Source organism: Palaemon carinicauda, chromosome 23 (genome assembly GCF_036898095.1).
Source record: "Palaemon carinicauda isolate YSFRI2023 chromosome 23, ASM3689809v2, whole genome shotgun sequence".
NCBI classification, from domain to species: Eukaryota; Metazoa; Arthropoda; class Malacostraca; order Decapoda; family Palaemonidae; genus Palaemon; species Palaemon carinicauda.
In genome coordinates this window covers 77553265-77625353 of record NC_090747.1, presented here as the reverse complement: position 1 = coordinate 77625353, position 72089 = coordinate 77553265, and the positions used below count along the sequence as shown (strand labels likewise).

Below are 72089 nucleotides of genomic sequence, written 5' to 3'. Positions count from 1 at the left end.
TCTCATTATTGTACTGCAAATTTTTCTCCCGGATTGTATGCCATTCTATTGTCTTTAATTGATATTCTGGAAGGTAATAGCTGCTACCTCAACATAATGCATTCATTCGAAAGGCTTTTGCTTTTTAATGGAAAATCATTTATTTTTCCTTTGTTGTGCTTTTAAACTTCTAGTAACTAGGTACAGTACTCTGAAATATGTAAGAAATTGTAATGATACACATTTTGTATTCTCAGATTGTACTATCAACTGAAATTTTCATAATTTTTCTTTTATTTCAAGTTGATACTGATTCAAAGATTATAGTATAATACCAAGTGTAATACAGAATTTCAAGTTCTTTATTTTAGCTCTTGAAATTTAGTTTTAGTTGCTTTTCTGAATCCATTCCTTCATGTGATATCATTTACCTAACTTTTTATCAAGCTTTCATTTATTGTGATAAGAAATTAATAGATGGTAATTAACGAATTCATGATTAATCTGATGGTGGTGTTTGAATTGTACTGCAGTAACTATTTTTTTCACTTTATTAATGTGAACAAGGGACCTGCTACGCTGTTTTTAAATCTGTTTTTATTTGCTCTTTTCATTTTAGAAGTACTGTACAGTAGTGGAAAGTTATTTGGTTGCCAATTTATATTTGCTTGTTTAAATAGAATATGAAATTTGGACCAATATGGCCTGCTGCTAGGGTTTGGAAGGCCATTCAGTGCCCAGTTATTTTTATGTCAGTTGATGTCAGAATTTTTCAAAAAATATGAAAAGATCATACAGTGTTATACACAGTATTGAAGAACATCCTATTTAACTCCTAAAACTTATTAGAAAGTCTAGCAAGGTATGGTAACAATGAAAGGTCTTTGCCTAAAGCTTATGGACCGACTTTTGTTGTAATATATCCAAGTCGTAATTTGATTACAGCATTGTGATACTGTACTGCATAAGGTTCAGCTAGATTAAACTCTTGTCTATAAATGAACCCTGGCAGCAATGGACATTATTAACATTTACCTGCCTCTTATTTATGAAGGCCAATAATTACCTGAGAGTGCTATATTTAAGGAAATTTAAAGACAGCCTCTCTACATTTCAACAATGATATTTATTATTACTGTACTTACATATGCAGAACTTTCAATTAGGCAGCAGTACTTTAGTTGGGGAAGTATTTTAGCTTAGCTTTATGTTTTCACTTTATTAATTTTGAATTTTGAGTACTGCTGGTGGTTATTGTTTCATATGTTGTCATATTAGCTAGCTGCAACAGATAATAATGTTTGTGATAAAAGTTAATTTTCTTGTTTTGTGATAGAATTTTCAAGAATTATATTTCAAATTTAATACCAAAGCTTGAGTTACATGAAAGATGCTGGCCATATCATAAGAGGCTCTTTTTTACATAGTGTAGTACTTATTTATATTTCCTCCCGCCCCTCTTAAAATGGCTTGGTTTTATTCATATCTTTAGTAAATTCTGATTTCCAGTTTTTAAATTTATGGTATGGATTACTATACAACATTTATATTCAGTTATAATATCTAAACAAAAACACTTCCTATTCTTTCCTTAATTACCGATACTTTCGTTCCAGTCATTTAACAACTGGCTATTCTGAATTGTGGAAACATGAAATTTATATTTTTTACAGTAGATGAAATATATATAAAAGTTTCCTTGTTAAATTACCGTAAAATTATGACATGATGCTAAAATGATTGATTAAGAAATTTGAAAATAACCTTGAAATATGTACTTATGAAGGGGTAAAAAGAGAACCAGATTTAGAATTACTGTAGGTTATTGATACAACTCATTGAAAAATATTTATTGTGATTAAAAAGTTTAAATTAATTAAAGATTGAATCAAGTGAATAGCAGATGTTAGAAGATAAGATAGCGATGTAAATTGTAAATGAAGGTTGTAGCAATTTGCAGCTCAAAATAAAGGGACATTATTGCAAGTGCTGGTTCATTATAGGTACAGTAATTCATTGATCTATTAAAAATTAAAGCTTGGTCCTAGGTTCTAAAATAAATTAGGATTCTTCCTCTAAAGATAACTGGAATATAAGAACTTTTGTAGTAAGGTAATGTTATATTCTTGGTTCAGATGTTTTATTCTTGTTGTGATGTTTATAATAGCTTTTTTTATTGAAACAGATATGTCAATATTTTCAAATTAATTTGACAAAATTAGTAGGTGGCAGTTTTTCCTACCCCATTGTATCTTCAAAGTAATTTTTAATTTCATGGAACTTAAGATTTTTCTAAATTACAATAGCTCATATGCCATCTAATTCATTAGGTGGCCAGGCTTATGCATGTTAAAAATCCTCTGACTCAGTGGACTGGTTAAACTAACTGATAATTTTGTTTAATTGTTGGTTCTGCTGATTTTTATCATAAGCATAACCCTTGGAAAAATACATTGTGTCAGATTGTACTGTATTTTAATATTTGAAGGTTTTATGGTTATATTCCCTTGTTCAACTTGAAGTTAAAACATCCTTTTAGAATGGCCATTGCATAATTTTTAATACCACTACTTTGGAATTTTAAATACTCATAGTTCTTGTAAAGCTTCAACACTTTCCATATGCAGTATGATATTGCTTTAGATGTAAAATACTTGAAGTAGATAAAAGTATCAGGAATTAATTCTTAAAGTGACCAACAGTAATAATTTGCTAGGGTTTTAAATTTTTTGAAGGTTTCCTAATTTTTTATCCATTTCACAGTTACTTATATCATATGGACTTTATAACTAGCAAATTCTAAGTTGGTTGCTGTTGTTCCAGTATTAAATCAGTTTTCCTGACCTCTGGTAAAGTCATTAGTCCTAAATTTATTGCTTGTCTGCAAAGTAGATTACAGAAGCTCTTTTATAGTACAGTTATTTTTATGCAGTGTATAATGTGCAAAAGATAAGGGTTTTACTGTATATTAAAAATAGCTTAAGTGAAAGTGTGGAACAGTACTACTGTATTGTACAAGTTCATGCACTATTAGGATGTGGAAGTATAATTTGTTATGGGTGGTACAGTAAGTACTATGTTGTAATTTGAATCCAATTTATTGTCTTGAAGCTGTATAGAATATTGTAGCATGAAATACCTGGACTGGATTGGATTTTATGTGTGTGATGTTGTAGAGATCCTGAAGAGTGCAGATAGGTGCACAATCCCAGTGTAAAAACCTGAAGGCTACCAGTAGCACTCATTTCACCTGAGGCACATGGAAGTCTGTAGGATATGTATGTACTTCCATGCACATGTAGGTTTTTGCACTGATTTTTATACTCCTAGTGGTGTCTAAGAACTAATTAGATGTATGACCCTCGTCTTCCTTCTCAAATTAGTTCATTTGTATAATGTACAAGTTGAATGTTTTCATTACTTGAAACTTTATCAATCTTCTAAGCAACTTCCTATAAATTATTGTAGGTATATCATATTGATTATTGTCAACTGACAGTGTACATATCTTATTCATTATGCTTTAACTTTTGAATTATCTTGTAGACTGAGGGCAAGAATTTTACTATACAGTAGTTCAGTTTGGTTCTTCAGCTTGATATAAATCATGATTTTTTTATATTCTGTATTATAAATTTACCTCAAATCCTAATGTCTAAATCATTGGTTTTTACATGAAGAGGAAGTTAGGAACTAACACGTTAATTATAATGAGTGAACTGTCAAGAAGAATTTTGTACCGTATATTCATAGGATAGGTAGATATTGCAGCAAAATAAATCCTATATATACTATGAATATTCATGAGACCATGAGGACAGATGGCATTCGTTTCTTTTATTTTACACTAAAGATCTTGACTTATTGATTCTGCAATTGTGTAGCTCTTTTATTCTGAATGAATTCTGTCATTATTGCTTCCTTAGGAGTGACTTTTTGAAGCAGACTAATTATTCTAATGTCGATTTCAAGTTTCTTAGTTTGTGGTGCAATACTACGAAAATTCATTTTGTTACATCAACCATCTGCCAATGTAAGTGACGAATACCTCCTGTACTCATAGTATTTTTATATGTACATTGTTCGAATAAGAACTTATTCGGCAGTTAATCCGATCCCACATTATCTGTTAAGGTAAATTTGTATTTTTGGGGCCATTTGTGTTATGGAGAATCAAGAGACATGTTTTTCAGTCTTGTGTGGTGTAGAGAATCCCACTTGTATTTGATTTGAAAATACAACACAGGGGAGGAAGGGTAATCTTTGTTTATGGTATAAATACATGATTTTGGAGTTAGAAAAGTAATTGCATTTATTTGAAATTTACTCTGAGGTTTTCGTGCAATTTGACTAAATTGGAAAGAAACTACAATTGGTTTGCCACTAATAGATGAGTTATAAATTTTGAGTACTAAGCTTTGATTGTTGGGAATACCATGTCATATTTGAAATATTGTAAAGCATTGGAAAACTTTTGTACCTTACTTCCTGCATTCTTATGAAAGGATCTTGAACTGTTTATTATTAGTTTAAAATTTTCCTTTAATCGGTGAAATATTGTATTACAACTATGACGTTATTTAAATTTTAAAAACCCCTCCCCCATTTATCTTTCAATAAGTTTTAAAGAGTTCACAATTTTTACCTGGAAACCTTTTTTTGGAATGACATGTCCAAACAATGGACAATGTTTTAGATTAGGTTTACTATTACATCTTAAAAACATTAATGCAAATGTAAATCTGAAATTTAAGTGTTCATGGACTGGAAGTTTACATGTTTACAAACTAAAACACTGGTTATACAGTGGTGCTCATTGAAATGACATAATTAATAATTCAAACTTGTGGAATAAAACTGCACAGATGTTAGCCCATTTTTAATTATTAAGATCATGAATGCATTAGATATATCCATTTTCACTGGGAGAAGTTGTTAGAGCATGATTTTATTCACTTTATTTTTTGTATGTAAAGAAATTATGTAACAGCTCTCAATCATTACTTGTTCTGACCCAAATACAAACCATTGTCTTATAATAGGAGTATGACTTTTCTGAGAAGCTGGAACAGCTGTTAAAAATTTGAAGAGGTAGTTATGACTACAGACAGGTGGTGGGGTCCCAACCCACTTGTCAGTCAGCTAGGCACTCACTTTTGACTTCAGCCATAAGGAGTACTGTACACAAGTTTTTTTTCCAGCTTAAATTTGGCTGTTTTACTCTTTCTGGTTTATCTTTGTAAATAAATATGCAGACAGGCTATTGTGTTCTCGTAAGCCTGGATTAAGTACAACTATATGCAATTTTTTTCTGGATAAGCAGCAAATGCGTCACACAAACCTGCCATTAATCTCAACAACCTTGTGCCTTTTGCAAGAGGCATGTCTGGTTGCAATCATCCTCTTACTATATTTGGCTGAATGACAACAATCGTAACCTAAAGAAGTTGGTCTTTTTTGGGCATCCCTTCCTACTTTGTTCCAGTGGAGCAAGAGGTACTGGACACTTTCCTTGTGACTGAACATTGAAAACCTTGCTAGGGGAGTGCTATTCATCAGACACTTGTGTTCACGGATGTATCCAAGAAGGGGTGGGGTATGCACCTGAGGGATCAAGTACTTCAGGGGCATGTTTCCCAGAAAAAAAAAGTTGGTGTATATTACCTAGGAAATGAGTGCAGTATTCCTTACACTACAAATTTTCCAACAGAGTTTGATAAGGTACTCAGTAGTGTTGAGGAGATAGAACACTACAGTTATAGCATACTTCAACAGGCAATGAGGGACTGTCTTGTACAGGCTTTGTAAGTTAGCAAAGCAGTTGCACATCTGGGAAGTGATCAATATTGTAGGCCTGTCGGCAAAGTTTGTTCCTGGAAAGAGGAATGTTTTAGCAAACATGCAGATGCAATTTGTAAGTTAGAGTAATCCCTTCTTCATATAACAGAAAGTAGTCTTACACTCTGGTGATCACCAGAGATTGACCTTTTTGTTTCATGGCCCAAGATGGATTACTCTGTGTTTAATTTCTCTATTTGAGAATCATGGGAAGGATTCAAAGACACTGTCCAGTGCCAATGGGATCACCTGTACTCTTACACTCCCTGTTCAAACTGGGTTTGTCAGTGGATCAACTGAGTGTTGATCATGCAAGGTGTCAGGATGATCCTGATGGCTCCCAGATGACCACAAGATGAGTGGTATTCCAATCTATTAACACGGTAAAGTAGATCTTCCAAGAAAATGACCCCCTTGGAACACTACTCTGTCAGCCACAACTTCTGAGATGCATACCTCCAATCTGTAAAATTGGTTGCACTTCATGGTACAATACTGTACAGCATCTTGAGCAAAAGGCATATTCCAAGGGATTGCTCAAATGTCTGGGGGAACTATGACAGGCCTCTGCAGCTGTCTTCTAAGGAAGTGAACCAATTTCTGAGTTATGTTGTTAGAATGGAGTACTCTGATCGTAGTGGCTCTTCAAAAAGAGACGTGCCTATTAGTTGTGGAGGGAAAAGCTACTGCTCAGCTTCAAGCTGGCTTTCGACTGAAGAACTAGACCTATACTCCTTGTGCAAGTTGCCTATACCTGTGAGGAGATTCAATCCGTCATTCTCGTTCCGGGACTGTTTTCCCAAATCTGTTATGCATGCCCCATAAGAGCCTTTGAAACGAGTGTTAGACAAAGACTACCTTAGCTTTGGCAAAGATTAGCTGGCCTTTGGCATCTTGTATGTCACTAGTAATTTCAAAGATGGCAAAGATTAGCTAGCCTTTGGCATCTTGTATGTCACTAATAATTTCAAAGAATGGGAAAAGGTCTTTAGCTTATTTCTGAGTTTATGGCCAAGACCCTGCTTCCCATGATACCAGGTTTGAGTCTCTTCTCAGGAGGTGTCCAGAGGGTGTCAGAATGACTGGCTTTTATTTCTGTACAGCAGAAGCTCCAAGAGGAGTGAGCCGGAGGAGTGGACCTGAGACCTTAAGTCTTTCCTTAGCACTGGGATGATAAAGAAAAAGATATTAAAGAACACCTTCTTTCTCGCTTTGTGAGACCACTAGTTGGTCTTATACACAACCAGTGGGGGGTGAAAGGCCGTGAGCAAGAGCTTGCCAGGTTAGTGTCTGGTGAAATAAAAAGAAATTTCCTTTTAACATTTTTTTGCAATTTAATTCCATATGTTGGAGTTTTATACTTCCAAGGTTTACCTGGCTTTGACTAAGTAGAACTTTGTTTTTGGGCTTTCAAGTAGAGGATTTTAAGGGGAAGGAATGATACCTCCAAATATATTTTAATTATTTACAGTATGACAATACATGAACCATTATATGTTTTGTTGTAATAAATACATAGTATATTACTGTACTGTTTGCAAAAATTTGTCATACTTCCATGTACGTGGATAAGAGGTTTTGTTGTATAGTTTGAGTACATGCTGATAATTTTGACCAAAAACCAGAATTGCCATTGAAACTTCAATTGAATTTAAAGAATTATACCTAACTGGAATGATATTCTTATATTTCTGATGAATCTTTTTAATAGTAAGGGGATGGGATCAGAAATTTGTACTGTATAAAAATGTAGAAATATCTCCCAATACATTGTTTTTATTTCATTACACAGACTGGTATCCTTTATTGTACTTGCCACAAAACTTATCAATCACAGTTACTTTTTGTTTAACAAATTAAACTTAAAAGATAATACCAGATTGCAATTGACCTATTCAGGAATTTACTTTAGTTATCAGAGTTGTGGGTAGATATAAAACATTTCAAAGTATTAAAGTATTATTGTCACATTTTGGATTTTTTTCTTTTAAAAATTAGTTATACTGTGTCAAGCACTTTCTGTTGAATCTTTAAAAAATTCTCAAGATTTAGTGTTGGAATTATTTCAGTTCACTGTTGGGGGGGGGGGGGGTTTGCATGAGCTTTTGAATAATTTACTCGTACCATAATAAGGTTTTGTTAAACTTTCCAAAGAACTTGTAATCTAAATTACAGGCCTCCAAGATTTATATTTGCTCTTAAATGAATTGGATTTTAGATATTAACTGCCATTATATTACAAATATACATGTACCATAAATAGATTGATTTCTATTCCATATGGAATACTGTGCCTAGAAAAACTTTTGTTAAAAGATTTATTGCTTGCTTTTCAATTTCAGATTGGCTTTTGTCATACCATGCTTTATAATTTATTTAACACAACTAACTTTATTAGAACCATGAGAATTATCATTACAACCTAAATACTATTTTCCTTCATCAGAAATTTAAAAAAATTGTTACTCAGATACAGAAAGAAGAATCTTCCGTGTCATTTGTAAGATTAGACATAGATGGAGCCTATCAGGTTTTAAAAATGGTGCTATTTTTATCATGTTCAAAGTTTAAAATTTTCGTGCCAATTCCATCTCCAATATTATTGTAGGACTATATTAGTTTTCTTATATCTTTATTAAGTGACAGGTATAATATTGCTTCCTTATCAGATTGTTTATCCTTTGATCAAAGTACTAAATGAATTTGGGTCATCTACTAATTTTTTATGTTCTTATTGTGCATCAAAGATCCAGTTTGTTCCAATGTGAAATACAAAATATTGTTCTTTAATAGGGGGGACTTTCAGTGCGAGCATTTTATTACAAGGGGTTAAATAACCAGCTCCCATATAGGACATGGAGCATCTTGTCAATGGTATCATGTAGACGTAAGTCTGGAGTGAATGGTAGAATGACTGACTCTTATTGATCATTTTTCTGGCCCCTCTCATGGGGACAAAACCATCAAAACAGTGCATGCTGGATCAAACTTGTTCCAAAGAATATCTCCCCCATCCTACTAAGTGAAGGGGAGGATGGCGGAATTTATATACCAACCCATCAATCATAATGCAAGTATATTATTCCAAGCTGATTTCGTACAGGCCAGACCCTGTCAGTCTTCTCATCCCTATGAAAGAGTCATGAGGTTACTTGAATCACCACTTTGCTCTCATAATAGACAAGGTAGTCTCACACTTTCCAGGAAAGAAAAAGAATCATCCACTTTGGTTCTAGGGGCACTACCAACCTCCACCAAACATCAAGTCTCCCCATTAAAGGATGATGGTTTATATTTTGCATCGGAAAATATCACAAATTCTTAAAGTAAATTAATTTGAAGTTTTCCCAGTTATGCAAACCCAAGTCCTTTACATTAATTTCCCTCCTCAACCAACCCTTTTAATCCTGGACCGAAAGGTCAAAAGTGAGCCAATCTAACTGGTAATGGGGTGGGGTTTCTCACCCGCTCCCTATATCAGTTATTTAACCCCTCGTTAAACAATTCTAATGACTAATCCAACTCGAGCTGAAACAGTCTCCCTAATAAAGGACTCTGGTTTTTAAAGCAAGGATAAATACAAATTACTTAAAAATATAAAATTTGTGATGTACTCCTTTAAAATTAATAATCTTTTCAGTTAAAAGTCATAAACAGCCTAGGTTGTATAGGAATCTTTTATAATTTGCATTCTAAATATTTTGATAATTAATACGTTCCCAAGTTTGAAAAATATATAAATGCTATCGCACTATAAATCTTAAGTAATGAAAACAAGTTTTCTGGGTAGACTTTGTGACTTAATGATAAACTTAACCTAAATTTTTACTAGACATTACAATATAAGCAGACATGGTGGAGAAATTATTGTCTGTATGTAAAATAAAATCATAAAAACTTCAATGAACTCAACTTAAAACTTCTGTGTTCTTGATTAAGAAAAAATATCTTGCACATTACTTAGCTGAATTTACAGATTTTATAGTAATGGAACATACCAATTTTGTGATCAAGTTCATTTGAAATATTATTTAACAGAATACCTGATTTACCAGTACCTTGTGAAAGTCTTTTGTATGATGTTAATGTGCTTTACTATACTTGAGTAAATTCCTTTAAGTTATTATTTTGATTCTTTTCATCTTATGTACAGTATTAAAAAGGAAAAAACACAAAAACCTTTTGTATAATTAAGAATTACACAGATTGGAAAAGAAACTGATTTCATGTACTCAGAGTTTGTAAATGGGATTGTTATTTACTTTATATGGAAAATATACTCCATTATAGTACCATGACAGCGCAAGGATATTGATGTTATGAAATCTATTGGAAAAATTATTTTTTAAATTGTTTAAGACCTAGGGGGAAGGGGGAACAGAATGACAAGCAGTAACACTGAAATAGTCGTGTACATAGCCAATGTATCTGCCATTCAAGATCAATATATTTCACAGCAAGGCTTTTCAGTTGTAATACTTACATACCATTAGTGTTGCAAGTCCCCAAGAAAACACAAAAAATATGTGCTTTAAGCCTTAGATGCTATTTTTGGAGGTTACAGAAAATGTACTTTTGTTTTAAATTTTAAAAAGTGCATATTAACTGCCTCTTCACAATACCCACATTTTGACTAAAATAAAGTAAATATATCTCAAATTCATATAAAATTTGTAAAAAAAAAGACTGCTATTGTACTAGAAGCACTTCACTGAGGTGCAGATGGAGTAAAGTGCCGCGTTAACAAGTGTCAAGTTTTATTGATCTCTGATCATTATTGTACAGTACACAGTAAATAAAACAATCAAATTGTTATTTTTGTTTCATTCAAATTACCTAATATATTGCATGTACCGCAAAGATGGTAAAGGCAAGATAAGAGGAAAGAGCCATTTGTTCCTACATGTATACAAAACCTAACATCCTATAAAATGTATTCAGTGGCACTGGAACAACCATGGATTTGTTAACAAGGTTGTTGGTTATGACAGGTGATGCAAGGGGGAGGTCCTACCTGCCAGCCTGTCACAGAATAGCCACTTCCAGTGCAACTGGTGCTGATGTACGTACCACTGCACTATTCCACTGCTTTCTTGACTGTTTGATCTTTTCATTCATTTGCTTGTGAATTTTTTTTTTTTTTTCCATTTTTTTTTTTTTTGCTAGTAAGTTGAAGCACACCGAAAGGTAAGCATGTGGAAGTGAATTTTGTTCCTAGGAGAATACATAACTTCAAACCCACATCTGTAGATTGGCTCCCTTTGGAATGTTGTTCGCCCTCTCTTGCTCTACCAATCCCTTCTCCTTCCTCCACTTTCTTTGTTGAACATTTATTCCTAGAGAAGATAAGTGATCAAGATAGTAGTGTGGGAAGGCTTTTTGCTAAAAGTTCCTTGGAGGTTATAGCAATCTCTTTCCTTTTGGGAGAGGGTGACAGTACTCGCCTGCTGACTGGTACCTTGAGGGCAAGTCAAGCCAGCGTGAGCCAGTATTACAGTTACCTCTGTTTCCCTGTGAGCAGGTAGGTGGCCCTACTCAGACTGAATGTCGACATCGAGGTTGCTCAAGATGTTTGTGAGCCCAATATGATGAATTTCTCCTAAGACTGGGTGCAGTTGAGCAGTCTCCGCCGGAACCCAACACGGACTCCTTAGGCCAGGTGAAGGAGAGATGTTTTGCACACACTTCCCATTCCTGCAGTGAGTAGGAGAATGTTCTTACCTTCAAAGAACCACTCTCCTCCATCAGGAGAGAGTAACAGAGCTCACCCTTTGATTAATTCCTTTGGGATCCACCAAGCAAAGTATGAGCCGTGTGTGATAGCTATTGCCGTGGCACCAGTTGCAAGTGAGTGGTCCCACGTGCACCATAAGCCAGGTAAGCATAGGGTATATGCTGTCCCTCCTCCTTCGGAAGGGAGCCAAAATGCTAATCTGGCAACTATTTTCCCAGGATTTGGTCAGCCGGTCCATGACCTCAGTAAGGCAAATACTTCTAACATACTGACAGCAGGTAATGATTCCTCTATGGATCAGGTACCAATACTGTTCATGAAATGTCCCTTCTGTTGGGCATTTTGGCGAGCTCTTGTGTAGGTTCTGGGAGAGAGATTCTACACTGGGGGTCATATAGAATATCTCTCTCCAGCCAGAGCACTTTTAAGAAAATCACAGACTCGTTCGCCTGCCTCTGCCAAAGAAGCTTTTCAGTATAATTTGGATCCCTCCACCTCAAGGAAACAGACCATCTCTCTTCAAGCAGTCTTGCCTACACTGAGACTGGGTCGGATGGTCCTTATCCCCACGGCACAGGCACACAAGCCTCCTGCTGACTGATGAGGACAGCATTTATTCCTAGAGAAAATAAGTGATCAAGATAGAAGTGTTGGAAGGCTTTTTGCTAAATGTTCCTTGGAGGTTATAGCAATCTCTCCTTTTGGGAGAGGGTGACAGTACTCGCCTGCTGTCTGATACCTTGAGGGAAAGTCAAGCCAGCGTGAACCAGTATTACAGTTACCTCTGTTTCCCTATGAGCAGGTAGGTGGCCCTACTCAGATTGAATGTCGACATCGAGGTTACTCAAGACGTTTGTGAGCCCAATATGATGAATTTCTCCTAAGACTGGGTGCAGTTGAGCAGTCTCCGCCGGAACCCAACATGGAATCCTTAGGCCAGGTGAAGGAGAGATGTTTTGCACACTTTTCCCATTCCTGCAGTGAGTAGGAGAATGTTCTTACCTTCAAAGAGCCACTCTCCTCCATCAAAAGAGAGTAACAGAGCTCACCCTTTGATTAATTCCTTTGGGATCCACCAAGCTAAGTATGAGCCGTGTGTGATAGCTATTGCCATGGCACCAGTTGCAAGTGAGTGGTCCCACGTGCACCATAAGGCCGGTAAGCATAGGGTATATGCTGTCCCTCCTCCTTCGGAAGGGAGTCACAATGCTAATCTGGCAACTATTTTCCCAGGATTTGGTCAGCCGGTCCATGACCTCAGTAAGGCAGATACTTCTAACATACTGACAGCAGGTAATGATTCCTCTATGGATCAGGTACCGATACTGTTCATGAAATGTCCCTTCTGTTGGGCATTTTGGCGAGCTCTTGTGTAGGTTCTGGGAGAGAGATTCTACGCAGGGGGTCATATAGAATATGTCTCTCCAGCCAGAGCACTTTTAAGGAAATCACAGACTCATTTGCCTGCCTCTGAAAAGAAGTTTGTCAGTATAATTTGGATCCCTCCACCTCAAGGAAACAGACCATCTCTCTTCAAGCAGTCATGCCTACCCTGGGACTGGGTCCCAGGGTGGGATGGTCTTAAACCCCACAGCAGAGGCACACAAGCCTCCTACTGACTGATGAGGGCTTCATCGCGTCTTTCCTTCAAGGCTGTCTCTCTTCTCTGCTTCGGCAAGAGTATCGTGTGGATCCCTCCTTGGGGGATTGGTCTGTGCTTGAAGAGAGCTTTGAGCAGTCTTGCTTAACCTGGGAGTCAAGTCCTGGGGTAGGATGATTCTCATCCAGAGCAAACTGGCGCACTCTCCTATTGCAAACATGGAAAAGGCGTCATAGGGATCTTTCCCTAAAGACTTTCTTCTCTGAATTAGCGGTAGAGTTTCAGGCACTTAATCATTTAAAAATTTTGAAGGATGGGAGGTTCTGTTGCCTTCTTTGTCTCACAAACTGTGATGATAGTTGGGGACCTTCTTGATCTTCTCTACTAGTGAAAGTTTCAACTTTCCAACCTCAAAATCTCATTACAGTAGCCAAACTGTAATCTATCAATATGTTTATGTGATACTAATTTTAACAGTAAAATGAAAGCTATTATATCAGCGAGATCTTTTAAAAGAAACACTTTCGAAATTTTAAGAAACAAAACCTTTAGAACATTACTTCTTACATTACCCTAATCCCTTGTGATAAATGTAGGGAATTAAAAAATTGAATGCCTGAATAAATTCTCACCCCGAAGAAAATAATTTACACAAAGACACAGTATTTGATAAGACTAGCCTCTTGGATAGTCTAATCCTTAATAGCCTACATAGATAACTAAACCTTGTTACTGAACAACTGATGATTGAAAGCCAGAGGCATATCACAGACCTCGTTTATCCAGATACATACTCACTGAACTGTAGGAGTCTTCTCCACGTCAGATAAAGAGGTAATAACTTACCCTATTAGGAAAAGATAAGGATGACTGTCTTGAACCTATAAGTTCTACTATCCCATTGGCATTACAGCATGATGCCTTCTAGAGCAGAATCCTAATGGTTTCCCACCATCAAAAAAAACAAATCCGTTGGAGGTGGAATTTGAGAGACTAGTAACCAATGGCTTATACTGTATGCCTAACCATCTCTCAAATCTAGCTGAACAAAAGGTATGCTTACAGTCAGACCTCATTAATCGCGGGTTCTTGCTTCACAGTTTCGGTTTTTTGCGGCCAGGGCAGGGAAAAAAAAATTCTTTTTGATGATTGTTTACCCATTAAGAATTTGATTTCTAATAGTTGGCAACAGCATTTGGGATGGGCAAGAACAAAGCAATACCTATTTTAAATAAAAATTCTCATAAAAATTGCGATAAAATTCAAGCCAGGCGATGATTTCAAATAGCCAACGCTACACCCCACTACCTATCTCTACACCCAGCTGGTCCTAATTCTCTTTGTACAGTGTATATCCATTTACCGAGGTAAAAAATTACAGCTATATTTGAAATAAACCGAATTTTGATTAAACTGGTGTGTCACTTAACTGTATCCAATAATAATGCATGTACAGTGAACCCTCGTTTATCGCGGTAGATAGGTTCCAAAACCGGCCGCGATAGCTGAAAATCCGCGAAGTAGGGACACCATATTTACGTATTTATTTAACATGTATATTCAGACTTTTAAAGCCTTCCCTTTACGTAGTACTGTTAACAAACTACCCTTTAATGTACAGAACACTTAATGCATGTACTACAGTACCCTAAACTAAGACAGGCACAAATATTAAAGGCGATTTTATATCATGCGTTTCCTAAACACGCCAAAAAGCATGATAAAAAATGACAACCAATGTTTTGTTTACGTTTATCTCTGATCATAATGAAGAAACAGACGCATTTACACATCTGTGTATAGGTTAGTTTTTGCATCGACAGCAATCTTACCAAGTATTGATTATATATTGATTTTGTTATTACCAATGTTTTACTTAATTTTTCTTAGGACTTCCAAATAAATGAAATAAATGCAATTTATATAATGTTTTTCTTTATGACGCCGCCTGAAACAGAAAAAAGACAAAGAAAGAAAGAGGAATAGATTAAAAACTAAAAGTACTTAGGTAGAATACAAAACTGCTGCGTGTCAATATAACTACCTACTAAGAAGGAAAAAAATGAATACTAAAAGAGAAAGATCCTCGAAGCAGCAACATACAGTACATAAATAAGTTATATCGTCTATTGAATGGTATAATGGTAAATGTAAAAGAAAAGAAGCTACCTGATGTATACAGTGACCAGGAACTGGCAAATAATTTTCTAGTATTCTTTAAAAACAAAATTGAAAATATAACCAGGTCATTTGTAAATACTCAACTTCAGAATTATGAGACACCAGGCACACAGACAAAATTGATACGATTTAACAACATGAACACAAGATGACATCACCAGAATTATCAAGAGAGCAAAGAAAACAAACTGCGCGATCAATCCTATGCCAATATCTGAAGTAATTGGAGAGAGAGACTTTTCTAGTCTAGCCGAAATAATAATGACAATAGCAATACAAGTTTCCTAAATCTGAGAAAATGGCTATAGTCACATCAGTTCTGAAAAAAGCACTGAACTACCAGGAATTAGGCTCATATAGACCTATTTCAAATCTATCCTTTGTCTCAAAAGTGCTTGAATATGTAATTCTTGAACAACTAGTCAGCCACTTAGAAGTAAAAGAAGCTTTGCCTGACAACCAAATCTGCTTACGGAAAACTATACTCTACGGAGACAGCCATCTGCTCCGTTGTAAATGATATGTTAGAAATGATGGATGAAAACAAATGTGGTATCTTAATACTGCTCAATCCCAGTGCTGCTTTTGATACAGTGGTTCATGAACTGCTACTAAATGACCTACAGTCCATCAGCATTGAAGATCAAGCCTTCGAATACCTAAAAGACTACTTAGTTGGTAGAAATTACTGTGTACAAATTGGAAACTCTTATTCATCATATGAACCCTTAAACAGAGGGATACCCCAGGGGAATGTACTTAGCCCAATCTTATTCTGCATCTATACTATTGGTCTATCGAAAATGCTACAAAGGCATGGCGTGAAGTTTAAACTATTTGCAGATGACACAATTTTACTTCTCCATAAATGATATACATGACACTACTGAAACTCTAAACCGAATCCTTGATAGCGTTAGAGAATGAATGACATTTAAACAACTAAAATTGAATGAGAACAAAACTGAATTCATGGTGGTGGACAAGAGAAACAGTGTGAGAAACTTAGGTGATATTCAAATGAACATAAATATTGACTCGGTGCCGATATCTAGTAAAGTTCGAGATCTAGGTGTATTTCTTGACTGTAACCTGTCTCTAAATGCCCAAATGAATAATGTAATAAAAACTGCTGGTTATCATCTAAGAAGTATTGAGTTTATAAAAAAGTACCTGGATGAAAATTCTGTAAAGAAACTTGTGATAAACTGTGTTATTACCAGGATTGACACCTGCAACTCTACTACAATTTACCAAAAGTGCAACTTAAGAAATTACAAAACATAATAAACAGAGGAGCAAGACTGATAAAAGGTGTCCCACCTAGAGAAAGGATCACCCCTATACTAATTGATTAACACAGGCTGCCGATTAAAGCGAGAATTGAATTTAAAATATGTACAATAACCCACCAAGTTCTCGGAACCGAGCGTCCAAAATACTTAAAAGAATTGCTACACATTGCGCAGCCAACAAATCATGTCGACACAAGAATAGTTACAGATGGCTTCAAACTGTTGGAACCTAGATACTGTATATGTCTACTTTAGGCTCCAGAGCCTTTAAATATGCACCCCCGAGACTATATGATAAGCTCCCACGAAACATTCAAATGATTGAAGACATTAAGGCTTTCAAGAGGAAACTGAAGACTTTCTTATTTCATGAGACTTTTGACAGTGACGATTTAACAGGAAATGAACAATATATGATATGAAATGTTAAATACTCTGAATGAACAAGGTAAAATGACAGTGGAGGTCCTGTAGAGAGTGGGGTTCCCCTGCTGTATGATACTGGAAAAGCAGCCATCAAAGTAAAAGTAAAAGTAAAAGTAAGGGTGTTAATTTAAGTGGGCCAAAAATGAAAAAGCATAGAACATTCCCCTTAAAGAAATTACTGTAAAGTTATGAGACAGTCCTAGGCAGTTACTCCCTGGAGATCCCAACTTGATGGTAAAGTCCTATGATATTGAAACTGAGGCAGATCTTGAAAATCCCCTGGGAGAGCCACACCACCAACATTGAAGTCTTAGAACGTGCCTCGCTGACCAGCGTGGAGGCCACCATCATCCACCACCGCCTCCGCTGGATAGGACACGTGCATAGGATGGATCCATCTAGGCTCCCAAAGAAAATATTCTACGGAGAACTGACCCAGGGCACCAGACCATGAAGAGCCCCGAAAATGCGCTATAAAGATCAACTAAAGCGCACCCTGGCTCTAACTGACATCGATCCTTCCTCATGGGAAGAAACAGCCAGGGACAAGAAAACCTGGAGGAGTACAGTACACCATGGCACCGTGGACTTCGAGGAGAGGAGGAGACAAAATGAGGAGGCTAGGAGGAGAAGAAGGAGAGAACGATTAGAACAGCCCCGCCCACCACCTACCCTCCCTTGTGAACACTGTCCGCGACTCTTCCACCACAGACTAGGACTTAACAGCCACATCAGACATAAGCACCCACCCCACAGATAGGAGGCTGATGGCTAACGACAGAGCCCAATACTCGGACACGAGTGGGCGCCGACGACGATGATTATGGGGAACTTTTTTACCCAAATTAGAGAATTACTCTTTATTTTGCCTAAAATTTAGTTTAAAGGTTTATGTCGTCTTTAAAATGAAAATAAGTTACAATCAAATTATAAACTAATTTTTTCTTTTCAAGATTAAGTAATTGACATGAACAATGCTTATAACTTATTAGCTAAATTGAGCTATTGAGTCACAAAGCTAAGGTACTGAATTATGGCTGAACCATGCACTTTGATATTGGCAACTTAAAAGAAAACTATGTTTCTGTTAGTGTTAATCATTCCAATATTTCTTAGAAATAATGACAATAATGATGATCAAAATATTTTTTGTTCTAGAATAGAATGTATAATGATACAAAAGTGGATTTCTGTTCATAAAGGCAAGGCTTATAGCTATCTAGGAAGAACTCAAAAGCATGCTCCCTGGACTGTGAGGGATTGGGTCTAGGCATCATATCTGTTGATTTTCACAACCAGATATATATTTTTCCTTTACTGTACTTGAAATACCAGAAAATATGTTTGCTAAATCCTGCAGTCAAATTACAATAGCCATAATTATTTTATCTAAATATTTCATGAAAAATTATTACCATCAATATTTATGCAGTGAAAAATATATTTCAGAGGCTAATATTATACATATCAAATTCATACACACCACATGAGGCTTTACTTTGAATAATACTTTAATTTTGTGGTCACAAGTAATAAAACAATACAACCTTTACAGCACTATAATTATCATATTACAAATTCAAACACATAAATCCATTACAGGGTATTAGAAAATGCACAACTTTCGCACTATTATCCACAAAGATTAGTGATAGAAATTCTCACTACACAATAACTTTTCTTTTCTTAAACAATTTGTCTAGTTCTGACTCAATCAAAGCATTAGTGCCCCTACATCCTGCTATCACTTTTGCAGCCCAAGCGAAATATTCTTCCACTCGTTCCTCACTCCAACCTTCAGGTGTTACACGATCTAAGTCGCGGAGATTGTATAGTTTGTCGGCAAGTTTGACGAGCTTTGCCTCTGTTGAGGATGAAGCTGCATGAACTATCTGCAGTCTCTTACGCTCTTGCTTGTCAAGAGATTTATCATCTGTTACCTAGTAAGATGAACCTGTATTACTTGTTAGTAATGGGAGTTTCAAAGTGGAGACAAAATTAAAGAAACTTGGGCAAATCTTGAAATAAATAAAATATTATGGTTTGTTAAACTACCATAATGTGCTCCTTTATAAAAAGTATCTATATGTACAGGGATAAACCGAGATAGCAAGACTGAGTTCCCCTACTGTGATTACGTTGAATTTTATAAAATTCCACATCACAAAATTGCATTATTTAGCTTTTAATAATAAATGTTCAATATTTCAATATATATAAATTTATATATCATCATCATTAGCCATAGCTAGTACACTGCAAAACAAAGGCCTCAGACTTGTCCTTCCACTCATATTTGTTTAAGGTTTTTCTATGCCAGTCTATACCAGCAAATGTTCTTCGCTCATCAATCCATCATCTCCTCTTCCTTCCCCTGCTTCTTTTGCAATCACTAGGGACCCATCTATTATCTATCATTATCATTAAATGTCCTGCCCATGTCCAATTCTTTTTCATACATAAGCGTTATTCCCGTCACTATTTTTTCAATTGCTCTTTGTTATAACTAGCTCATGTTCACAGGATTTATTGAGGCTCCTAGTTTCTGATGCCAAAGTTAATACTGGTAGAACCATTTGATTGCATACTTTTCTTTTAAGAAAAAGTTACATTCTCATTCTCATAAATTAATTTTGTTTACCATAAACTCCCCATCCCAAACTTATCCTTCTTTTAATTTTGGTCTCGTGTTCCAGGGAAATACTTACTGTCTGCGCTAAGTACGTATAATCTTTAACAATCTCTGGAGGTTTATACGTAACCCTATACGTTGTCTCTGCATACTCATTGAACATTACTCATACTCATTTTCAGTCCTACATTTCTGCTTTATCATAATCCTCCATCATCTTTTGCAATTCCTTTAGATGGTTCACTAAATTGAACTATGGCATCTGCAAATCTCAAGTTGTTAAGGTATTATTATCACTATTCCTAGTTAAGCCACAACTCTAGTTGGAAAAGCATGATGCTATAAGCCCAAGAGCTCCAACAGAGGAAAATAGCCCAGTGAGATAAGGAAATAAGGAAATACATAAAGTACAACAGAAGTAACGAACAAATAAAATAAAATATTTTAAGAACAGTAACATCACTAAAATAGATCTTTCATAAATAAACTATAAAAGAGATTTTTGTCAGCCTGTTCAATATTATAACATTAGCTGCAAATCTGAACTTTTGAAGTCCCACCGATTCAACTACCTGATTATTATCATATTATAAGCTAGGCTATAACCCTAGTTGGAAAAGCAAGATGCTATAAGCCCAAGGGCTCCAACAGGGTAAAATAGCCCAATGAGAAAAGAAACAAGGAAATAAATAAACTACAAGAGAAGAATAAACAATCAAAATATTCCAAGAACAGTAACAACATTAAATAAGATCCTTCATATATAAACTATAAAAAAAAAAAAAAAAAACCCAGAGGAAGAGAAATAAGATAGAACAGCATGGCCAAGTGTACCTCCAAGCAAGAGAACTCTAATCAAAGACAGTGGAAGGCTATGGTACACAACTTGGTCACAGCTGGAATAAAACTTCTAAAATACTGTGTAGTATCGAGTCTTATGATGAAGGCATGCCTATCAGAATTAACTACATACCTTGTATTACGAACAGGTTGGAACTGTCCAGGAAGATCTGAATGTAAAAGATGGTCAGAATTATGAAAAATCTTTTGCTATATGCATAAAGAACTAACTGAACGATGGTGCCAGAGATTAATATGTAGATCATGAATAAAATGAGATTTGGCAGCTGAAGACCAGACAGGAGAACAATACTTGAAACTAGTAGAATGCAGTAACAAAACACTTCTTCAGAATAGATTGATCACCAAAAACTAAAGAAAAAATAACTTTCCATAAGGATCAAAGCATTAATGCAATTAGATTTGATGTAATATACGTGTGCTTTCCATTTCAAGGGAGTACTGAATTTTAGTCCCAAAAATTTTACCTTATCTTGGAATTGGATTTGAGTGTCCACAAATGTGAAATATATTTCTTGATTTTGCTTCCATCTTTGATTCTTATAAACATTATTGCTCAAGTTTTTTTTTTCTGCTAAGACTGAAACCAACAAACACAGTTCAAACTTCTATTTCTCGAATGGAATTATTTAAAATTCTTTGTACATTTAAAGATTTTTGTTTATTAGTAGTAATATTGGGCTCAAAGGATAAAATCAAATTGACACAAGAACGAGATTAAGTACAGTAACTGATTAGTACAAATCAAAACCTCTTTTAGGTAATGAAGGATTAATGATTAAATGAGACTAAAATTACATCCTTCTTTGTGACCGAGATAACAAATTAGTGTGTCTATACACAACAAAAAGGTAAAAATGAGAAGTGTACATAGCCTTGTGAATGCTTGAGGAAAACAGTATCAGCGTATTAGGGAGTTTTTAATTAGGAACGTAAGGTTTAAAAGTGATATACAGGTACTGTACTTGAACACATTTTGGATTTTGCTCAGTGCTTTGTGCTTCCTCATCTTCCTATAAAGAATGTAGAATTGAAACATAAGGACCTCTTACCCATTTATTCATAACTGGTATGGGTGCTGCTGCTTATTTGTTGAGGTACATTTTAAGGGCTTTCAAGGTCAAGGCAAAGCCTTTGCAGCAGCACTTCTAGTGAGCTTGCAATGTATTTTAGTTATATACATTGCTTCCTTTTTCTCCATATATGACTTTTTTTTCGTCTATATTTCTTTCTCCAAATAAAAATACTACAACAATTTCTTAGTAGGTTCCTAGCAAGACCCATTTTGGTAAAACGGTATTAGTGTGTACCGTTACCCAGCTTAATGTTAACACATGATGAGCAAGTGACTTAGCAAGCAAGCGTAGGTAGCACACTTTTTCCGAAATGTGAAGAAATTGATCTGCTTTAAATGAACGTCACAAATAACATTAAAGGGCTAGGAGAATCACACAATATGAAATCTATCTATATACAAAAAACAAGGTTGCTTAAGAGCACTTACTTTAGTGAGTGGAGAGATATATGGAAATAGACTACCATATCTGTCTTCTGCCGTACATTGTAGTCTAAAATGGTAACTAGGAATACAGGAATGCAAGAGTTTAGCAGAAACAGAATCCAAAGTAATCAAAGAAGTCTATGCTATGCGAGAGGATCTAAGCTCTGTAATGAGCAAGAAACCTTCAGAACTCACTGAATGGAACACTATAACCCTACATCTGAGTAAGCAGTCAGATTAGGGAGCAATTAGCCAGGTAAAATCAGAATTACCAATTAAAACTGAAGATTCAATGCTGCCTGAGATTAAACAGAGGAAGCTATATACTGTAACTTATGAATTTTGACGCCCATCACTATCAAAACTTGGCAGGGTAAGTGTGCCTTGTAAAACGGTGCTGGCATTTCATATTGTCATCATCCCTCTCTATATATAAATAAATAGCCTGGCCTTTTCTGGATTTCCCCCTGCATTTAAAGTAAGTTCATTACCACTCAAACTTTCCCTATGAGGCAATCAAACTCCTCACATCAGTAAATTAAATCACTATACTATCTATACTATCCGTGCGCAGTAATTACTAATACATCCAAAGGAAGACACTTGCACAATAAAACTTGACAATAATCTGGAAGAGGGGTATGTCAAGTTGTACCGATGACAACCGAGATACTGAAATAAACAAGGCCCTAAAACTTCACTTTTAGCCATTAAGTGATAGTGACTCATGCATCTTTTGAAAGGAAAGAAAATGTGATTTATTTTTTAATTATAGGGGTAAATGTCAATAAATCAAGCTTCTGACGAAGAAGCAATATGAACATCAGGGGAGGTTCATAGAAATAATATGTTATATGGTATTGGTAAAATTTATCAAAATTTCTATGCATATCTTTTTGAAAAAGACTTTGTCAAGATATCTAGGTAAAAATAGTTACGTACTTTAAAATCTATAAGTATAAAATTGCTACAAACTTGTTTGTGATGTGATACATACCTCTGCCACTATTCCTGCAACTTTTGATCCAAATAATTCCTTTAGCTCCTCATTTGTAGTATCAGTATCTTCCACCGTATCATGGAGTAAGGCTGCTTGAATTACAGCAGGATCTTCAACACCAGCCTCAATCAAAATATGAGCTACCCCTGAAAAGGCAAAAGTAATACGTTGAATACTCAATTTCTACCATTTTTGGTTTTAATGTGCAGTGTAGTATCCAAGAGCTTTCCCCGTGAAATATAGGGAATCCAATATGACAAGAAAATACCAAAGAAATATCGTCTTCCCTACTCTATGGTCTGTGCATCAACATACAAAGCACAAACTTATGAGTATAAGGAAGACCTATGGACTCTCTTTGATCAGAACAACTATATCAGAGTAGGGAATATGAATATCTCTGCTTTCTCTTTTCTGACCAAGATCCTCTAAGCTTGAATTTTCCCTCCCATATTTACGTAGCAGAATTTTCAACATACAATCTATCATATTTACTGGGATGTAAGAATTCTTCCTCCAACAGACAATACTAGTTGGTAAGGATAGTATGGATGACCTTTTTACGAATACGAATAGGTCCCCGAGCCAGACAACCACAGACTTCCTTTCTAGTCTAACTCTTTGAAGAAAAGAAACTTAAGCTTTCAAAAATCTCATCATATAAGTCTGCATTGACAGAACCTCTCAAGCAGGCCTTTGACTTAGATCTAGATTCGGGCATGTTCTACATGATTACACAATCATTCGCTTTACGACAATCCCAGCCAACTCCTTTGGCGTCCTGGTCTCTTGATTGGGTGCTTGAATTTTTAACAATGTTAAATATTTCAAAATTTTTTCTTTAATTTACTTCAGAAGACTATATTTCTAATAGCTTTAGCTTCAGGAGCAGGAGTGGGCAAACCTGTAGAAAACTGAAGATCCTCACCCTTACGTAAAAAACAGGAATTCATCACCATTCTTTCTGGCTGCCTCTTGATTTTGACTCCTGGCTTTCTATTTTCAATCAAAAATGAAAAGTATCTTCAGAGGTGGGATTCCCTTAATATTGTAGCTTTACAGTTGATCCATGTCTGCAGAAAGTTGTCTGTTTAGAAATACCCAGACCAAAAAGTCCCTTCTATAGAAGCTACCTATATTCTAAATGACCTCCCTCATCAAAAAGGCAGATCCTCTCTCCATCCTTAAAAGCCACAATGTGAGGGAAAATGTTTTCTTATTGGCATTTTTTGTTAATATGTCATTTCAAGACATAAAGAGCTTAATGCTGGGATCCCACATTGCTCCTGTTTTCTCCCATAAGAGGATTTTGGCAACCAAACTCTTCAAAACTTTAAGGCTTGTGAAGTAAAACCGGGGGTGTTGGTACGTCTGGCATGTGGCACCACGTTTTTTTGGGTGGCTCACATACCGTCCAGTATCCAATTGGATGCAAATCACGGTCGGAGCTCAAGCCCGTACATGAGCGAGTGTACAGATTTGGTGGGTTTGACGGCCTACTGGCGGTAGCAAGTAGGTCAGACATATATAGTTTGTAGGTCAGATATAAACATGATACGTTTAAGATGGGTAAATCTTTAATTGATAAGTTCGACCGGGTACATCTGGCAACATTTCTGATCGACATCCTAGCAGAAAATATAGGAAACCTTGGACCAGGTGATATTTAAAGGGATGCAAGATAATTCAGTTCTCTAGTTCAGTGACCAAGCATCTACTTTTGTATTTTGTATACTTTTGTCCTGATATTGCACATTTTCCCATAACAACCTGGTTTCTCTGTTTGTTGTCTGTGCTATTGTATGCATTGTTATATTAGGAAATAAAGTAGAAGTAAATACATAATGCAAATAACAATAAAAATTATGAAATGAATCTCTCGAGTATAATACACAGGAGTTGGTTCATATTAAAACCAAGGTTGGGCCAAACACTGGCCTTTGGTCAAGAGTAGCCATCTCGTGTAATTAAATGAGATTATTTTGTACAGATTGGATTTCCTGCCCTTCATGGCTGATTCTTTTACCTTGGTTAGTAATGAAAGGATTAGCATGTCTCTAAAAGAGGTAATGGTCATCAAAAGATCCTACAAAATTCTATTATTCTTTGACAAAATAATCAGAAAACCTTAAAGTCATTAATAGTGAAGACAGATTATACTGTAGTTCCACTCTTTTCCTCCACCTCACTATAGGCATTTAATGGTTTGAAACTCGTAGGTGCGAAGAGATCAAGTTTTTTTGACAGACAATCAGAAAACTTAAAGTCTTTGTCAGTAAAGACAAATTACATTGGTCCTTTTTATCTAAGGTTAATTTGAGAGAGAGAGAGAGAGAGAGAGAGAGAGAGAGAGAGAGAGAGAGAGAGAGAGAGAGAGAGAGAGAGAGAGAGATTTTTCTACTACTATAACAACTAAAACCAGCACATACTGTATGTTTAACTGTGTTGAGTATGACAGGTTGGCTCAAACGTTCGACCGCACAGTAACGTACCTATTCACAAGTCAAACCAGCCACTAACGGGAACATGCGTACGTTAAACGTAAACACAAATGTACATACAAAAACGACCGGTGTTACAATGGTTCCCGTGACATCTACCGCATACGGCCTATACTCTCCCCACCAGAACAAAAAAAGGGCAATTTCGGCTTAAAAGAGTAAACGGGAGCAAGATAAATGAATGTGGGATCCCAGCATTATGGGTGGGTCTAGACAGAGTACTTATAAGACACTACATACATATACCAAGGGCACTTCCCCCAATTTTGGGGGGTAGCCGACATCAACAAGAAACAAAACAAAAAAGGGGACCTCTACTCTCTACGTTCCTCCAGCCTTACCAGGGACTCAGCCGAGTTCAGCTGGTACTGCTAGGGTGCCACAGCCCAACCTCCCACATTTCCACCACAGATGAAGCTTCATACTGCTGAGTCCCCTACTGCTGCTACCTCCGCGGTCATCTAAGGCACCGGAGGAAGCAGCAGGGCCTACCGGAACTGCGCCACAATCGCTCGCCATTCATTCCTATTTCTAGCACGCTCTCTTGCCTCTCTCACATCTATCCTCCTATCACCCAGAGCTTTCTTCACACCATCCATCCACCCAAACCTTGGCCTTCCTCTTGTACTTCTCCCATCAACTCTTGCATTCATCACCTTCTTTAGCAGACAGCCATTTTCCATTCTCTCAACATGGCCAAACCACCTCAACACATTCATATCCACTCTAGCCGCTAACTCATTTCTTACACCCGTTCTCACCCTCACCACTTCGTTCCTAACCCTATCAACTCGAGATACACCAGCCATACTCCTCAGACACTTCATCTCAAACACATTCAATTTCTGTCTCTCCATCACTTTCATTCCCCACAACTCCGATCCATACATCACAGTTGGTACAATCACTTTCTCATATAGAACTCTCTTTACATTCATGCCCAACCCTCTATTTTTTACTACTCCCTTAACTGCCCCCAACACTGCAACCTTCATTGACTCTCTGACGTACATCTGCTTCCACTCCACCATTTGCTGCAACAACAGACCCCAAGTACTTAAACTGATCCACCTCCTCAAGTAACTCTCCATTCAACATGACATTCAACCTCGCACCACCTTCCCTTCTCGTACATCTCATAACCTTACTCTTACCCACATTAACTCTCAACTTCCTTCTCTCACAAACCCTTCCAAATTCTGTCACTAGTCGGTCAAGCTTCTCTTCTGTGTCTGCTACCAGTACAGTATCATCCGCAAACAACAACTGATTTACCTCCCATTCATGATCATTCTCGCCTACCAGTTTTAATCCTCGTCCAAGCACTCGAGCATTCACCTCTCTCACCACTCCATCAACATACAAGTTAAACAACCACGGCGACATCACACATCCCTACCTGAAATAAATTCAAGAGTACAACATACGTGTGAGATTCTCAGCTCATTTGTACAACTTACGGGAAGCAACCAGTCTGAAGTGGAAACCACTCATCCTGGCTCTTGAAAGGCATGTACTAATCCCCCAACAGGGATTTTCTTCTGTAAGGTGAGTTTCAACTTGCTATTTCATATGGCCCCTGTGGCCGCGGGGGCATATAAAAATTAGAATAGCGCCAACGTTATCCCTGCGTGTCTTAAGAGGCGACTAAAAGGGACGGGACGAGGGGGCTGGGAACCCCCTCTCCTGTATAAAATTCCTGCGAGACATCGACAAGGAGATGGAGCTGGGGGGAGAGTGACTGCTCCCCGCACTCTAGTTTTGGGGTGTTTGAATGTGCGTGGATGTAGTACGATAGAGAGTAAAAGATGTGAGATTGGAAGTATGTTTAGAAGTAGAAGGATGGATGTATTGGCCTTGTGTGAGACAAAGATGAAAGGAAAAGGTGAAGTGATGTTTAGTGAAATGTCTGGTAGAGTGTCTGGGATTGAAAGGGGAAGAGCGAGAGAGGGTGTGGCGTTATTGCTGAGTGAATGGATGACAGGTAAAGTAGTGGAATGGAAGGAGATATCATCTAGGTTAATGTGGGTAAGGGTTAGGTTGGGTAGGGAATGTTGGGCGTTTGTCAGTGCGTATGGGCCAGGTAGTGAGAAAAGTGAAGAAGAGCGGAATGAGTTCTGGAATGAATTAACTAGGTGTGTAGAAGGACTGGGTAGAAGGAATTATGTAGTTGTTATGGGTGACTTAAATGCTAGAGTGGGCGCTGGAGAGGTAGAAGGTGTCATTGGGAAGTATGAGAGTGGTGAGAGACTGGTAGACATGTGTGTTGAACAAGAGATGGTAATAAGTGCTAGCTTCTTTAAAAAGAAAGATAAAAATAAGTACACATGGGTAAGAGTGGCAAATGGAAGAGTAGTAGAAAGGGCATTAATGGATTATGTGTTGATAACTAAAAGAATGTTTGGAAGATTGAAAGACGTGCACGTGTTTAGGGGTATGGCTAACGGTATGTCTGATCATTTTTTGGTGGAAGGAAAATTAGTTGTAGCAAAAGAGTGGGGGAATAGAGTAGGTGGATGTAAAAGGGAGCTAGTGAGGGTTGAAGAGCTAATAAAACCGGGGGTGAAAAGTAAATATCAGGAAAGGTTGAAAATGGCATATGACGAGGTGAGAGTAAGAGAAACTGGTAATTTAGAGGAGGAGTGGAAGTTAGTAAAAGAAAATTTTGTTGGGATTGCAAGTGATGTATGTGGCAAAAAGGTTGTTGGAGGTAGCATGAGGAAGGGCAGTGAATGGTGGAATGAAGGAGTGAAGGTAAAAGTGGAAGAGAAAAAGAGGGCTTTTGAAGAATGGCTGCAGAGTAATAGTATAGAGAAGTATGAAAAATATAGAGAGAAAAATGTGGAAGTAAAGCGCAAGGTACGTGAGGCAAAGAGGGCAGCTGACCTGAGGTGGGGTCAGGGATTAGGTCAGTCATATGAAGAGAATAAGAAGAAGTTTTGGAAAGAAGTGAATAGAGTAAGGAAGGCTGGCGTAAGAATTGAAGAGACAGTGAAAGATGGAAATGGAAGGTTGTTAAAAGGAGAGGAGGCAAGGAAAAGGTGGGCGGAATATTTTGAAAGTTTGCTGAATGTTGAGGATAATAGGGAGACAGATATAATTGCTGTTCCAGGTGTTGAGGTGCCAGTGATGGGAGATGAGAATGAGAGAGAGATTACAATAGATGAAGTGAGGAGAGCACTAGACGAAACGAGAGTAGGAAAAGCATCTGGTATGGATGGTGTGAAAGCTGAGATGTTGAAGGAAGGGGGTGTGACTGTACTTGAATGGTTGGTGAGATTGTTTAATATGTGTTTTGTGTTGTCAATGGTACCAGTAGATTGGGTTTGTGCATGTATTGTACCACTATATAAGGGTAAGGGAGATGTGCATGAGTGTTGTAATTCAAGAGGTATTAGTTTGTTGAGTGTAGTTGGAAAAGTGTATGGTAGAGTATTGATTAATAGGATTAAGGATAAAACAGAGAATGCAATCTTGGAAGTACAGGGTGGTTTTAGAAGAAGTAGGGGTTGTATGAATCAGATTTTTACAGTTAGGCAGATATGCGAGAAATATTTAGCAAAAGGTAAGGTGGTGTATGTTGCGTTTATGGATCTGGAGAAAGCATATGATAGAGTTGATAGGGAAGCAATGTGGAATGTGATGAGGTTATATGGAGTTGGTGGAAGGTTGTTGCAAGCAGTGAAAAGTTTCTACAAAGGTAGTAAAGCATGTGTTAGAATAGGAAATGAAGTGAGTGATTGGTTTCCGGTGAGAGTGGGGCTGAGACAGGGATGTGTGATGTCGCCGTGGTTGTTTAACTTGTATGTTGATGGAGTGGTGAGAGAGGTGAATGCTCGAGTGCTTGGACGAGGATTAAAACTGGTAGACGAGAATGACCATGAATGGGATGTAAATCAGTTGTTGTTTGCAGATGATACTGTACTGGTTGCAGACACAGAAGAGAAGCTTGACCGACTAGTGACAGAATTTGGAAGGGTGTGTGAGAGAAGGAAGTTGAGAGTTAATGTGGGTAAGAGTAAGGTTATGAGATGTACAAGAAGGGAAGGTGGTGCAAGGTTGAATGTCATGTTGAATGGAGAGTTACTTGAGGAGGTGGATCAGTTTAAGTACTTGGGGTCTATTGTTGCAGCAAATGGTGGAGTGGAAGCAGATGTACGTCAGTGAGTGAATGAAGGTTGCAAAGTGTTGGGGGCAGTTAAGGGAGTAGTAAAAAATAGAGGGTTGGGCATGAATGTAAAGAGAGTTCTATATGAGAAAATGATTGTACCAACTGTGATGTATGGATCGGAGTTGTGGGGAATGAAAGTGATGGAGAGACAGAAATTGAATGTGTTTGAGATGAAGTGTCTAAGGAGTATGGCTGGTGTATCTCGAGTAGATAGGGTTAGGAACGAAGTGATGAGGGAGAGAACGGGTGTAAGAAATGAGTTAGCGGCTAGAGTGGATATGAATGTGTTGAGGTGGTTTGGCCATGTTGAGAGAATGGAAAATGGTTGTCTGCTAAAGAAGGTGATGAATGCAAGAGTTGATGGGAGAAGTACAAGAGGAACGCCAAGGTTTGGGTGGATGGATGGTGTGAAGAAAGCTCTGGGTGATAGGAGGATAGATGTGAGAGAGGCAAGAGAGCCTGCTAGAAATAGGAATGAATGGCGAGCGATTGTGACGCAGTTCCAGTAGGCCCTGCTGCTTCCTCCGGTGCCTTAGATGACCGCGGAGGTAGCAGCAGTAGGGGAGTCAGCATTATGAAGCTTCATCTGTGGTGGAAATGTGGGAGGTTGGGCTGTGGCACCCTAGCAGTACCAGCTGAACTCGGTTGAGTCCCTGATTAGGCTGAAGGAACATAGAGAGTAGAGGTCCCCTTTTTGTTTTGTTTCATTGTTGGTGTCGGCTACCCCCCAAAATTGGGGGAAGTGCCTTGGTATATGGATGGATGGGATGGATTTCATACTCACCAGGTATGCATGAACTAATAGTTTGTTTGGTTGGAAATGGGTGACTATCAAGAGTACATAAGTCAGCTCTAATGTTTCTCAGGTATTAGTTGATGAAGACCAAAAAGCACATAGCCACAAAAATGGGGTTTTGACATAAGAAAAACAAATATTTGGGTAGGTGATGTGAGGTCTCTAAGAAAATCCCTCCTCTCTGGCTTTGTGCATGGAAGGGAGGCATATAAACCTTACTCCATATTTAAAAGATGGAAGTCAAGCGCTTACTAGCAACAAGGTGACTTCAGCTCTGGTACCAGTATTGGTTTCTGGTGATGTGTTATCATGTGTCCGGTGTATCTCAGCATAAGAGGTGCTGTGACGGATTCAATAAAGCCTAAATCCATAGGTCTTCCTTATACCCACTAAGTCTATATTAGGCATGTTGATACACATGCCATAGTCAAGCGGAGGAAAACATTCCTTTGCCATTTTCTTGTCATATTGGATTCCCTGTTCTATCCTTTCATAGAAAAAGCTCTTAGAGACTACACAGCACCTCGTTAAAAATACTGTGGAGTTTCCTACGTCAAAACCACTTTTTTCTTATATCAAACGTTTTATCCTAATAGAGGGTGATTAAAAAAATAGTCTTTATAACATCTGATTTGTGGATGAACTCCGTGAAATAAAATTTCCAAAGTATTTGCCACTTCATCTGATTTGTGGATGAACTCTGTGAAATAAAATTTCCAAAATATTTGCCACTTCATACACCAAAATAAATTGTTTTATCAATTAACCAGTCTTGCATGCATAATTTCTTGATATTAGTGGTGTGGCTTAAGTGAATTTTAGTGGACACATGGATAAATTATAAAATTTGTTATGAAGCTTCTGCTAATGTACTAAATGAATTCAGAAGGGTAGCCATCTTGAAATATATCTGTGACAAAAAACATGGCCACCATCTTACATTTCATGACAGGCCAAAATTCCGTCTATATGATATTTGTCCTTACTGAGTATGTATGGCACATAAAATCATGGGTTTTGCGGGTCAGGAAAATATCTTTTTATGCTCAGAAAAATGACAAATTCGTTAGGTAATTTGTATTTTTCCTAACTATACAAAGCTTAGCTATTTAATATGGGTATTACTTTTGGCGTAGCTGAAATGACGAGCCATTAGAATTTTAACGAGGGTTTAGTACCCCATCGCTAATTAGCGGGGGGTAGGGAGGGGTAGCTTGCTACCCCTCCCCCCTCACACACCTGTGAGAGCTCACTTTGCTTAGAGGTAGGACTTTCCGGGGAACAGGGCTGACGGGCAAGTTTGATTAAATAGCTAAGGTTTGTATAGTTAGAAAAAATACAAATTACCTAACGAATTTGTCATTTGTTCCGTAACTGAAATACAAACCACGCTATTTAATATGGGTGACTTAACCCTTAGGTAGGTTGGTAAGTCCCTGCCATTACAGGATTTTGGCTTTTTGCCCGGGGACTCAGTATCCGAGTGTGTCAGCACTCAATGATAAGGAGCCCCTGCACCTCGCTAGCGCTTTGCTCTGCAAAGGCCGCGGCCTACATAAGCTTGTGTGTGAAGGGAGTAAGTGTGACTCGTCCTAGGAAGTTGACCTGAAGTCCTTTAGATGAAACTTTAAGGCTAGGACTCTCCCAATACCACCTCGTCAGGGTATGGGGACGTGACAGTATTAACTTAATACTAGGAACACAAGGGAACATGGTTTACCTGCAGTGGTTTGAGGTCAGCTGTGCAGAGAACCCAGGATGCTGCTTTCCCCAAGAGAGGGGAAAATGAAGAAAAGAATAAGGGCCAGGCATACCTTTTCATTCATGCAGAATAAAACTGGGTAACAATGCCCTCAACCCTCTGCTACTTGTCCATTAAGGAGCCTGAGGTTTAAACCAGCTGTTGTGCAGCCACCACAGGGCCGATAGAGAACGTATCGAGCCTCCTGTGGGTCACGTCTTGCAGGTAGTGGGCTGTGAAGGTCGTCTGACGCTTCCATACCCCTGCTTGTAAAACCTGCGTCACTGAGTAGTTCTTCTTGAAGGCCAGGGACGTAGCTACGCCCCTGACATCATGTGCTCTAGGGCGACGTGATGGAGAAAGGTCGGGATTCAGGGAATGATGGATAATCCTGCGAATCCTGGCTGAGATGGTATTCTTAGTGAGCCTTCTCTTTGTCCTCCCGGTGCTAACAAACAGTGCTTGCACCTGAGGACGAACTGCAGCTGTTCTCTTAAGATAGAGCCTTAGACTCCTTACTGGGCATAGTAGGAGATGGTCTGGGTCATCTGTTACAGAACAGAGACTCGGGATCCGGAAAGAGTCGAACTGAGGGTCCGGCACTCCTGGATTCTGAGTCTTGGCAACAAACTCAGGGATAAATTTGAATATTACCTATCCCCATCCCCTTGAATGGGCGATGTCATACGAGAGATCATGAAGTTCACCGACTCGCTTGGCTGAATCCAGAGCAAGTAGGAACACCGTCTTCCAAGTCAGGTGGCGATCAGAAGCCTGGCGTAATGGTTCGAAGGGAGGCCTCTTAAGAGACCTGAGAACTCGAACCACGTTCCATGGAGGAGGTCTCACTTCCGACTGAGGGCAGGTAAGTTCATAACTTCGTATGAGTAGAGAAAGTTCTAGCGAAGAGGAAATGTCCATTCCCTTGAGTCTGTAGGCAAGACTTAGGCTGAGCGATAGCTTTTCACTGCCGAGACTGAAAAGCGCATTTCTTCCCGCAAATACACAAGGAACTCCGCTATTGCTGGAATAGTAGCATCGAGTGGAGAGATACCCCTTCCACGACACCAACCACAGAAAACTCTCCACTTTGCCTGGTAGACTCCTGCAGATGACTTTCCCAGGTGTCAAGACATCCTTTCCGCAACTTGCTGCGAAAAGCCTCTCTGTGTGAGGAGGTGCTGGATAGTCTCCAGGCGTGAAGCCGAAGCGAGGCCACGGCCTTGTGAAAGATGTTGGCGTGTGGTTGTTTGAGTAGCTCGCGTCGTGGAGAGAGTTCTCTCGGGAGTTCCGTTAGGAGCTGCAGAAGGTCTGGAAACCACTCTGCGTGATGCCATAGCGGAGCTATCAAGGTCATTGAAAGGTTGACCGATATTCTGGTCTTGTTGAGTACCCTTCTCATCAGACAGACCGAGGGAAAGGCGTACACGTCGATGTTGTCCCACCGTTGTTGGATGGCATCTTGCCAGAGTGCCTTGGGATCCGGGACTGGGGAGCAGTACAGCGGAAGCTTGAAATTCAACACTGTCGCGAACATATCCACAGTCGGGGAACCCCACAAAGTCAGGACTTTGTTGGCTACTAGACGATCCAAAGACCACTCGGTACTCATTATCTGGGATGCCCTGCTCAGACTGTCGGGGAGCACATTCCTCTTGCCTGGAATGAAGCGAGCTGATAGTGGAATCGAGTGGGCTTCAGTCAATCTCAGTATCTCTACTGCAAGATGGGATTGCTGCTCTGAAAAGGTACCTCCCTGCTTGTTGATGTAAGCCACTACTGTGGTGTTGTCGCTCATCATCACCACGGAGTGGCCCGCCAGGTATTGTTGGAACTGTTGAAGGGCCAGGAAGACGACCTTCATTTCTAGCAGGTTTATGTGGAGGCACTTTTCTGATTCTGACCACAGGCCTGAGGTCTTGTGATTCAGAACGTGGGCCCCCCACCCTTTCTTTGAGGCGTCCGAGAACAGCATTAAATCCGGGGGGAGGACGAGAAGATCCACTCCCTTCCGTAGGTTCTCGTCTGTCACCCACCACTGCAGATCTGTCCATTCCGAAGGGCCCATAGGGACCATGACGTCTGGGGAATCGTGTCCCTGATTCATCCGAGACTTGAGTCGCCATTGTTGGGATCTTATCCTGAGGCGACCATTCGGAACTACCCGGGCCAGGGATGAAAGGTGACCGAGGAGACGTAACCACGATTGGGATGGGAGTTCTTCTCGTCTGAGGAAAGGATCTGCGACCCTCCTCAGCCTTGCTATCCTGTCATCTGATGGGATGGCTTTGTGGAGATTGGTGTCCAAGATCATGCCTAGATATACCAATCGTTGAGTCGGAAGCAGAGAGGACTTCTCGAGATTTACCATGATCCCTAGATCTTGGCAAAGTCCGAGAAGTTTGTCTCGGTGTCGAAGAAGGGTTGACTCCGAGTCTGCTAGGATCAGCCAGTCGTCCAGATAACGGAGGAGACGGATACCGATCCTGTGTGCCCATGATGAAATCAGGGTGAACACTCTGGTGAACACCTGAGGAGCTGTGGAGAGACCGAAACACAGCACCTTGAACTGGTAGATCTTGTTGTCTAGGCTGAATCTTAAGTACACTTCCTTGAAGACGGATGGACTGGGATCTGGAAGTACGCGTCCTTCAGGTCCAGTGTACACATGAAGTCTTGTGGTCTCACTGCAAGTCTGACCGTGTCTGCCATCTCCATGCTGAACGGGGTTTGTTTGACAAACCTGTTCAGAGCAAAGAGGTCGATGACTGGTCTCCAGCCTCCAGACCCCTTCTTTACAAGAAAGAGTCGACTGAAGAAGCCTGGGGAGCCGTCGACGACCTCCTGGAGAGCGTCCTTCTTTAACATGGTCTTGACTTCTGACCGTAGGGCTTGGCCCCTTGCCGATCCCATTACAAAGGAACTCAACGACACTGGATCCGCTGTCAGGGGAGGTAGAGATGTTATGAACGGGACGCAATATCCCTGACTGATTACGGAAATCGTCCAGGAATCGGCCCCGAGTTGCTGCCACCTGACTGCGCAACTTTGTAGGCATCTCCCCACTGGTGGACATGCAGGGGGATTGCCAATCCTAGCGTTTGCAGCCTCGGCCACTCCCTCTAGGATTTTTCCCTCCCCTGGAGGACTTCTTGCCTTTCTTGTCTTTGACAGGAAAGGGCTTCGACACAGTTGCCTTTGCTGCCACTGCCGGTTTAGTCGTCTTAGACGGGCGAGGTTGTTGGGGTGCTGGAGGTTTCTAGAGCTTAGATGTAAGAGCCCTATGTAGGAGAGAGTCCTGGTTGGACTTCCTCCACCTCTCAGCTGCCTCTTCCACGTCTTCCAGCTCAAACAGATTCTTTCCCAAGAGGGAAGAATGTCTGAGCCTACTAACCTCGACACTGGGGACCTTTGTGTGGAACCTCTCGGCCACGGTATCACGTCGTTTCAGAATGGAATTGACCCATAAGTTCGAGACTTGATGGGCCAGAAACTCGATGGTGCGCGTGCCCGAAAGTAAGAAGGTCTCCAAGGCCTTCTTGGTACTTTCCTCGGACAGATCCTCGGAATGTATCAGGATGCCGAGAGACCCTAGCCAGACGTCTAGCCACGAAGTAGCCTGCATGGCACACTTCGCGACCTCTCCTGACTAAGGATCTCCGTCGCCGAGGACACTTGCCGGCTGAAGAGCCTCTCTAGAGGGACTCCCCTGGTAAGCTCTTCCACAGAGTGGTGCAAGGGAAGAGCTAAGCAAGACTCACCCATGATCTCGAAGTACCTCCTCTGATGGACTCGAGGAGGCGGGAGGAGTTTTTTGCCGGCACTGGAATGGCTGGAGGAAGCGAGCTCGGAGAGCTGGCCCTCAATCTTGTCCCTGGCACTCTTCATTCCTTGGGACCAGGACAAAGCCGCACTGGCCTTAGAAGGTTTCTGGGTGCCAAAGACTCGGTCCAGGACCGTGTCCTTGCCCTCCCGAGGGGGAATCTCAGGATCCGGGAACCCGTTGCGATTCCTCATCAGGGTCAGAACCTGCCAGAAAGCATGTTCTGACTCCTGTGGCTCCCCTCCTGAAGGACTGGCAGCAAAGTCTCTTCTTGGGAGGACTCATGGACGTTCTCTACGGGTTTGGTTGGCTCTGGACGAATCCTTGAGGACGACTTCGGGATGGTCTTTGAGTCCTTTGGTTCCCTCCTGGGAGGGATACAGGACTCTAGCAGCGATGGCAGGGGGCTCTTCTCCGCACCTACCCGGGACGACTCTCCTACATGGGGTGGGGTTTCTCCCATTGGTGCGATGGGAGAACGCCTCACCTCGGTAGAATCCACTGAGGACGGGAAATCTTCGTCCACAGGGGAGGGAGAGAAGGTCTGGGGGTGGGGGGGAGGGGGGCGGGGGAGCCTTCCTCAAGGACTTCCGAGGAGCTAGCTTGGCCCTAGGAGAAGTCACCACGATGTCTACTCCTCGCTTTCTCTTGAAGGGGGTCGAAGCTGCCATTGATTTAAGGCCCATTTCAGCGAAGGCAGGTTTAAAAGCCTGCATGACAGCTCTGACAATGGACCCGAACCATGGCTGCTTACTGACAGTAGCACTGTCAGTGACGCCCTCTGGAGGGAAAGGGACCGGGCGATCCTTAGGAGTAGATACTACAACAGGGTCTGCCTGAAAAGAAGAAAGAGACGATGGTTTGATCCTGGACCTATCGAGAGTTCTCCCCACTTCAGGCAAGTGCGCTGGTCTGCGCTTACGGGGTTGGGGAACGCGATGATGAAGACCTGGTTGCACGTGTTCCTGTCGCTTCGCGCGTAAGCTCGCGCTGTGAATCCCGCAGGGAATCTCGCTGGGTTTCGTGTTGGCTCTCGCGCGATGAGGTCTTGCCTTGTTCGCGCGCACGGGCGTGCGGGAATGATGGCGTTGGTGAGCGTGGGCGAGCGATGGCGCGCCGGCAAGAGGGCGCGTTGGCGAGCGATGGTACGCAGGAGATGGAGCGCGTGGGCGCGCAGGAGATGGAGTGCGTGGGTGCGCAGGCGATCGGTGGCGCGCAGGGGTGCGTTCTGGAGTGTGCGCAGTAGGTTGGATAAGCGTTCGCGCGCGCGTGGACGCCTAGGATCCCAACGAGCTCTAGAAGGCGAAAGCGTTGGGCGCGCAGTCGTAGGGGAAATACTCTTAGCACGTGGGCGCGCAGGAGAACGCGCAGGTGCGCGTCGGCGCGTAGGAGAAGGCTGGAGAGCAGGTGGGGTCCGATGGCGCGTCGGTGTTAGGTGTAGCACAGGAGATCGCTGGCGAGAAGGAGAAGGAATATTCCCTCCAGCGTCCCGATCCGAAGATCGTGGGCGCGCAGGAGAACGCTGGGGCGCAGGCGAACGCTGGCGCGCAAGAGAAGAGCGCTGGTGAGCAGGAGATCGTGGGCGCGCAGGAGATCGTGGGCGTGCGTGGTGCGCAGCAGGATGAGGGCGCGCATATGTGCGCTGGCGAGGTAAAGATCGCTGGCGAACAGGAGATCGATGGCACGCAGGTGAGCGCTGGCGCGCAAGTGATTGCTGGTGCATTGTCTCAGGAACAGGAGAACTCTTTGAGTGCAGCAGGAGAGCGCTTGCGCGCAATTACGCGCGGGCGTGTAGGGGATACCTGGCGCTTAAAGGACTTACTCACATTGTGAGAAAGCCCCTTTTGCCCCGAAGGGACCGGTGCCCGTTCAATAAAGGGATGCGTGGGCGCCCACAGCGCATCAGCTGCCAGGAATGGTGACGGCAGGTCAGCAAGTCTGGCAGGAGAAGGAGATTGCGAACGATCTGCGGAGAGGGCCAGGGATGCAGCAGGAACAGTCGGAGCACGGTGTGGAGGATCCTCTGCGGGGGACTGCAAAGATGAAGACTCGAAGAGGCGCCTCCTAACACCCTTGTGGGGTGAAGGAAGGCCTCTACGGCGAAGAGGAGGGCGAGCTTTATGTCTGATATGACCTCTGGCAGCAGGCAGACCATCGGGTCCTCTGAAGAGGAGTCTCTGTTAGTGCACTCCCCCGAGGGGGAGAAACACCTGCAGGAGAGAACGTTGGACTTAGCTCCTCCCTCGAAGGATGTTCGGAGGGGGGAACTAAGCCTTCCGCTACAGCAACAACCGCAGCAGGGGTTTGACCTAACTCGTCAGAAGCCTCTGCCACAACAACGTCGACGATAGACAGAGGATCAATCTCTGCTACCACTGGCGACTGTTTGACAGCTGCTCCCAACCTGATCATGTCAAACAGGGCTTCATTGGAGGGCGAGCACTGAAGCCCCAAGGAAGCCCAAAGCTGTAATAAATCATTGTTAGACACATTATTATCAAAATTAAAATCCTCCCCCGGGGGAGGAGGAGGAACTGCCTCGCTATGGGAGGCAACTCCCTCTCCCAAACCCCGAGATCGGTTAACAGCACTGCGGCCTACGCTACCACTCAACGGCCTCTCGGGAGAGACCGATCGAGTGGGAGCTTCCAAGGAGGTTTGGGCTACGGAAGAAGAGCCCTTGAGATTTTCTCTCTTCAAGGGAACCCATGAAGGAGAAATATCCATTTTGGTCTTCTTCTTTCGGCGCCGAGTAAACCTCTCCCACTGCGAGGTAGACCACTCCCTACACTCATCACATACTTTATTTCTTTCACACCGTAGGCCCCTACAAAAAGGACACAAGGTGTGAGGGTCTGAGTCCACCGCCGACATATAAGTTCCGCAAGGGCGGTCAGGCAATCTGGGACACTTCCACATAATAGAGGCCAACTTCCAAACACTCTGTCAAAAAGAAAAAGCAAAAAAAGATTAATGGCTGTCAATATAGGCGAGGGTAGGAACGGACACGTCCGGTCATTACACGAGCCAAAAGCAAAGTGAGCTCTCACAGGTGTGTGTGTGGGGGGGGGGGGGAGGGGTAGCAAGCTACCCCTCCCTACCCCCTGCTAACTAGCGATGGGGTAGTAAACCCTCGTTAAAATTCTAATGGCTCGTCATTTCAGCTACGCCGAGAGTAATATGACAAATTCGTAGATAATTTGTATTTTTCCTAACTATACAAACCTTAGCTATTTACATGGCGTACTGTAATTACTTTGGCGTAGCTGAATGACGAGCCATAAAAGTTTTAACGAGGGTTTCCTACCCCACCGCTAGTTAGCGGGGGGTAGGGAGGGGTAGCTAGCTACCCCCCTCCCCTCACACACACCGGTGAAAGGCTCACTTTACTTAGAGGTAGGACTTATCTTGGGGGACAGGGCTGGCGGGCACATAAGTATAAATAGCTAAGGTTTGTATAGTTAGGAAAAATACAAATTATCTAAGAATTTGTCATTTGTTCCGTAACTGAATACAAACCACGCTATTTACATGGGGTGACTTAACCCTTAGGAAGGGTGGTAAGTACCCTGCCATACTGGCTTTGGCTTGCCCGGGGACCCCGAACCCGAGTTTTTACGAACTCATGGGGTGAGGGGTCCCTGCTCCTCGCTGGCAGTTGTGAGACTGCTGCGGCCTACGTAAGCTGTGTATGAAGGTGAGTAGTGACTCGTCCTAGGAAGTTGACCTGGAGTTCTTCAGATGGAAATCTAGGCTAGGACTCTCCCAATACCACCTCGTCAGGGTATGGGGACATGACAGTATTACATCTTAATACTAGGAACACAAGGAAGCATGGCTTACCTGCAGAGGTTTGAGGTCAGCTGTGCAAAGGACCCAGGATGCTGCTTTCTCCAAGGGAGTTGAGGATGAAAAAAAGAAAAGGGCCAGACAGATCTTTTCATTCACACAGACTAAAACCGGGTAACAATGCCCTTAACCTTCTGCTACTTGTCCAATAAGGAGCCTGAGGTTAGACCAGCTGTTGTGCAGCCACCACAGGGCCGATAGAGAACGTATCGAGCCTCCTGTGTGTCACGTCTTGCAGGTAGTGGGCCGTGAAGGTGGTCTAACGCTTCCACACCCCAGCTTGCAGGACCTGCGTCACTGAAAAGTTCTTCTTGAAGGCCAGGGACGTAGCTACGCCCCTGACGTCACGCACTCTAGGGCGACGTGACGGAGGAGGGTCGGGATTCAAGGCCAGATGTATTACCTTGCGAATCCAGGCAGAAATGGTATTCCTGGTGACCCTCCTCTTCGTCTCCTCGGTGCTCACAAACAAAGCTCGCACCTGGGGGCGAACTGCAGCTGTTCTCTTAAGATACAACCTCAGACTCCTGACTGGGCACAGTAGGAGATGGTCTGGGTCATCTGTTACAGAACGGAGACTCGAAACCCGGAAGGAGTCGAACCTTGGGTCCGGCACTCCCGTGTTCTGAGTCTTGGCAACAAACTCAGGGACGAAGCTGAATGTTACCTCCCCCCATCCCCTTGAATGGGCGATGTCGTACGAGAGAGACCATGAAGCTCACTGAATTGCTTGGCCGAGGCCAAAGCTAGCAGGAACACCGTCTTCCAGGTAAGGTGGCGATCAGAAGCCTGGCGTAATGGTTCGTAGGGAGGCCTCTTAAGAGACCTGAGAACTCGAACCACGTTCCAAGGAGGAGGTCTCACTTCCGACTGATGGCAGGTAAGTTCGTAACTCCGTATGAGGAGAGAAAGTTCCATTCCTTTAAGCCTGAAGGCAAGACTTAAAGCTGAGCGATAGCCTTTCACTGCCGAGACTGAAAGGCGCATATAAACAAGGAACTCCGCTATTGCTGGTAAAGTGGCATCGAGGGGAGAGATACCCCTTCCACGGCACCAACCACAGAAAACTCGCCACTTCGCCTGGTAGACTCCTGGGGATGACTTGCGCAGGTGGCCAGACATCCTGTTCGCAACTTGTTGCGAAAATCCTCTCTCTGTGAGGAGATGCTGGATACTCTCCAGGCGTGAAGTCGAAGCGAAGCTACGGCTTTGTGGTAGATGTTGGAGTGTGGTTGTTTAAGTAGCTCGCGACGTGGAGGGAGCTCCCTCGGAATCTCCGTGAGGAGTTGCAGAAGGTCCGGGAACCACTCTGCATGATGCCATAGCGGAGCTATCAAAGTCATTGAGAGATTGACTGATGTTCTGGTCTTGTTAAGTACCCTCCTCATCAGACAGAACGGGGGAAAGGCGTACACATCGACGTTGTCCCACCGTTATTGGAAGGCATCCTGCCAGAGAGCCTTGGGGTCCGGGACTGGGGAGCAGTACAGCGGGAGCTTGGTGTTCAGCGCCGTAGCGAACAGATCCACCATCGGGGAACCCCACAAAATCAGGACTTTGTTGGCTATCTGAGGATCCAAAGACCACTCGGTACTCACTATCTGCGTCGCTCTGCTCAGACTGTCGGCGAGCACATTCCTTTTGCCCGGAATGAAGCGAGCCGCTAGTGAAATCGAGTGGACTTCGGACCATCTCAGGATCTCTACTGCAAGATGGGATAGCTGTTCTGAAAAGGTACCTCCCTGCTTGTTGATATAAGCCACCACTATGGTGTTGTCGCTCATCACCACCACAGAGTGGTCCGCCAGGACTTGGTGGAACTTCCGAAGTGCCAGGAACACGGCCTTCATTTCTAGCAGGTTTATATGAAGGTACTTTCCTGATTCTGACCACAGGCCTGAGGTCCTTTGGCTCAGAATGTGGGCCCCCCACCTTTTGTTTGATGCATCCGAAAACAGCATCAAATCTGGGGAAGGAACGAGAAGATCCACTCCCTTTCGTAGATTCTCGTCTGCCACCCACCAACTGAGGTCCGCCCGTTCCGCAGGTCCCATCGGGATCAAGGTGTCCGGGGATTCGTGTCCTTGACTCCACCGAGACTTGAGTCGCCACTGGAAGGATCTCATCCTGAGGCGACTGTTGGGAACGAGACGGGTCAGGGAGGAGAGGTGGCCGAGGAGACGAAGCCACGATTGGGCTGGGAGTTCTTCTCGATTGAGGAAAGGTCTCGCAACCTTCCTCAGCCTTGCTATCCTTTCGTCTGATGGGAAGGCTTTGTGGAGATTGGTGTCTATGACCATGCCTAGATATACCAGTTTCTGAGAGGGCTGCAGGGAGGACTTCTCGAAATTTACCACAATCCCAAGATCCTGGCAAACTTCGAGGAGTCTGTCTCGGTGGCGAAGAAGGGTTGCCTCCGAGTCCGCTAGGATCAGCCAGTCGTCCAGATAACTAAGGAGACGGATGCCGATCATGTGGGCCCACGAAGAGATGATGGTGAATAGTCTGGTGAACACCTGAGGAGCTGTGGAGAGACCGAAACACGGCACCTTGAACTGGTAGATCTTGTTGTCTAGGCAAAATCTCAGGTACTTCCTTGAAGACGGATGGATTGGGATCTGGAAGTACGCGTCCTTCAGGTCCAGCGTGCACATGAAGTCTAGTGGTCTCACTGCAAGTCTGACCGTGTTTGCCGTCTCCATGCTGAACGAAGTCTGCTTGACAAACCCGTTCAGGGTCGAGAGGTCGATGACTGGTCTCCAGCCTCCAGACGCCTTTCTCACAAGAAAGAGTCGACTCTAGAAGCCTGGGGACCCGTCTACAACCTCCTGGAGAGCGTCCTTTTCCAACATGGTCTGGACTTCGGCCCGGAGGGCCTGCCCCTTTGCCGATCCCATGGCGAAAGAGCTCAACGACACTGGATTCCCTGTCAAGGGATGTAGAGAGGCTGTGAACGGGACGCGATAACCTAGAGTGATCACAGAGATCGTCCAGGCATCCGCCCCGAGTTGCTGCCACCTTGTCGAGCAACTCTGTAGGCATCCCCCCCACTGGTGGACATGCTGGGGGATTGCCAACCCTAGCGCTTCCAGCCTCGGCTGGTACCTCTAGGGTTTTTGCCTCCCCTGGAGGACTTCTTGCCCCTTCTGCTCTTGTGAGGAAAGGGCTTAGACACCTTGGGCTTCGCTATGGTCGTCTTCTTTGTGTCCTTAGCCAGACGGGGCTGCTGGACTGCTGGAGGTTTGTAGGGCCTCGATGTCAGGGCCCTGTGGATGAGGGAATCCTGGTTGGATTTCCTCCACCTCTCAGCCGTGAGCTCCACGTGCTTAGGCTCAAACAGGCTTTTACCAAGAACGGAAGAGTGTTGGTGCGTTGGCGATCGCGTGGGCGCTGGAGCTGGAACCGCGCGTGGGCGCGTGTCGCGCGTCTCCCCAGAGGCGGCCGTGAGCGCCCGTGCGCTAACTTGGGAACCTCCAGGGCGACGCGCTGAGATGTTGTAGCGCGTTGGTGCGTTGGCGAGCGCGTGGGCGCTGGAGCTGGAACCGCGCGCGGGCGCGTCTCCCCAGCCTCTGCACCCGGGACCTTATGATGGAACCTCTCGGCCACAGCGTCCCGACGCTTGAGGATCGAATTGGCCCACAAGCTCGAGACTTGGTGTGCCAGAAACTCAATGGTCCGTGTGCCCGAGAGTAGAAAGGTTTCCAGCGCTTTCCTGGAGCTTTCTTTGGAGAGGTCCTCGGACCGCACCAGGATGCCCAGAGACCCCAGCCAGATGTCGAGCCACGAAGTTGCCTGCATGGCACACTTGGTGACCTTCTCCTGGCTTAGGATCTCAGTGGCTGAGAAGGACACGTGCTGGTTGGAGAGTCTCTCAAGAGGGACTCCCCCTGTGAGTTCTTCCACGGAGTGGTGTAAGGGAAGACTCAGACAAGACTCCTCGAGGATCTCGAAGTACCTCCTCTGGTGGACTCGAGGAGGAAGGAGGAGCTTGTTACCAGCACTCGATCTGCTGGAGGAGGCAAGCTCAGAGAGCTGGCCCTCGACCTTGTTCCTGGCACTCTTCATCCCCTGAGACCAGGGCCAAGCTGCTCTGGCCCTAGAGGGTTTCTGGGTGTCGTAGACGTGGTCCAGGACAGTGTCCTTCCCTTCACGAGGTGGGACCTCAGGATCTGGGATCCCATTAAAGTTCCTCATGAGGGTCAGGACTTGCCAGAACGCGTGTTCTGACTCCTGTTGCTCTCCTCCCGAAGGACTGGCAGCGAAGTCTCCCGTCCCCAGTGGCTCTTCCTGGTGGGACACGTGGATATCCTCGACGGCTCTAGACGGTTCCTGCCTGATCCTCGCTGACAATTTGGGAATCGTCTTAGAGTCCTTAGGCTCCCTCCTGGGCGGGATACAGGACTCGAGCAGCAAAGGGGGCAGGCTCTTCCCCATCTCTGGACGAGAAGACCTCTCAGGGAGAGGCGGAGCCTCCCCCATTGGTGCGATGGGGGAGTGGTCCGGCTCATCCGACTCTCCTGAGGAGGGGTAATCCTCCTCCGCAGGGGAGGGAGAGAAGGTCTGGGGGGGAGAAGGAGCCTTGCGCAAGGATCTGCGCGGAGACAGAATAGGCCTCGGAGGAGGTTCCACGGGAGAGACTCCTCTCTTCCTCTTCAGGGGGGAGGACGCTGCCGCTGGTTCGTGGCCCGAATCAGAGAGGGCGGGCTTAATAGCCTGCACAAGGGCTCTGACTAGGGTGCCGAACCAGGGCTGCTGTCTGACGGTCGCGCTGTCAGACACCCCCTCTGGAGGGAAGGGGATCGAGGGATCCCTAAGAGGAGTCGACAAACGAGAGTTCGCCTGCAGGGCTGAAAGAGAAGAGTCCCTAGACCTGTCCGGGAAGCGCCCCTCCTCCGGCGAGCGCGCTGGTCTGCGCTTGCGGGGAGGGGAACGCGACGACGAAGAGTCCACCTGGTGGCGCTTGCGCTGGGGTTCGTGTGCCGGGCCCTGGTCAGGGTCGTGCGTGAACGGCTGGCGCGATACTGGAATCTCGCGCGCGTATCCGCGTGGGTGGGGGCGGGCGCGAGGGCGCGATGGCGGGGATTCAGGAGCGATGGCGCGCAGTCGGGGATTCAGGAGCGATGGCGCGCAGTCGGGGATTCAGGAGCGATGGCGCGCTGGCGATAGCGTGGGCGCATGGGCGCGTGAGCGCATGGGCGCGTGAGCGCACAGCAGCTGAAGCGGGAGCGTGGTCGCGAGAGCGCGTAGGCGATGGCGAGGGCATGTGGCGAGCAGGAGCCGGCTGAACGCGCGGACGCGCAGCGACCTGGTGCGGCCCCAAAGAGCGCGAGATAACGGGGGCGCCTGAGCGCGTGTCCGGAAGAACCGGCCGAGGGCGCGTTAGCGCTGGAGCAGGGTCGCGAGCGACCTGGATGGTACGTTGGCGCGGAGGTTGGCGCTGGTCGGATAAGACCGGCATGCTCGCCTGTGGGCGCGTTGGCCGTGCCGGCGATCGTGGGCGCGCATCAGGATGCTGTCGCACCGGATTGCGTTGTTGCGGCAGCCGCGCAGGGCACGCCGTTGGATGAGGGTGCTCTGGTGTACGCCGAAGGGCTACCTTGGTCACCTTGAATACAGGAACAGGGCGCGTCACCGGAGCGTCGTGCGTGGTTGCATCATATGCAAGCTCGCGCGGTCTGGAGGGAGAGCCCAGAGGCAGCCGTGAGCGCCCGTGCGCTAACTTGGGAGCCTCCTGGGCGACGCGCTGAGATGTTGTAGCGCGTTGGTGCGTTGGCAAGCGTGTGGGCGCTGGAGCTAGAACAGCGCGTGTCGCGCGTCTCCCCAGACGGGCGCGACGAGTCCGTAGGAACCTGTGGGCGCCTGTGCGCCAGCTTAGGTGCCTCCTGGACTGCGCGCGATTATGCAGGAACTGGTGGGCGCCGAGGCGCTGGAAGGCGCGTGAGCGCAGGTGGCAGCTGGGGCACCGGAGGACGCGTATGCGCAGGTGAGCGCAGGAGCACCGTATCAGGAACTGCTGGTGGGCGCGTTAGCGCAGGTGGACGCTGGGGCACCGGTGGGCGCGTATACGCAGGTGAGCGCTGGGGCGCCGTATCGGGAACTGGGCGCGTACTGTATGCGCAGGTGAGCGCTGGCGCGCTATACCAGGAACTGCTGGAGGGCGCCGGGGCGCCAAAGGGCGTGGGCGCGCAGGGGGACCCTGGCGCGTAACAGGAACGGAGGCTCGAACGCCTGAGGGTGAACGCCGAGGCGCTAAGTCAGGAACAGCAGCGCCAGCAGCAGGCGAGCGCTCAGGCGGTGCCTGGCGCTTTGGGGCAAGAGGCGCAGTTTTGCGCTCAAGCCCCTTCAGCCCCGAAGAGCCCGGAGACTGCGCAGTGGCAGTATCAGGTGGCGCGTCACGCGCATCAGGAACTCTGGAAGTGGATGGTCTGGGCGACAGGTCACAATGTCCCGAAGGACGACCATCCTCTGAAGGGGATCGCGAACGATCCCCGGAGAGGTCTAGGTTGGAAGCTGGCAGGACTGGAGAATGGTGAGTCGTCTCCTCCGCAGAGGACTGTGGCGACGACGAGCCGAAGAGGCGTCTCTTAACCCCCTTGTAAGGAGAAGGAAGGCCTTTAAGGCGAAGGGGAGGACGAGCCTTCCGGCTTATACGCCCATGAAGGGCCGTGGGATCAGCAAGCTGACCATCAATGGGCCTCCGAAGAGGAGTCTCTGAAAGCGAACTCCCCGAGGGGGAGAATCGCCGGCAGGAAAGACCGTGGGACTTAGATCCTCCCCCGAAGAATGTTCGGAGGGAGAGTCTAAGCCTTCAGCTACCTCAGCCACAGGAACGGGAGTTTGGCTAGACCCACGGGATCCAACATCGTGCTGTAGGGCGACGTGACGGGGGAGGGTCTGAAGACAGGACGAGATGAATGTCCTTGAGTCCGGGCTGAAGAGGTATACTGGTGACTCTCCCCCCATGTCCTCCTTGTGTTCCCAAATATGCTGCAACTGAGGACAAACTGCAGCTGTTCCCAGTGCTAACCTCTCGATTCCTTACTGGCAAGAAAGAGAAGGTCTTGAGACATCAGACACAGAATGGAGACTCGAAATCTTGAATGAATCGGACCGAAGGGCCGGGACCCTCCGATTCTGAGTCTAGCCAACAACTCAGGAGCGAGCCTGAATGTTGCCTTCCCCTCTTCCTTAGAAAGGGGGGAGTAGTAAGAGACCAAGAAGATTGCTTACACACTGGCCGTGGCCAGAGTGAGCAGAAGACCCAAGGCGGAATACAATCCGAGGCCTGTCGTAAAAGGGGTCTTGAGAAGATCTCTTAAAGGACTAATAGTCCGAGCCATGCTCCAAGTTGGAGGTCTTCCTCCGACTAGGGCAGGGACGATCGTAGCTTCGCATGCGCGAGGATAGATCCAGCGGGCAGGAAAAAGTTATTCCTTTAAGCCTGAAGGTCAGGGAAAGGCTGAGCGACAGGCTTCATTGCCGAGAGCGGAAAGGAGTTTCCTCCCGCCGAAAGGCAATAAGACCGTTATTGCTGGAGAAGGGGCCTCAAGGGAAGAGGTATATCTCCCACGGCACCAACCACCTTAGACTCTTCACTTTGCCTGGGAGACTCCTGTGGATGACTATCGCAGATGACGCGACCTCCGTACCGCGACTGTAGCGGGTTGTCTCTTCTAGAGGAGGAAGCGTGGTGTCTCCAGGCATGAAGCCGAAGCGACGCCCCGGTTCGGGAGAGATGTCGCAGTGTGGTTGCTTGAGAAGTCTGCGCCGTGGGAGAAGCTCTCCCGGGAGTTCCGTCAGGGGAAGCAGAGGGTCCAGAAACCGTTCTGCGCGTAGTCCCAGTGGAGCTCTCCCATTGAAAGGTTGACAGACAACCTGGTCTTGTTGAGGCCCATTGTCCGCAGACAAAAGGGAGGGAAGACGCAGGCGTCGAAGTTGTCCCACCATCACCGGAATGCATCTTGCCAGTGTCTCGGGGGGAAGACTAGCGGAAGCTTGAGGTTCCAAGCTGTCGCGATCAGGTCCCCCAGACCAGCACTTGCTGGTTACACAAGGTCAAAGACCCCTAGGTACACTCTCTCTATGAGGCTCTGCTCGGATAGTCTGAGGGAAACATTCCCCTGCCTGGAATGAGAGAGCCGATGGTGGTATTGAGAGAATCTCAATCATCCCGGTATCTCTACTGCAAGATGTGAAGGTGTGAAAATGCGTCCCCTGCTGGTTAGAATGAAGTCGACGCGCAACGGGGAGACTCGGCAGGAGCTGTAGGATCTGAAGAGGGGCCAGACTAAGGCCCCTAAGCCTGCCTGAATGATGGAGAGGTATCCTTCAGGTCTTGACCATAGGCCTGGACCGGAACATGCCCCCCCCCCCCCCTCTTTCCTTTGACGAGTCCGAGAACCGCATCAAGAATGTGGGGAAAGGACGAGAATATCCACTACCATCAAGAGGCTCCATAGGTCAACACCCACTGCAGGTCTAATAGTTCCGCTGGTCCCATAGGGCCAGGGAGTCCGGTTAAACATTGCCTGAAGCCACCGGAACTTGGATCGCCCCACATGGAACTTATCCTGAGGCGACCGTTCGGACTATAGACGGGTCAATGAGGAAAGAAGAACTAGGAAACGTTCCAAGGTAGGGCTGAAAGCTCTGCTTGACTGAGAACAGGTACTGCGACTCTCCTCAGTCTTGCCACAGTCAACCGAAAGGAAGGCTCGGAGGATGTGGTAACAGAATCTGGCGTCCCCAGGTGGTCACCCATCCAAGTACCGACGTTGCTTAACCTCGCTGGATGGACGAGAAGCGGGGTTTCCAATGTGGTAAGGCGGTTGACTCAATATCATGGCCAGATACTCCAGATGTTGAGGCAGAGGAAGAGAAGGCTCCAAGCAAAATACCATGAGCCCACACTCATGGTAGACATCCGGACGCTTGTCCCGGCGCTGAAGAAGGTCGAAACCCGAGACTACCGGAGTTGACCAGCCCTCCAAACAGCAGAGGAGGCGGAAGCCTGCACCTGAGCGGCCAAGAGGAAGGCAGGGAGAGTTCTCTGGGGAAACAAACCTGCTATGCCACGGTGGGATAGCCACACTGCATCATAAGCAGGAATACTTGCAGTCTAGGCTGAATTCGACGAGCACCCTGGAAGATGGATGGAATGGAAACTGAAAGTACCCGTCCTTCCGATCCAGGGTTTAAGGAGTCCTGTCGCCTCGTTACCAGTCTGATCGATTCTGCTGGCCGAAGTTTGTTCGACAAACTTGATCGGGGCTGAGAGGTCGACTATGGACATCCCCTCTCAGATCCTTCCTTACAAGAAAGGATCGACTGAGGGGGCCGGGGGTGAAGCCGTCGATGATCCTAAGGAAGACCTTCGCCTAAGGTATGGATCATTCTGCCCAACCGGGCAACTCTGCTGACGCTATGGCATAGAGGTTCAGAGACACTGAATTCGCTGACAGAGACGGCAGGCGCGATATCCTTGGCTACTCACAGAGAATATGCGGGAATGGGCATCGGGAAGCTGTCATTCGGATGAGTAACCTTAAGCATCCTCTCAGCGAAAAACCTGCAATCCTAGAGTTCATGAACTCCTTTTAGGACTATGCCCCCCCGGGGGAGTCTCCCGTGCCATCTGTTCCTGACAGGAGAAAACTGCAATTGGACACCTTGTCCCAGTTGTCGTAGCCGATAACTTAGGCCGACGTGGTTGAAAGAAAAGGTGCTGGAGCCCCGCAGAGTCTGGAAGAAAGCGCCTTGGAGGAGTGAAACCGGAGTCGATTTACTCCGCACAGCAGCTGTCTAAGTCTCTGTCCTTGGGCACAAACAAACTCTTCTCAAGGATGGAAGGGTGTCTGAGGTCGTCGACCTCCACAGATGAGACACCCGAAGGAAGCCCTCAGTCAGCGCGTCCAGATGGTACAACATCGAGCTTGTCCGCAAGTTAGATACTTAACGACGAAAGGCCAAGGTGCCTGAGCTCAAGAGGAGGAAAGTACCCTTGATCTTCCTGTAGCTTCCTTGAACCAAACCTCGGGCTGTAACCGAGGAGGGAAAGAACCTGGTAAGCTCCCAGAGGAAGAGGTAAGCAGTCACCCCTTGTCCGATGGAGAAAACTCGAACAGAAAGCCCCCCCCCGCCAAAAATCCTTCCAGGGAATGACGGGGAAGGGCTAACCCAGGTTCAGGAATAGAGTGTTGCTGAGATCTCCCTTAAGTTCCTCCTATTCTTGCAAGTGCCATGCTCTGTGTTTACGGGGTGAGACAGTGTTCTGGAAATACGCTCCAGAAGAACTCGCCAGGCTGGTCATGCTGCGAAAACCCCATTGGGAATCGTGGTCGCAATTGCCCTGGAGCTCGCGCGACGGGAATTCCTGGTGGTCGGCGGGCGATAACCCATAGACGAGCAATGGATACTGCAAGAAATAAGCCGACATTTGTGCGAAGAAACACTGTAGGTTCGTGCGACGGAACACCATCCGTCTGCGCGATGGAAAAAACCGTTGGTTCGCGCGTGGGCGAACATTGGAGAGCATGAGCGTAGACGTGCAGGCACGTGGGCGTGTTGGCGCGCAGGCGAGTGGTCGCGCGGTTGCACGGGCGAGCGGTTGCGCGGTTGCACGGGCGAGCGGTCGCGCGGTTGCACGGGCGAGCGGTCGCGCGGTTGCACGGGCGAGCGGTCGCGCGGTTGCACGGGCGAGCGGTCGCGCGGTTGCACGGGTGAGCGGTCGCGCGGGCGAGCGGTCGCGCGGGCGAGCGGTCGTGAGGGTGGGCAGGTGGATGAGAGCGAGTCCGAGGCGGCGAACGCAAGCGTTAGCGCGATGGCGAGGAAACGCGCTGCCGCGTGGGCGAGGAGGACTGCTGGCGATATGGATCAACAAGCGATCGGTGGTGAGCTGGTGAGCGCTAACGCGCAGGTTAGCGATGGCGCGTTGTGATATGCCGACGCGATGGTCGAGCAGTATGCGCAGGTGAGTGATCGTGCGATGGCGAGCAGTATGCAAAGGTGAGCGATCGCGAGTAGTGATCAGCATGCGCAGGGTCGCGCGATGGTGATCAGTATGCACAGGGTCGCGTGATGGTGATCAGCATGCCAGGGTCGCGCGATGGCGATCAGCATGCGCAGGTTGGCGGTCGCGCGATGGCGAACAGCATCTGCAGGTGGGCGATCGCGTGATGGCGAACAGCATACGCAGTTGAGGGTCGCGCGATGGTGATCAGCATGCGCAGGGTTGAGCGATGGTGATCAGCATCCGCAGGTGTGCGGTCGCGCGATGGCGATCAGCATCCGCAGTTGAGGGTCGTGCGATGGCGATCAGCATCCGCAGTTGAGGGTCGCGCGATGGCGATCAGCATCCGCCGTTGAGGGTCGCGCGATGGCGATCAGCATCCGCCGTTGAGGGTCGCGCGATGGCGATCAGCATCCGCAGTTGAGGGTAGCGCGATGGTGATCAGCATCCGCAGTTGAGGGTCGCGCGATGGCGATCAGCATCCGCAGTTGAGGGTCGCGCGATGGCGATCAGCATCCGCAGTTGAGGGTCGCGCGATGGCGATCAGCATCCGCAGTTGAGGGTTGTGCGATGGCGATCAGCATGCGCAGGTGAGCTAGTAGCTGGCGAACCATGTTCCTTCAGAAGTGTTGGAGAACGTTGGTGTGCCGGCTGTAACACACGTGGGCGATCCGGAGATCGCTGGCGGGCTGATGATCGCTGACGAGCTGATGATCGCTGACGAGCTGATGATCGCTGGCGAGCTGATGATCGCTGACGAGCTGATGATCGCTGACGAGCAGAAGGCTACGCGTGGAAGCCTGCGCAAAGAAGAAGAGTCCTTGACCCCGACCTGAACCGAAGTTCTAGATCGCGAGGGCGAACGTGGGCGCACAGGGCGCGTAACAGGAACCAACAGGAACCGCAGGGAAGATCATCTTGAAAGCGCTGACGAACAGGAGAGCGCTGATGAGCAGAAGGGCGCGCAGGGAAACCCTGACACGCAAGGGAAGAACCCCCGTGGGGGCAACCCTTTGCCCCGAAGGGATCGTTGTCCGCCGGGAGACTGATGTCCGTCGGAAGACCGCTGTCCGTCGGGCAGACCGTTGTCCGTCGGGAAGACCGTTGGCCGTCGGAAGACGAGATCAGACTGCTGTCCATCTGCACCAAGGCGGAAGATCGAGAAAAAGGAGTTGTAGGCTGCAAACGGAGATCCAAAAAGGCGCCTCAAGCACCCTTATAGGGAGATGAGAGGCCCTTATGACGAGGCGGACGGTGGGCCTTACAGCGAGGGAGGCCAACAGCAGCAGCAACAGCAACAGAAGAAACCTCCGAAGAGGAGTCTCTATGAGTGTACTCTCTCGCGAACGAAAGAGAAACACTTCGTGGAAGAGACTGGTCAGCCAGTGACCTAAAAGGAGCAATCCTCCGAAGAGGAGCTCCTGCAGTTGCCCAGCCCCTTGAGCGAAACTGCAGGTGCGACCGCTCAGCACCAAGAGCATAGTCGCACGAAAAAAAGGCAAGAGAAGAACCCCCCAAAAGGGGAAAACTCAAGCCTGGACAGGAAAAAAAACTTCCCTCGGAAGGAAAGTAATCCGCCCAAGGAGGCAAGCCTCCTGACTGTTCTAAAATGAACTGGAGAGCTGTCCGTCGACACGGGAGTACTACCAGTAGAAGGAGACACGCCCCTGACGAAAATACAAGGGGGGAGGCAGCAACAACCGAATCCCCAGGACTCAACCAGACAGCTCACACCGTTGCTATATTACAGAAACGAACTAGATCGGTAACTGTAAAAAAATAAAACAAATAATATTAGTACACATTCATTCCCCCGGGAAGGCTCCGAAGAGGAATCCCGAGGGAAAGGAACAAGAATTACACAACAGGCACGTGCCCTCACAACCACTTACACTCGCGGAAGGAGAGCTGTAACCAAAACAGAATTATAACAATTATAATTATGTAACTATGTAATTATGTAATTTAAAAATGAATGAACACTAAAGAAAGAATGAAAACCCCGAAAGGAATCGTTCTACAAGCTGAAAAACAAAAAACAACTACAATTAGATTCATAACTAATTGATACAAACGTACGGCGTAGCAACCCCCCACACGGAAAGGAAGCTAAGCTACAAGGGCGTAGTAACACGTAGAAAAAGGGTGAACGACCTCAAGAGAGAGAGAGAGAGAAAGACATAAGTCAAACTCGATCGCCACCCATAAAATACGCCGTGGTGGCCTAACTGCCGAGGCCTCCACGTAGATATCGTACACTACACACACATATCTGAAAAGGAAACTTACTTATTTCTATACTCAAATATATATACAAACATGAAAACATGTTTACATATATATTGAGTAAATGAAAAGTAAGCGATTAAGTAAAGACAAAACAGACAATGGCTGCCAAGCGAGGACCAAGACAGAGACGTCTGTCACAGTCCGAGCCAAAAGTTAAAGTGAGTATTCACCTGTGTGTGAGGGGGAGGAGGGGTAGCTAGCTACCACTCCCCTACCCCCCCGCTAACTAGCGCGGGGGTAATACACCCTCGTTAAATTCTAATGGCTCGCCATTTCAGCTACGCTAAAAGTAATACCCTTTGTAAATAGCGTGGTTTGTATTTCGGTTACGGAACAATATACAGTTTTCTGTATCATAAATGACCAAATCTGTATGGGTAGAATCCAAGAATATTGAGGGTTGACAGTATAGAACTTTCTCTGCCTGGAAAGGGAGGGCGAGGCAGGATCTTATTTAACTGACTAGACTCAAGCAAGTTCTCAGATCCATAGATTTGATCACCTACTCGGTCCAGGACCAAATCAACAAAATCCTACCAAGGCAGCTCCAAGGAAGGCCACAAACTTTGAAGAGCACCGAACTACTAATCGATGACAGGTTCTCCCCAAAGGAGAAGCCAAGGTTGCTTCCCCCAGCCCATTCCACTCAAAGATGAGAGCAAGGAACTTCACAAAGGAGCTCTCCGACTCAGGGTAGTCTGCCTTCGTAGGCACTGGACACCTCGGGACGTTCAGACTGTTGAGTTCCCTCACACCCAACTGGGGCCAAGGCTGTAGCAGAATACTCAAGAGATTTTATTCCCACCCCCACAAATATGCCCGTTCTGCCCCATTGACAGAACTGATACATAATTGGGGGCAGACAAAGGCCTGGGAAGGGCAATGGCAATGGAGGAAAATCCTTGGCACTGATCACAAAACAGACGGCCAGAATACAATATATTCATCCCTCTGCGGATTTGGCCAGGGAGGATGGCTACAACCCCGTCCATCCCAAGGCCCTGTGCCCCATGGCCACGGCCGAGGGTAAACGGGTCCATCTTCACTCAACTGTTGATATTGCATTGTATGCACCTTAAGTTGTGCCATCCTCTCAATTGGCTTCAATGAGACATCGCTAGAAGAAACAGCAGCAGTGGTCCACTGCCCAGAAAGGAAGAGTGATGTAGGGTGCTGAAGCGCCTCCATCAACCATCAACCCGGAAACAGAGTTAAAGGCCATACGATCCTGTCCCTATAGCTACAGCCTACCAGGGAATGCAGGTGACCCGTCTACATGGGTAGCAGTCAGAGGCCATGTTATGGGGCCAAGACATGGGGCTAGCAGTCTGCATGGAGACAGGTAAAGAGCTTCCAACTTCTAAAGGAGTGAGACAAACATTTGAGTAGCCCATGCACCACCAAAACTTGAAAAGCCCGCAGATGCAGAACCAATAGTTCTTTGTTCATGATGCATACTCATTGGGAATCGAACCAGGGGCATATGCACAGAGCCATCAGAAGCAATTGCACCCCATGAGGAGACCAAAGCAGAAGAAGACTTCTTCGGTGAGTTCTTGGGCGTTGCCAAGACAGACCCTGATGAAAGTCTAGCTTGCTTGCTTCCTTCCCTTCAGGGCATACGCTCTGCCAGGAAGACACAACCTATGCTTGGTGCGTGGGCATGATTGCAAACAATCATGCCCTCTACATGATGCACAGAGGGAGTGAGGATCTACACCCAGTTTATTCTTAAACTGGTTACAACATCCACCCTTCTGACAAGTATGAACATCTTGCTTAATTTCCATTACAAATTAATCAATGCATTCACTTTCTGCAATAGAAAAAGAAAATAAAAGAGATTAGTATGGAACTGACATTACATGCATACTCGTCAATGGCTAACTCAAAAGTGGGACTTTCATACTGGTGAGAGGGTCAGTGTTTCTCGCCCACATGCTCCAACAGCTCTTCAACTGCTTGTTAAAAAAGTATAATACACATCTCTTATTCATTCTGAAACAATCTCCCTATTAACCCTTTTACCCCCAAAGGATGTACTGGTACGTTTCACAAAAGCCATCCCTTTACCCCCATGGACGTACCGGTACGTCCTTGCAAAAAAATGCTATAAAAATTTGCTTTTCATATTTTTTGATAATTTTTTGAGAAAATTCAGGCATTTTCCAAGAGAATGAGACCAACCTGACCTCTCAATGACAAAAATTAAGGCTGTTAGAGCAATTTAAAAAAAATACACTGCAAAATGTGCTGGGAAAAAAATAACCCCTTGGGGGTTAAGGGTTGGAAATTTCCAAATACCCCGGGGGTAAAAGGGTTAAAGGACAATAGTTTATATGTCACATAGGAACAACTATAAATGTTGCAATATTCTACATGCCTACTTTGTTTTGCAGGAGCTTGCAAATTTTTTAAAAATTTTATCTTCTTTCGCTGTTGCAATAAATAACCCAGGTTGGTGACCTACGTGCTTTTTCAGATATATCTATTTTCTAGTTAGAATCTCTTTCACATCTTTCAGCAAGATGGTAAGGTGTTTTGGGCCAGAATTGCACAGTGCACTTCTCACTACAGATTCGTTTATCTTGATTATTGAAATATTACAGCTTGCTCTAAAAGCTTCCTCACATCTGCTATAGGAGAACCCTACTTCCCCTTTTTCATCTTTTTTGTTAAGATTCATTCTTATTGCCTTTAGTTGACCAAAAGTCTTGAAAGGTCATCCATATGATTTAGCCTTTATCCTTCACTATAAGTTAGGCATATCATCACATATCTTATTAGGATGATCCCAACAGAATTTTGGGGGGTACCTAGATCATCAACAGAAGTAGGAGATGTGGGTTGAATAGATATTAATAGAATTCTCCTCAGTCAAAATAGTAGATGTACACGGGTGGAGTCCGTATATCCAGATGGGGCTAATTTTCAGAAATATAAATGTTTTGATTTGTTTGTTTGTTTTACCTTCTTGAGAATATCTAAGATAGAGTCATATGTTGGGAAAGAAATTTACATTCTCCACCATCAGCACAGAAAGAGTATGCTTCCTGGATGGTCCACTCACTACAAGCTCTGCACATATGGGATAGCACCAAAACAGACATGAGAGGCACAGGTGTAAGTTAAACTTGACTCTTAGGACCAAGACTAAGTGAATATGAAATCAACCTTCCTCTACCTGTAATGTAGGGCTTGCAGCAAAAACTGGAGAGTTCCACCCCAAGGGTTGAATACCGCCCAATTTTGATGGTCACAACAATACGATCTTCAGGGTTGCTGAGGTCATACAATATTCACACATATATCTTCAAATATAAATTAATTTCCAATCATGGCCTTTTTCTCATTCATCTAAATAGTGAATTGTAACAAATGTGGATACTGCATATCCTTGTGAAGAAAAAACAAGTACTGTAGCAGAGTTTAGAAAGCAAGAAGGAAGAATACTTATATAATTAGGAGGAAGCCAAGGTAAAACTTAGAAGTATATAAAGAGTATAAGAGAAATTTAGAATTGAACTTTGGGAAAACATTTCACACTGTTTGAGAGCTTTTTTGTCTGTTACAAGGAATCAATTCAGAGACATTATTCCATGTTGAAGCAGAGTGACTTCGTTATGGCAATCCCCCATTAAGAGGGGAGCAAATCTTGAGGTATAAGATAGGGGAGCTAGTCATACAAACCCACTACTAGTACTCTAATTTGACTGTCAATAAAACTGAGCTTACAAAATGTAAAGTGCAATGAATTTAGGATGTAATAATTATCAAAATAATAGATATCCTTACCTATGGGGTGATTAATGTATGGCGTCTTGTCTGGGTCTTTTCTTCGTTGATTTTTGTGTGCAATAGCAGCATAATTTACACAGGTAATGATGGAGGAAAGTATGGAGGAATCATTCAGCTGCATAGCCATATTTCATACAAATCTTACAGACTTATTTTCCTTTCTGGGAATAATCTCAATTACCTTCCAATTATACTTTGCCAACTTGAATTATAGACCTGTGAAATAAAGTACATATGAGACAAAGTCAATATATATCAGAGGTCAAAGATCTTTGAAAGGTAGGTGGTATCCACCTAGAATAAAAATATTTTGGAAATTCAATTTTATTTTTCCTAACCATACAAACCCGAGTCCTTTACTTAGGATATATATCAGCAAAGATGGAATACTTGGTGTTAAACTTTTATAATGAGGTATTAACAGGTGGCCGGTAGTTACCAGCAGGGAACGGGGAAGCCCTACCCCCTAAACTCATTGAGCACTCACTTTGATTGCCGTCAGGACTTCTAGGGAGTAGGTGATGCTGGGTAAAGTTGTTTAAATGACTCAGGGTTGTATGGTTAAGAAAAATAGAAATTACTGTACTTTACATAATTTGTCATTTATTTCTATACTAGTACAAACCTTCGTCCTTTATTTAGGAGACTCATCATAAGGTGAGAGGAAGTTCCTACTCCTACTGGCTGGATACTTATCCCAGGATACCAAAATCTCAGCCCCTGTAAATGCTGTAGAGTTAAGGCTCTTTATCCTCAGTAAACCGGTGATTTAGCAATACCAGCAGGTCCGAGGCCCGTGAAACTAAGGATAGGGAGAAGAAAATCTGTGTAGTAAAAATGAGGCACACTGTAAATTGCATTCTGGTGATCAGCATTTCGATGATGGAAGCTCCCTAATGTCTATGTGATAACTTTTGTTATCGATCTCTTCGTTGGCTATTCATGATTTCTTAGGTGGTGGTGCACTGTCTATGTGCGCAAACCGGTGAAAATGATGCTTATAATGAATTGTTCGTGTAGGTGAATGCAATGACCAAGCGCTTTCTCCGTTTCCTTGAGAGCACAAGTCGTGTAATTGAGGTATGTGAACTACTGAGCACCTTCTTTGTACGTGAAGGGGAGAGCATGATAGTAGCTCGTGATCAGGAGAACAGAATAAATACATTTGGAAAGGCGAGCGTAATGACCAGGCTTATATAGGTGGTGATTGTGTTGAGTGTGCCTGTCTAGATACGCACGATTGTAAGCGTGATGGCAAAGAGCTTGACCTTATAGGTGCGCATGATAAGTTCTTCCTTAAGGGTGAGGTAGATGAGTGCGAGAGTTTCCAATGGTTGGAGAACTCTAAAGTATGAGCCCTAAATTATGTGGCTTGCGAGATTGTTGTGCGCATTCGTAAACACTTTTGAAGTCTCGCATTGTATTTCTAGTATTCAGTGAGGATGCAGATGAATTCACCACAGGAAAAGCCAAATACAGTATATTGAACTACCGAAGGGAAGAGGGGGTTCTATATCAGGTATTTCTGCCTGCTCCACAAGTGGAGAATATCCTTGTTTATTACCCTAGTCTTGTAGTAATTCATGTGCTGATGAGATGTTTTCCAGACCTAAAGAAGGCCACAATGTCCTTGTGTCCATTTCCCCTATGCCCTAAGCAATTTTTTGGCGGCTTACTAAGCAGAGAAGTCTGAGATATCACTACCTCTCTTGTGGGGGCCGTTGTCACCGTTTCACTACCCCCCCCCCCCCCCCCACCTCCCGGAGGGCAATACAGTATCAGTATCATTGTTATCCTTCTTCATCAGCCCAATGGAGGGAGGCGGAGGAGGGGCAGAGGTCAGATTAGCAGAAGAGGGAAAAGGGCTAATGCACTTCCTCAATTTTGAAGAAGATCCTGACTGCCATCAATCCCGTTTCAGCTTCTTCCTTTACTTTCCACATTTCACCAACTGCTTTGAGGGCCAAATTCTACACTCGTTGCAAGAGGAAGACAGAACAATCATCCGTTCTGCATGAGGTGCACAAAAGATGGGGATCTACATTAACCCAGCTCATAAAGGTGCTACACTTTCTTCTGTACATTAACCCTACTCATAAAGGGGCTACACGTCACTGGCAACTACAGAGCAGAAGAATGTCTACAGTAATTGTTTTTTCTCCATCACCAAACACACTTTCACTAAAAAGAGAAAAAAGAAAAAAGTTAAACAGCCAAAGTAAGAGCACTGAGAGTATGTCTGTACACCTCAGCAGATTAATTCAAAGCAGTATCTCATGTGTGCTGGCAAGGAGACGGAGCTTCCCTTGCTGGCCCCCAATGACCAATGACACACCTCATTAAAATTCTAACAGCCGAACTTCAGCCTAGTTGAAATCCTACTCCTATTGAAGGACAAGTTTTGCATTTGTGTAGAAACAAATAATTTTTCATGAGTGAAAATTTGGTACTCGCACAATATGCAAGATCACAAATGTTACAAGAGTATGTATGGTATTACTGTAATTTATTTCATAAGCTCTCAGACACAAAAATTATTACTTTTAACAAAGTAGTAAATCTACAGGGGTACCCTGACATCTCCTATGCAGTGCCTCGTGAAATGCCTCTTGCTCTAAGGAGACGATGGATAACGTCCACCCATGAAGCTGTGGTACATATCTAAATGTGATTGACACAAAAGGTCACCTGGATACCACCATCATCATCCTGAGGTTTTGGGTTGACCCCAACCTGTTGACTATTCTGAAAATCAGCCAAAACGTTCAATCTGTCACATCTTCTAGTGCTGCTGCCTAATCCGGAACTAGTGAGCGATACGCTGGTAGCTTGTTAAGGATTGTTGCAAACAGTCGATCATTGGTGAACCACACAAAGTCCAAAATTTCCTCACTACCCGAGGATGAAGGGACCACTTTGACCCTATAATGTGTCCCTGGCAGCTGGGTTTGTCAGCAATTACATTTCGTTTGCCTGGAATGGATCTCGCTGACAGCTCCAATCCATGGTCTAATGCCCATTCAAGAACTTGTACAGTATTCCCAACTTACAAAGAAGCAGAGAAGTTCTTCCTTGTTTGTTGATATATGCCACTACGGTAGTATTATCGCTCATCAACACTACTGAGTGACCTACATAGTACTGTTGAAAGGATTTCAGAGCTAATAAAGCTGCCTTCATTTCTAGCAGATTGAGGTGCCAGTTATCTGCCTTGGATCACAGGTCTCCCACCTCCTGAATCAACAGAGTGGCTCCCCAACCTTCCTTTTAGACATCTGAGAACAATAATAGTTTTGGGGGAAAGTTTCCTAATTAGCCACTTTTCCCAAGGTTCTTGTCCTTTAGCCATCAGTGGAGGTCTGATCTCACCTCCTGATTCACCACAATCCCCAGATCATGGCAAAAGGTGAGAGACCTGTCCCAGTGTTGAAGTATTTGCATCTCTGAGTCCAGATATCTCAGAAACCTGATCCCGTTGGAATGTCCCCATTCCAAGAAGAGCCCAAAGACTCATGAATACCTGATGTGCACTTACCAGTCCTGAGCACAGCACTTAGAATTGGTAGACCTTGCTGCTGATTGAAAACTGGAGGAACTTAGGGCAGACTTGTCCATCAGCTTCTGAATTTCTTATGTAAGGTATTCCCCAACTTATGGTATCTGGCTCCTCTACTACTCTTCCTCTTCAAGCTGAAACAAGAAAGAAAAGGAGGAGCAGGGTCAACAGCTCTTCTAGAAGAAGAGGTGGAAGGAGCTGTCATGTTTTACCCTATTCATGCCTTCTTGAGGGCTGTTGTTCTTTCCTAAGGGGTTGTTATTGTAATGTTCTTGTAGAACATAGCTTAATCGAAGAAAGTCCTGTCCGGACCTTCGCCATTTCTCGACAGTTCCATCCACATCTTTAGTCGGGAAGAAGGCAGCACTTTGACTCATGGGAGCGCTTCTTAACATTAAAGCTTCTCTTTGGCCGATCTGTTAGGCAAAACCTCTCCATTTTAAGGACACAGTTTATCCATTGGTTTGCCGACTGGTGTGCTAGAAACGTGACCACCTATGCCCCCGAGAACACCAGGTCAGTCAACTGTTCCTTCTTCTCTGGGCCCGACCGAACTTGAGTAGTTGCAAGGTAAGTTACAGTAACCAACCAATGATCTTGCCAGAATGTTCCCTGAAGGCCATACTGTACGTACATGGTTGTACCCTCCATGTTTTATCTGATCAAAGATTGAAACACCAGTCTATCTGACAAAATCTCTACCGTTAAGGCTGTGAGGGCCCACTCCACCGGCAGAGAAGGGTGGTTATCCTCTTTGGTTGCATAAAACTGCATCTGCTTAGGAAGGGGAGGGGACAAGATCTTTAAGGACTGACGCACCTTTAAGAAATTCCCAAGACCTTGACATACTGTAATTCCGATGGTTTTATTGGCCAGCTTGGAACAAAATAGCTCCAGAATAGGTTTTGTACTCTGCTATGCAATTAGGAGTCTTTCAGTCGACATATTCCTTCCTTTCTTTGAAGCCTTGATTTATTCTCCCAATCAATTGACTCATTTTGAAATGAATAAGACTTTCATGAATCTGGATTTGGACTTTGGACCTTCGGCTTCAGTCGATATGATTTTTAAATCCAGCATGGAAGCCAGTGTCAATAGAATCTTCTTGTCTGGTTGGAGACATTTTACTGTGTTCTGAAGAGCAATGTCATCTGGCAAAACCTCTTTCCTGATCCAAAACCAAACCTAGATGATATTCAGAGGGTTCCCCTTCCCTCGAGTTATCCTTTTTCATCCTGGGAATCAACCTGGCTAGGGTGCTATCCTTGGGCAACAGGGACAAATCATGTGCCACTGAAGGGATGGCAATGTTTTTCTTCAACAGTTCCAGAGCCTCAGAACTTGGCTTTGCCGTAATATGGTTTAACTCTAGGGTCCTGAGGGCACTCTCTTTAATGTTATGATCACTGCAATTTACTGGTTGTTCCTTCTTATCATTCCTCTCTCTCCCCAGCGCTCATTTTGAGAGAGAACTATTGGCATTATTGATTGCTAGAAAAGCGTGATCGCGCTACTATGAGGAATCCGAATGCGCCTCAAAAGGAGCTTCTCGCTTTCAGCAAGAAAGTTCTGTATCACGCTCACGTCAATCATCAAAGACGTCTTTTCCATTCAAGCAACAAATGATCCAGCAGAAAACAAGGTTCTTCTGTAAATTCCATGCAACTTCGGGCAGAAGGAAGGATATCCTTACATCCCGAAGGATGCAATAGCTCTCCAGAAGGGTTATGTTGGGGTACCAAGGTCCTCGCACACAAGGGAGGCACTCACAAGTGCAACTAGAACAGCCACCTCTTTACACGAGAAAACATGAGTCTCTGCTTGAAAGGAGTACCTTCCATACCTAAAGACGGCCATGATGTCCTTGGGGTATCGTCATCCGAGTCAACATCTTGAAAGGATTTAAAGGACTCGCCCTGAGAATTATGTCCGTCAGTTTCTCTTGGGGAAACATGTTAAACTTCCCCCTCATGAGTTTGATTAAGACTGTTGCCCTTCCTTGCATCGCCACCAGAGGAAGCTGACAAGGAAGGACCTGAGGGCAGAGTACCAGAGATAGGAGGAAGAGGTCCAGCCAACTTTTTAGACTTTGAATGAGACCCTAAAAGAGAGGAGTCATACTTGGACTTCTTCCTACTCCTGCTGTACGCCCTCCCTAGAAGGACGGCTACTTCTTACATTCGGCTACTCACAGGGAGAAGCTTATGAGCTATTTACAACCTACTAATATGCTTCAAAGACACTCTGAAAAGAAAAAGCACAGAAAATAAATTCAGCCAAGTTTGGGGTAAGGTGCTGAGAGTATGTTGTTACGCATCAGTAGCTGAAATAAAAATGGCTACTCTGTGAGCCGCCAACCGTTAATTACTGACACCTAATTATATTTTTAAAAGCTAAGTTTTCCGGGTTCGGTGAAACCATACTCCTATTAAAGGATGAAGGTTTGTATTCATACAGGAACAAACAAACTTATATAAATAGAATAATGTTAACTCGTATGCATTTGCAAGTATAACTGTAACATGAAAGGGGTTTGATTTATAACAACATGTTTACACATTCAGGGTTACTGATCCAGGCTAAGGCCGTATTTAGGGTCACCACTAAAAAAGATTGAGAGTTTGCCATAAAGGGAGGCTAAGAATAACATACAGTAGATACTGTACTTAGCCTAATTCCAGATTCGTTGTCTTTGGACTTAAATTTTCCATTTTTTCTACTGTTGGTACTGGTTGCCATTTACCTCCTTCAAAGTCGCTAAGCAAAGTCTTTTCTTTGCCACATGATTTGTATATGGTCAAACATCTAAGTCTTTTCTTTGCCACATGATTTGTATATGGTCAAACATCTAAGTCTTTTCTTTGCCACATGATTTGTATATGGTCAAACATCTAAATCTTTTCTTTGCCACATGATTTGTATATGGTCAAACATCTACCTCCACTTCTCAAGAGACGTTAGCTCCGACATTTTAAAAAAGTTCTTCTTTGTATCTCGGTTAGGGAGGACATAGATGCTGGGATCAAATCCTAGACAACTCGGCCCAAATTAAGACAACTTGACCCACATTGAAACAACTCGACTTGCAGCAATTTTATTTAATTATTGAACTATTTTTCTCATTAGCTATATGTAAACATTCACGGAAATGACTGCAGACTTTATATTTATTTACACATAAGAAACAAATGAGAAGTAAGTTTTCACATAGAAGAAACTTAAAATCAATCTATATTGTATACAACAATAAAAAGGCAGTCTATTCATAATGAATGTGGGTAGACTTTATAGCATTAATGCTGTGCCTTACATATCGATTGAAAATGATATACTGTACTGCCATTGGATATAACACCTGTATTTAAAAAATAACACTTACTTGCTAGTACCTCATTACTATTAATTTGAATTGCCTGTGCATTGTTACTACATTAAAAAGGAACAGATAGTACATCATCATCACCATCTCCTCCTACGCCTATTGACGCAAAGGGCCTAGGTTAGATTTCGCCAGTCACCTGTATCTTGAGCTTTTAAATCAATACTTCTCCATTCATCATCTCCTACTTCACGCTTCATAGTCCTCAGCCATGTAGCCCTGGGTCTTCCACCTCTTCTAGTGCCTTGTGGAGTCCAGTTGAAAGTTTGGTGAACTAATCTCTCTTGGGGAGTGCATAGAGCATGCCCAAACCATCTACATCTGCCTCTGACCTCATCTGCATATGGCACTCGAGTAATCTCTCTTATAGTGTCACTTCTAATTCTGACCTGACATTTAACTCCCAATATTCTTCTGAGGGCTTTGTTCTCAAATCTACAAAATGTGTTGGATATTGTTTCATTGTCATACCATAACTCATGTTCATACTGTAACACCGATCTCACTAAACTGATATATAGCCTGATTTTTATATGTAATTTCAGGCAATTTGATTTCCAAATTTTACTTAACCAAGCCATTGTCTGATTCGCTTTTTTCAATCTATCATTAAACTCCAATTCTAAAGATCCTGTATTAAGTATCATAGTTCCTAAATATTTAAATGATTCCACCTCATTAATCCTTTCTCCTTCCAATGATATTTCATCTAACATTGCATATTCTGTTCGCATCATCTCTGTCTTTCTTACATTTATCTTGAGCCCAACCTCACGTGATATTTCATGCATTCTGGTAAGCAAGATTTGCAAGTCCTGTGGTGTGTTGCATTCTCTGGGGCAGCTAATTTCCTGTTACCAATCCAGTGCAATCCTCCACCATCCCCAAACTGTTCTATGCAACACAAAATCCATGAGGATGATAAACAACATAGGTGACAACACATCCCCTTAAAGTACCAAATACTAATAAACAGATTGCATGTTTAAAATTTTATTTCTTTGTCAATAAAACATTTACTTAATCTGTTAAATAAAAAGAAACATTTTAAAGATATAATTCTGTCAGTATTTTAGCCCAAACCATTATATATATCTTTCATTCACTTAAAGAGGTGTAATAATGAATACCAAGGTCATTGCCCTCATTTGTAGATAATTCTGATTTTAATATTTCTGATGTGTAAGTGAATGTTATAGTCTAGGCCTACACACCATTTGTTGTGCACTGAATATTTATATATAGAAAATAAAAATAGATTAATAAAATAATATTGCTGGGGCCCGAAATGTCTCGATGCGGGCCGACCTGTCCAGTTACCTTGGGATCAAACCGATTATACAGCTATTTCCCTTTAGGAGAAAATAAGAGGTATCACTGGTTTCTTTATAGCTATTTTCAACTGTTTTGATGTGGTATTATTATTATTATTATTGTTGTTATCATTACAAGCTAGGCTATAACCCTAGTTGGAAAAGCAAGATGCTATAAGCCCAATGGCTCTAACAGGGAAAAATAACCCAGTGTGGAAAGGAAACCAGGAAATAAATTACAAAAAAGAATAAGCAATCAAAATAAAATATTTCAAGAACCGTAACATTAAATTAGATCCTTCACAGATAAACTACAAAAACTTCAAAAATACAAGAGGAAGAGAAATAAGTTGCAACAACATGCCTGATTGTACCCCCAAAGCAAGAGAACTGGTAATCGTCAGAAAGATATACTTTTCAAGTTATAATGATGAGTAAAATTAGCTGTATCTGAAAGAAATCATGTTTCAGTTGGGAAACCAGATGCAAAGTCAAAAAGTGATGTGATCTACCTTTAGAGTAGGGTAAGGAAATTGGGTACCCCACTAGGTAAGGATGGGAAACTACCGTTAGGTTAAGTAGTACTCTCATGACTCAAGTGTCTTCATAACTTTAAAAATATGTTTCCACCAAATGTCACCTAAAATAATACTTTATATTACCTATAGATACATCAGGAATATCTCGAATTTCTTTGATAGTGTTATTGTACAAATACATAAATTTTCTGGGAAACCTTAGGTTAGGCCTTACCCCGGTCGTTTCTTTTCTGCTCTCTTGTAAAAAAAAGTTTTTTAATCGTAACTATTTATTTCAAATGTTTTTAAAATTAAAAAAAAAAAAAATATATAGGACTCCGGCAATCGTCTTCATAACTATTCAAGGCACCTATCAAGAACCTTTATTTTCTTCGGTAGGGTTATTGAACTATTATGACAATGGGATATGTGGTCCAAACTTCGATTTTGACATTTCTGATATTCTAACTAGATAGTAAAACTTACCGAACTGTACCCCAATATAGCATAAACCATAATAAACGGAGTAAACGTTATCTTTTCCCAATCATGAAACACATTTTGACAGAAATGTTATACAATTTCAAGTTTCAACTATGCGATTTACTCACGCTGCAAAATAGATGCACCTATTGATTCTTGCAAATCCCACAAGAATTCGTCCACGATCTCCAAAATGTGTTGGTACAGACAGTCCACGTTTGCGGCAATGCAGGTAAACTGGTTCACAAGCCTAGTTGGGAGACTAAAATAGTCCGGTAATGGGTCGGATTTTTTGTCAACCAAATATTTGCTCATGCATCTCGGGTCTGGCGAGCGTGAGGTTTACGTTTACCTGATTCCTGTTCTGAATTCCTGAAAAGAGTAGGTGGAGCAAGGAGATAAAGTTAAATGGTAAAGTGAAACAGACTGATCTGACGGTATTATTCTGACCAACAAAGTCGCAAATACAAGTGAATAATTTCAAAAATCATACAACAGGGACGATTTAACTGTTTAACAGTAAATGAACAATACGTGATCTGAAACGATAAATACTCTAAAGGTAAAATCACAGCGAAGGTCCTGTAGACAGTAGAGAGTGGGGTATGAAGTATGACATTGTCACATTGCTTGGGAATGGGAAAAAATGTCGTACAGATTCACATTTGGTATACGAATATCTACGTAAAACTACATTTATACTGTATCTATTTACGTGTAAAATGTAATCTATACATAGTTGTATTCATTTCATCTTACCTTTAGAATCTAGTATATTGTTAATAAGGATTTTAAAAGTTAATACTTTGATCGTGCGTCTGACAGTGAAATTCTAATGTTTTGATTCGACTTATGTTCAAAGAATTGCCTGGGAAAATTAAAGGCAAAAAAGCGGCAGGACCAGAAGGCCTAAAACTCGAACTATATAAGGCACTAGGAAAAAGCAAAATATGTCTTGAAACCTTACAGAAATGTTATCAATATGAGTTGGACGAAAAAGAAAAACCAAATATGTGGAAGAAGTCTAGAACAAAGATGATTGAAAAGAAAAGAAGGCCAATGGCAAAAGACCTAAGACCCATAGCTCTATTAAATATTTCTTATAAAATATTCATGATGATGGTGAAAGAGGAAATAGAAAACCACATAAGAATGAACGAAGAAGACATGAATGTCAAGCAGGATTTACAGGTGGAGGCAGGATAGAGGACAATATCTTTATATTACAGTATTGTGTGGAAGAGAGCTATAGTAACAAGAAACCCCTAATAGTAACTGCGATAGACTTTAGTAAAGCATTTGACTCTGTTAAAGGGAGGTATTAATAGAAGTTTTAAAAGAATATAAAATTAACACCAAAATCATAAGTGCAATTGCAAATATTTATCAAGGAGATACTACGGGCATTGACTTAGGAGAAGGTATAGAACAAGAAATGTAGGTTACAAGTGGAATTAAACAAGGTTGCACAGGATCAACTTTTTAAACAAATTACCTATATTGCCATGAAGAAAATAGAAGAGGAAGGAAACTGTTTCAGAAATCAATTAATAAAGATAGAATCATTATTTTTTGCAGATGATGCCTTAATAATTGCACAGGATATACATAATGCAAAGAGTAACATCCAGATATTAGTAGAAACTAGTAAAAAATGTGGGTTGGAAATTAATAAAGAAAAGAGTAATATTATGATTTACAATATGAAAGAAAAGCCAGATATCATAGAGGGAATCAAAGTAGTAGAAAGTTTGACATACTTAGGAATAAAGCTAGACAATAGTAGGAATATATTTAAAACTCAGAAAAGGGTAATGATAGAAAAGGCACAAAAATTAGCTAATCTAACATATTCAGTTATAGAGAAAAGTTGCAATAGAGTGATGATAGGAAAGACGTTCTGGAAAAGTATTGCTTTACCATCTATTTTGTATGGAACAAATGTTATAAATCTAACAGAAACTGAAATAGAGAAACTACAAATTATAGAGAATGGGGTATACAGGAAGATTTTGGTGCCACTAAAAGCACAGCTAATACTACTCTAAGAGGGGAGATAGGTGCATCTTCTATGAAAGCTGCAGTACTTAAATCTTACTTAAATCGTACCCTGAATGGAAAGAAGGAAATACTGAAAATAATTATCCAGGATATTCAAGAAAAAGAAGGAAGATGGTGGAAACAACCTGCAAAGTATTTGGAAGAATTAAGTTTAGGCATAAGACAAATAAGAAGAATGAACAAGGCAGAAATAAAAACGGAAACCAGAAAGTGGGATACTGAACAGTGGAAAGAAGAAATAGAAAGTAAAGTGAGCTTAGAAATATATAGAACGTGGAAGAAAGAAATTAAAGAAGAGTTAATTTATGACAATACGTTTGCTTCAGTGATATTTTTTAGAGCAAGAACTAATACGTTAAACTAAATATTGTAAATAGACACATTGGAGGGAATATAAACTGTAATTTTTGTGAAAATGAGGAGGAAGATTTGATACAATTTTTGTTATTTTGCCAGGAATATAGAAAAGAAAGGAATGAAGTACTTGAGCTACAACAACCATACGACGAAGACCTAAAGAAAATAGTAGGATTATTTTTATTTAGTGAAACAAATATAGAAAAGAAAAAAGAAGTTTTAAATCTAATGTGGAAGAAAAGACAAAACAGTACAAGAAGATAAACGTTGGAGGCGCCGTTGTAAAGGCTATGCCTCACCCCAGAACCAGAACCAGAACCAGAAAGAAAACGTTTCATGGCAGACTTCGATAGAGAGAGAGAGAGAGAGAGAGAGAGAGAGAGAGAGAGAGAGAGAGAGAGAGAGAGAGAGAGAGAGAGAGAGAGAGAGAGGGAGAGAGAGAGAGAGAGAGGTAAATGAAACCATCTTGTCTTTACTTCAAACCTTATCAGCTTCTTGCAAATGGCACCTCTCTCTCTCTCTCTCTCTCTCTCTCTCTCTCTCTCTCTCTCTCTCTCTCTCTCTCTCTCTCTCTCTCTCTCTCTCTCTCTCTCTCTCTCTCTTTTCCATTTAGAAGAATAAAAAGAAAACGTTCAATTGAAGGTCTTAAGTTAGGATTCATTACAAAACACTACAAAATATTACTTGTCCTGTACTCACAACCTTATGCCAGGAGTCTGAAGCTGTGAGAGTTCGCTTTTCCTGTTAAAAGAGAAAAGACAAGATTATTCTAATGACTCTATTACCAATATACAAAATAATAATAATAATAATAATAATAATAATAATAATAATAATAATAATAATAATAATAATAATAATACCGAATTCTACCTCTGGGAGTGTATATCCTACGAAAATTCATTTATGATAAATGTTTCTGGCTGAGCAAGGATTCGAACCTAGGCCATGAGCCGAAACAATCGACGACTTTACGATTGGTAAAGTCGTTTCAGCTCAAGGCATAGGTTCGAATCCTTGTTCAGCCAGGAGCATTTATCATAAATGAATTACCATGGGATATACACTCCCAGAGGTAGAATTCGGTATTATATTCCATTGTGGTAGATATTTACATACATACACACACACACACACACACACACACACACACATATATATATATATATATATATATATATATATATATATATATATATATATATATATATATATATATATATATATATATATATATATATATATATATATAATATTTTCTATCAAATATACCATAAAAGGGTTTCGCCCTCACCAAAGGGCTCATCAGGTGGGTTCTGCCTACTTCTTCTGAGAAAAACAGAAGCCAGCAAGGTTCCCACGACCCTCCTCACCACTACCTCATTTAATCCAAACAGCATGAAGCCAGACAATTAAGCCAAGCTTCTTCGGGCCGGGCAATGAAGCCAAGCCTTTAATCCAAGCAGCACGAAGCCAGACAATTAAGCCAAGCTTCTTCGGGCCGGGCAATGAAGCCAAGCCTTCAATCCAAGCAGCACGAAGCCAGACAATTAAGCCAAGCTTCTTCGGGCCGGGCAATGAAGCCAAGCCTTCAATCCAAGCAGCACGAAGCCAGACAATTAAGCCAAGCTTCTTCGGGCCTGGCAATGAAGCCAAGCCTTCAAACCAAGCAGCACGAAGCCAGACAATTAAGCCAAGCTTCTTCGGGCCGGGCAATGAAGCCAAGCCTTCAATCCAAGCAGCACGGCAATGAAGCCAAGCCTTTAATCCAAAAAGCATGAAGCCAGACAATTAAGCCAAGCTTCTTCGGGCCGGGAAATGAAGCCAAGCCTTTAATCCAAGCAGCACGAAGCCAGACAATTAAGCGAACCTTCTTTAGGCCAGGCAATGAAGCCAAGAATTTAATCCAAAAAGCATGAAGCCAGACAATTAAGCCAAGCTTCTTTAGGCCAGGCAATGAAGTCAAGCCTTTAATCCAAGCATCATGAAGCCAGACAATTAAGCCAAGCTTCTTTGGGCCGGGGAATGAAGCCAAGCCTTCAATCCAAGCAGCACGAAGCCAGGCAATTAAGCCAAGCTTCTTCTGGCCGGGCAATGAAGCCAAGCCTTCAATCCAAGCAGCACGAAGCCAGACAATTAAGCCAAGCTTCTTCGGGCCGGGCAATGAAGCCAAGCCTTCAATCCAAGCATCACGAAGCCGGACAATTAAGGCAAGCTTCTTCGGGCCGGGCAATGAAGCCAAGCCTTTAATCCAAGCAGCACGAAGCCAGACAATTAAGCCAAGCTTCTTCGGGCCGGGCAATGAAGCCAAGCCTTCAATCCAAGCAGCACGGCAATGAAGCCAAGCCTTTAATCCAAAAAGCATGAAGCCAGACAATTAAGCCAAGCTTCTTCGGGCCGGGAAATGAAGCCAAGCCTTTAATCCAAGCAGCACGAAGCCAGACAATTAAGCGAAGCTTCTTTAGGCCAGGCAATGAGGCCAAGAATTTAATCCAAAAAGCATGAAGCCAGACAATTAAGCCAAGCTTCTTTAGGCCAGGCAATGAAGCCAAGCCTTTAATCCAAGCAGCACGAAGCCAGACAATTAAGCCAAGCTTCTTCAGGCCGGGAAATGAAGCCAAGAATTTAATCCAAAAAGCATGAAGCCAGACAATTAAGCCAAGCTTCTTTAGGCCAGGCAATGAAGCCAAGCCTTTAATCCAAGCAGCACGAAGCCAGACAATTAAGCGAACCTTCTTTAGGCCAGGCAATGAAGCCAAGAATTTAATCCAAAAAGCATGAAGCCAGACAATTAAGCCAAGCTTCTTTAGGCCAGGCAATGAAGCCAAGCCTTTAATCCAAGCAGCACGAAGCCAGACAATTAAGCCAAGCTTCTTCGGGCCGGGAAATGAAGCCAAGCCTTTAATCCAAGCAGCACGAAGCCAGACAATTAAGCGAAGCTTCTTTAGGCCAGGCAATGAAGCCAAGAATTTAATCCAAAAAGCATGAAGCCAGACAATTAAGCCAAGCTTCTTTAGGCCAGGCAATGAAGCCAAGCCTTCAATCTAAGCAGCACGAAGCCAGACAATTAAGCCAAGCTTCTTTAGGCCAGGCAATGAAGTCAAGCCTTTAATCCAAGCATTATGAAGCCAGACAATTAAGCCAAGCTTCTTTGGGCCGGGGAATGAAGCCAAGCCTTCAATCCAAGCAGCACGAAGCCAGGCAATTAAGCCAAGCTTCTTCTGGCCGGGCAATGAAGCCAAGCCTTCAATCCAAGCAGCACGAAGCCAGACAATTAAGGCAAGCTTCTTCGGGCCGGGCAATGAAGCCAAGCCTTCAATCCAAGCATCACGAAGCCGGACAATTAAGGCAAGCTTCTTCGGGCCGGGCAATGAAGCCAAGCCTTTAATCCAAGCATCA

General features: G+C 43.5%; 2 protein-coding genes across 5 annotated transcripts in view; one reads left to right on the top strand and one right to left on the bottom strand.

Moving 5' to 3' along the window:
* Syx6 (Syntaxin 6) overlaps positions 1 to 10632 on the top strand; it is a 200465-nt gene extending 189833 nt beyond the window's left edge. For 3 of the 4 annotated variants that reach the window (XM_068347086.1, XM_068347085.1, XM_068347084.1), the window contains exon 8: positions 1 to 10632. This exon is cut by the window's left edge and continues 417 nt beyond it. The gene's annotated coding sequence lies outside the window, so the exon portion shown is untranslated. The other variant, XR_011039583.1, reaches the window with a different exon arrangement.
* Positions 10633 to 18476: 7844 nt separating this feature from the next.
* Positions 18477 to 66845, bottom strand: Mesh1 (Metazoan SpoT homolog-1). Its single transcript, XM_068347083.1, has 5 exons — positions 66828 to 66845; positions 66401 to 66644; positions 57021 to 57239; positions 23045 to 23193; positions 18477 to 18993 (listed from the first exon to the last, which is right to left on the bottom strand). Exons 3-5 carry the CDS (start codon positions 57148 to 57150, stop codon positions 18718 to 18720), a joined length of 555 nt encoding a protein of 184 aa, XP_068203184.1. The 5' UTR covers positions 57151 to 57239; positions 66401 to 66644; positions 66828 to 66845; the 3' UTR covers positions 18477 to 18717.
* Positions 66846 to 72089: the final 5244 nt, after the last annotated feature.

Coding starts and splice junctions, on each gene's coding strand:
- Mesh1 (XM_068347083.1), bottom strand. CDS start 57,150: ATGGCTATGCAGCTGAATGATTCCTCCATACTTTCCTCCATCATTACC. Junction 23,194..57,020: donor ATACATTAATCACCCCATAG/GTAAGGATATCT, acceptor TTGCCTTTTCAG/GGGTAGCTCATATTTTGATT. Junction 18,994..23,044: donor TTGCAGGAATAGTGGCAGAG/GTATGTATCACA, acceptor TCATCTTACTAG/GTAACAGATGATAAATCTCT.